We start from the raw sequence: 72,089 nt of genomic DNA, 5'->3' as shown, positions 1-72,089 counted from the left end.
AGCTTGTTGTTAGCTTTACAACAAGCCCAAGTTCATCGAAAACGGAGTTCGCATGCATCTTCTATGGCGTTTTCGAGGTTGGGTAATTTTACCGGTTATTCATGATATAAGGTTCTACCTTTTATATTCATGATAAAATTCCCTTCTACAGATTCTTGAGTTTGCACTTTTTATAGGATAGCATTTGTCGTTATCTTCCAAACGAAATTAGTTTCATGTCAATCGGAGTTCGGGAGCAATAGTTATTAAAGAAAAAGGAAAAAGAGAAAATATAAAAGGAAAAAGAAAAAGAGGAGGAGGGGCAGCCGGCTGGGCGACCGGTCAGCCGGGCCGCACGCCGGCCCACCCGGTCCGCACCGGTCGCCAACCGGACCAGGCGCCAACCGTCCTCTTGACCGGCCTGCCTGGCACAGGCCCCGGCCCGACCGGGGGCCTCGCTGGCCTGCTCGCCCACGCGCTACGGGCCGCTCTCCTCGCCCGGCTGGGCCGTCAGCGCCCCGAGGCCCACCCGCGGCCTGCACCCCCGACCGCCCCGCGCGCCTGTGTGTGTGCTCCGCCGCCCGGCCGGTGGGCCGGCCCGGACCGGACGCCCGACCGGCCTCCCCAGCCCAGCGCTCGGCCGGCCGGCCTCGCTGGCCGGCCGGGCTGTTTTATCAGCTCGATTTTATTGCCTTTTCCTTGTCTTTTTCCCCCCAACGGTTTTATTTGCTCCTAGCTATAAATAGACCTTCTTCCACCTTGAGACAACTAGTTCTTCCTATTCTCTGACCTCCATTGTTCCATTTTGAAGAACTTGCTCTCCCCTTTGATTCCTCCAACCATTCTTGCTCATTCTTGAGGATTTGAGAGAGGAGATCTAGATCTACATTTCCACCAAACCGTTTCTTCTCTAAGTGAGGGAATCTCTTGGGATCTAGATCTTGGAGTCTTTGGTTGACTTTCCCCTTGTTCTTCCTCTCCAATCTCATCCTAGCATTCGTTGCTTTTGTGGGATTTGAGTGTGAAGGACTTGAACACCTCCGGTGTTCTTGCTTTGCATCATTGCATAGTGTTGAGCTCTCCACCACGATTTGTTCGAGTGAGAGACCGTGAGCTTGTTACTCTTGGAGGGAGGGAGACCTCCTAGTTGGCTTGGCGGTTGGTGCTCCGGTGATCTCTTCAAGAAGATTGTGAAGAGGCCCGGGCTTCTCCTTCGTGGAGCTTGTGAAGTGGTTGTGGAGCTTGCCATCTCCGGTGCGGAGGAAAAGCTAACCATAAGGAAAGGGCCATTATCCTTCGTGGGTGTGGTTCGGAGAATAGGGTGAGCCTTCGTGGCGCGGGGAATCCTTCGTGGGACCTCCACTCCTCCAAACGTGACGTACCTTGTTGCAAAGCAAGGGAACACGGGAATACATCCTCGTCTCCGCGTGCCTCGGTTATTTCTATACCCGAGCTCTCTTTCCTTGTGATAGCCATCGTGCTTGAAGTACATATATCTTGCTATCACTTGTGCTACATATATCTTGTGCCTATCTTGCTTAGCTCTAGTTGCTATTGTTACACTTAGTTGAGCTTAGCATATTTAGGGTTTGTGCTTGTAAACTAAACGATAGTTTAATTCCGCATTCTTACAAGACAAATCCGCAAGAGTTTGTAATTGCCTATTCACCCCCCCCCCTCTAGGCGACATCTCGATCTTTCACTACTGCCAGAATGTACATCATCATCATAGTTGGTCACTCCCAGTCTTTTGCTAGCCTTCGTATGTACTGAGTATGAACTCTACTCGTGCATCCAACCACCAAAAACCAAAATTTGCCAATTGTGTCCACCAAATCTACCTATTAGCATTATTGCTATTCCAAGTATATTCATCATGTTTTTATTTATCTTCCAAATTAAATTTTGTCATGAGAAAATTAGTTAGTAAAGCTCTCACGAACTTGATGGCACATTTACTTTCTTGCACTTAATAAACTTGAGCCATTGTGAGTATCTTATGAAGTCTATATGCTTGCAAATTACGAGTTGGGAGTTAGCACAACCATGCTTTCATGGGGCACGCTTTCAACATTGCACTTATTCCTATTTAGTTGATATCATGTTCTTTTGTTTATGGATGCATAGCGGTGCGAAATAAAATGGAAACTTGTAAGTCCATGGAGTTTGTATATGAGTTAGAGAAACGCCTAGGCCGCTAATCTAAACCATGCATCATTCATGGTGGAAATTTACATCTAACCATAGTGAGCATTCGATGAAGAATCTTCAATAAAAAAGCTATCTATCTATCTATTATATTATTAAAACAACAAACAATAAACGGCTTAGATTAATCAATTACCCAGCAATTGAAAATAACGGCTTAGATTAAGATGTAACGCCCATGACTCAAAAATAATTACCCACCTATGCCATCGTTTAAAGTACATCTCATGTTAAACCTAATCCAACTTTCCATCTAAGCAGGCAGCCGTAATTTTGTGTGTCTTCACGCGCTGCCTCTACCTGTTGCCGTTGCCGTCGCCGCCGTACTCCGAACCCATGGCCGCCCCGCCGTATTTGCATCGGAAATTCACAGCTGGCCGATTCTCCTTATGCACACATCGACGTGATCGACGTGGTTAGGTTTCGATTAATAGTCCTCTCATGCAGCCGTGCAACCAAGAGTTCGATCGATGGATGGAAGTGGATTTGGCTCATGCAGCCGTGCAGCCAAGAGTTTGATCTATGGATGGAAGTGACTTGCCTCATGCACCCATCAACATCATCAGGTTTCAGTCACCCGCCTCATGCATATACCATGCAGCCAATGGTAGGATCGATCGATGGATTGGACTTGCCTCATGCACCCAGCCGGACAACCCATCAACATGAGTGTTTCTTTCTCTTCTCCATCTAATTATTTATTTAGAATATAACATAAATCTTCTAGATCAATTTGGTTCCAGATTATTCAGCAGTTGTGAAGCACCATGTCTGCCCTTCTCGCGTTCAACAGCCACCAAGTACCCTCAATCAGCGCCCTCCTCCCTGTGCAACATCGTCGCTGCTGTGTAGCTTCACTTCACTGCTGCCCTGCCATGCTAACATCTGAACCGATTGAACAAGGTGCTCATGCCAAATCTCTAAGCATAAAGCTGACGTTTATTTCCATGTATACTTGGGCTGCGTAAATCTGTCTGCCTTTCCCAGGGAAGGTGGACCCGTCATCGCTGCTGACTTCAGGATGCTAAACCAAAAAGAAGTTCGAGCAAAGAGAGGCCAGCAGGCAACTACCGCCTCAACAGCCGCGGAAGTCTGCATGCGAACCAAATGATCGATCTGAGCCTGTAGTCCTATACAAGCACATGTACGGTGAGTCTTCGATCGACTGATTTTTATCGATTCCCTAACGTACGTGCAACCATGAGATGAACCAGTAATTAAGGATATTCCCTAGCCATAATAAGGTTGAGATATGCCACGGTTCAGTATTTTTTTTGTGATCAAGCAAGTACATCAATCAGCACAAACGATTATGTCACATTGGCATGAGCAAAACATGACGAGTCGATTGGAAAATTGCAGTCCCCCTCATTGACTCGAGCTTAATTTAAATCTGTTAAATTTAATGCATTAAAAAATCGGTGTAGCGTCAATAATCAGCGGGTGAATTGTATGTACTTCCTCCGTCCAGAAACAAGTGACTCGGATTTATCAAGATTTACGCGTACCTACATACTAAAACTCTAGATAAATCTGAGTATTTGTTTTACATGTGAGTATTTTAGGCATGCAAGTATGTCATTTACTATTAGATCAAAAAAATGCTCACCTGTTTTGCACTATTTGAATCATGAAGTCACATTGAAGTGTTCTTAGAATAAATCCGAAATAATTCCTACTCCCTATGTTCAATAATTCTTATTGTGGTCTTAGTTCAAGTTAGTACTACAATCATGGCAAGAATTGTAGAACTGGGGAAGTAATATATTACTTCTACACAAATTGCTCAACAAGTTACGGGAAAAGGGAAAAACTGGTCAAAAAAATTAAAACAAAAAATGCGGAGGCCTTATCAACATATTAAGATATTCAAATATTGGAAGTGTGACAATGGAGTATCGACCATTAAAAAATAATCAGAAAATTATTTCCTTAGCCGATACAATTGTGAGGATATATACACTACTCATAAAATGCACTGTGATGGCCGATCTCCATGGATGGGCAACTTCGAGCACGTTTGTGCTGTACTTGGCCACTGACGGGAATACAGCTGCCCATCAGGGGACGTGCACAGGGGTCAGCTCAGACTACAAGGACCAAGGGACATAGAACAGTCAGATATTCTTTTTGGACGACAACTTCAAATTTGCTGATATTGATATCTTAAAGAGTAGGTTAAATCATCCACCACTATTAATACAGTATGTTTTTTTGTGTGATATCAAGGTTGCTTACAAAAACAAAATCAGCGGTGCCAATATTATGGAACAAAGGGGCCAGCAGGAGTGGATTTAACGCATCTGTGAGCTTAAACTCCTTTCCCTAGAGTAGTAAATATAGCAATTCTTACAATTCTTATGTAATTTTAACATCGTTTATTATAGTTAAATTTCTTTGGTAATGAGAATATCACAACAACTTTGTTGGGGATATTTCAGGAAATATAGTAGACCAAGATCTTAAGGAGAAGCCAGTGATGATGATTTTCACTTGCGATTCGGTCAATCAGGTGCATACGGGAGCTGATCGAGCGGTCATCTCAAGGACTGATCATAGTGGTGGAATATTTTAAGTTTTGAGATTAGATGAAGACCGTGAGTCCATTGCGCAATAAACTACGAGCTTCAGAAACAAGCTACCAGGAACTAGGAATAGTGGATGAAATTATGCCAGAGGGGTGTGATTCGGTAATGGCAGTATATAGCACAAGAAACAAGTTGTTGTGTGCATGAAGGAGGTAATAAACCGGGGAAGAAGACAATAAATGCTTTCATCTTGATGCAAATAGGAGGAAGGGAAAGGTCTTATAGTTATTTTTCCATCAACACATGTGCTCCTGAAATGGACTTTTGATACTCTAATTGTTTAATAATCCCCTTCCGATTTTAATATTTCAAAATCTCTTGACAACTAAATGAACGAAATTTATTAGCCCATCTACTTCTTGGAAAAGTAAAAAAAAACCTCACTAGCTTTGACCAATTTTCTAGAAAAAAATATTTGCATTTACATTACCAAATCATTGTCATCATGTTTTGAATAAATATTTTTTCATATTTTATTTATGTAGTATTTCAGATTAGCGTTAAATAAGAAATGATGTTCGCGCAAGTGCGCGGGCCACCCCGCTAGTTATTATATTATTAAAACAACAAACAACCTACGGTCTAGATTTAGCTACAAATAATCAAAGTAAAACCACGGCCAAGATTTCCTCCACGCTACAATGGAAAAAAAAACTCCATCGCTCCGCTTATATCTCAACAGCATCTCCGTCTCTTTGAACAGCGGCAGAGATAGATCAATCTATATAGCTAAGGAGGTTCAGGTTTCTTATTCAAGTACGACTGCTAGCAATCAATCGGTGCGAAAACAAAAAAGTAGATGCATCGCGGACGCGATTCGGGCTATAGGATATCGCGCCATCAGGCTTCCTAGCGCCTACGCCGATAGATTCCATCGCGTTGCCCTGCCATTGTTGATAGCAGTCGTCCATCGATCGGTCGTCGTCTTCGGCCGGGCAGGTGGTTCTATAGTGATCCGATGGCGGCCACTTTATCGGACATCCCGGGCGGCCTCCATCAACCAACATTTCCTCATCCAGGCAAGTTAAGAATAAGGATACTCAGGCAGTCAAAATATCTCTATCGTTTAGATTATTGAAAATCCACAGCACGTAATGGATGGCCTGATTGATCTCTTGCAACTGTGGAAGGAGACCGTGTACAAGCTAGATATGATTCTTTTCTCCAGTTAATTAATGGCATGCCCGGCCCAAAAGATGGTGTGCAGGTACAAGACAAGGGAGAGGGACACGCCGATACTAATCCCTTTCCTGGTTGGTTTTCATGGTACGGATATTCATCAGCAGCAGCCAAGCAGATCACCAGCCAGTTAGAGGAAAACAGCATAACTATATTTCCTGCCGTGTCCGCTTTATGCGTTGCGCCGGCCGTTGATTTCTCAAGCCAGCAACAGAAAGACAACCGATACTCATCTGGGCTTCAAATTAATTAAGATAGACTTTTTTTCATGGGATTCATCTGCAGACTGCACATGACGTTGTGGAGTGCCAAGCAGTTGACATCCTTTTGACCTCTTTCTCTTGCAGGTGAAGCATCGATGGTTTCATGATACTAGCCAAGCACAAAAACACAGGAAGCCGATCAAGTGGAAAGGTTAATATCTCTGTAATTTCATGCATATTTAATTTTGCCCTTTCTTTCAGGTTTTTGGTTTGATTAAAAGTTGTCGATCAAGGTTGAGTTAGTTGATCCATATAAGTACAGACTACAGAGAGTAGATAAGCAAACTTATCTTAATTTATTTGATTGATTAAATTTATTTTAATTTGTTTTAGCAACAACGTGTGCATATATATTTGCTATGAACAGACTACATGTACGATGATGATACCAAATGGTGAAAGTTTCGAATCCATAGCTGATCAGTCATGTTTCTAGGAGATAATCGAATTTTATGCATCAGACTTTGGACTAATGTTCTCCCTTTCTTCAGGTTTGTGTAAAAGAGCTGAGGCAAAAAGTTCAGATTTTTAACTGCATGTCTCCTCGAATGCATACGTACACACCCCAAATTGCGGTTCCTCCTTACAGTTGGAACTAAAACAATTGTAACCTTCCCTAGGTGCTTGCTACAACTTTTGTTTTCAGATCTAACAGCTGCCCTCCATTTACTTTCCATGTAGCTTAGTTTCATTGGCATCTCTCCTTCAGAATTATGAGCGTACAGGTCAAAGCTCTCTGATCTTTTCCCGGTTCACTGTATTTATATAGGCTTAAGAATTTGCTAAATCTTTGATCAATCTTGCAGGACTGCATGTGCACTGGTGGTGTGGTCTGTTGCGTCATGAGGGGAGCGACATTGAGACATTGGCCATTGATGTCATTGATGTGCATGCACTTGGAGGCTGGAGCAGGTCCGCCGGACAACTGAGTCTACAGAGGTAAATACCCAGCATATAAATACATGCAGATTATCGATTGTCAACAACTGACGTAATCCAGCTCACGATCTGATTAAATGGAAGTAGGAGATGCCATTACGTACCTGAGATTAGCGAGATTGCTTCCAGGTCAGCTGAGTAGAGAGCCAATGCTGCGGCCGACATTGGAGATGGCCCGAAATTTGCCCGCTAGCTGCTCCGGCCATGAGGCACGACCTGCATGATGCGGATGACGTACGCTACAGGCGAGGATGAGGGCAGAGCGGCGTCCACGGCGGATGTTTTCCGGTCTTCCAAATAGTTCTGATAATTTTATTTATATTGATAGCACATAATGTGCTAGATCGATAAAAATCTCCACTTTGTGCAAATGTGTTCTAATAGTTCTTACATTCGATGTGGAATTTTTTTTTTTAAAACATGTCAGATGTTGATGCTTCGCACGATGTAGTTTTGCAGTATATCTTATAATTGTCGTTCAAAATAGCGATGTATTTTGAAAGCATGGTAAATTGTAGTGTCGGTAAATTAGAAGCGTTAGCAAATGTTTTTAACCTTTTCCCAACAAGGTGACTGATAGTCATGTCGTGAAAGATGTCTTACATATAGAAGTATCTTCTGCTAGAAGAAAGAAACTTTTATGTTTAGTAAATCTGTGACTCCAAAGTTTGCTCAAAAGGATTTTGGTAGCTGATTTTTTTGTCATCTCTACTTGGAGAAAAAAATGCAAAAGGCCTACAAGTCAAATCATATTACCCATATACTATGAATAAATTTGCAGGTGCACGCTTCAGATTATCATATATCCAGTATACACGCATAGAGAGGATACTTTAGGGATGAAAATGGAGTAGGAAGTATCCAACTTTAGGAGATAGAGGTTATAAGTTTCACTTCCTCTATGTTCCTTACCTATGTATCGAATCTAATCTATTCTACTGTATATGATTTTTTTTCATAAAATGATTCTATCATGCAAATTTTTCGCTACAGTTAATCATGTACAGATTGGGGATATAAAACTAAATAGAAAACAAGGTCATGTGATTTTTTGCCTAAGGTATTTTCTGTTAAGTTGTTCTATAATTTTTACATGTAACTTTTCTAACTAACAAAAAAATGTATACCTTGGACAACTATAGGCAATGCAGCTTTGGGTTGAGAATCAGGCGCGAAACAAAAATTATTTGGAGTAGAACAATCAGATGCTTGGTCATATATTGGCTATTATATTTGTACTGGTGACATTTACGATGAGAAGATTGGATACACGAAGTAAGGCATGGCCGTTCGTAAGATTGTAACTATATTCATACCATACACAAAATTAACTAACAATAAAAATATATATTAATAACTAATAAAACATAAAATAATAAACGGCAACTATAATGTCCATAAAATATATACGCACAAATATTGGCTAGCCCCGCGAATTCGCGGGCCACCCTGCTAGTTCTCATAGTAAATAAAAGGATTGCTGAGATGCTCATTGTCTGTTTGTCTTATCATTTTGGCATGGGATTTCTCCTATGCAGGAGTACTTCTATATCATGGGCAAGAGATACCCCGTTGGCATTCTCAATGATACATGCATACTTACAATGACAAAAACTTATTTGGGACCTAAGTTGAGTATCATGAGGTTTAGGTACTCGTATTCAAATGGCACGGGATTTTCAACTTGTGATTTGTCAAGCATATAACTCATATTTGCCCTTACATTGACTGTAACCATTCAAGATGCTTATGATAGGGGTAATGAGAGCTCAGAGCTAATGAGTACCATATTTTTTTGGAAGGTTTATAAAACTTGTTAATCTTGCTTTCTCTGCAAAGAGTCTTTCTTTTACTTTTATGTTGAGTCTTCATCTTCTTGCTTTATGCACCAATTAAGAGAGCATAGTTGTCATTCTTAGTATAATGTGCATAGTCCCAAAATTTATTATTGATTAGTTCATGATTATTCTATTGCTTGTTCTCAAATTACTTGTATCTAGTCACCCTTTGAACTTTAAAGGTGTCCTAGCATTTATGTTTAGCTACTTCATAAAGGATATGTTGAGTACCATTTTACTATGTTTTCTCTATGCTCATAAACAAACAGTTACTTTCAATGCACAGTTATTCATGATCCTTTGTTTGAGTTACTTCTCATGCTATAACATAGTTGCTAAGTTCTATCGTTAGAATTATATCTATCATGCCTATGTTTAGAGTACTTTGATCCCAATTTAGAATGCTTTACAATACCTTGATCAAGATTGTGTTGGCTTCATGTCACCTTAAAATTATTTTGTTATCACTTACCTACTCGAGGACGAGTAGGAGTTAAGCTTGGGGATGCTGATACGTTGCAAACATATCTATAATTTTTGATGCTTCATCTTTGTTTTACACCAATTAATATATGTTTTGCTTACACTTCGTTGCATTTTTATACATTTTCCGGCACTAACCTATTAACAAGGTGCCACAGTGCCAGTTCCCTGTTTTCTGCTGTTTTGTATTTCAGAAAAATTGTACAGGGGAATTGGACGAAACAAAAGCCGAATTCAATATTTTACCGTAACAAAGACAGAGTCCAGATGCGGGTCAAAGAGGCGCCACAGAGAGGCCAGACCACCCCGTGGCGCGACCAAGGGTGGGCCCGCTCCAAGGAGTGGTGTGCCCCCCAGGCGGCCACCGACCTCTTCCTTCCGTCTATTTATTCACGATCTCGGAAAAAACATAAACACCCGAGCCTCCATCCACGAAAAGTTCCGTCGCGGCTGCCATCGCAGGCCCTAGCTCGGGAGGGTTCTGAAGCTCTTCACGGCACCCTGCCGGAGGAGGAGATCATCACCGGAGGCCTCTACATCGCCATGCCTGCCTCTGAGGTGATGCGTGAGTAGTTCATCCCTGGACTATGGGTCCATAGCAGTAGCTAGATGGTTGTATTCTCCAATTTGTGCCTCATGTTTAGATCTTGTGAGCTGCCTATCATGATCAAGATCATCCTTATATAATGCTACATGTTGTGTTTGCTGGGATCTGACGAATATTGAATACTATGTTGAGATTGATTATATATACTTGGCATATGTTATTTGTGATATTGCATGTTCTCCGTTGCTAGTAGTTGCTCTGGCCAAGTAAATGCTTGTGACTCCAAGAGGGAGTATTTATGTTCGATAGTAGGTTCATGCCTCTAGTTTTCTGGAAGAGCGACAATAACTTCTAAGATTGTAGATGTGTTGTTGCTACTAGGGAGAAAATAACAATATTTATCCAAGGGTAATTCTATTGTTTACTTTACACACATTGCTTAATGCGATAATCTATTGCTTGCAATTTAATACTGGAAGGGGTTCGGACGATAACCGGAAGGTGGATTATTAGTCATAGACACAGTTGGATTACGGTGTATGTATTATGTTGTAATGCCCAAACGAATCTCATAGTAATCATCTTTTCATGTATGGTTGATATTCTGTCAATTGCTTAGCCATAATTTGTTCACCCAGCATGTTATTTATCTTTATGGAGAGACACCTGTAGTGAACTGTGGATCTCGGTCCTTTCTTTTACACTGATAAATTCATCTACTGAAATCATGTTCTCTTTACTTTCTGCAAACATTGTTCTCTTTAATTCCACTGCAAAATATCTCTTTCCACCTGATACGTTTAATCCTTTGTGTTCAGCAAAACCAGTGAGATTGACAACCCCACTGTAAGTTGGGGCAAAGTATTTTGGTTGTGTTGTGTGCAGGTTCCACGTTGTTGCTGACACCGGTAGTGCACCCTGCCACAAGTCAGCTAGCAACACCTTCAGAATTCACGTCTTTATTCTACTAGTCGATTAAACCTTGGTTTCTTACTGAGGGAAAACTTGTTGCTGTGCTCATCATACCTTCCTCTTGGGGTTCCCCAACGGTGTGAGATCTACGCTACGTCAAGCACCATCAGGCTTTCATAGAGTACATACCTGGACAATGTTCTAAAGAAGTTTAGAATGGATGGAAGCAATAAAGGGTTCTTGCCCATGTTGCTAGGTAAGACCTTGAGTAAAACTCAAAGTCCGGCTACGCAGAAGAAAGAGAAAGGATTAACAAAATCCCATATGCCTCGGCCATAGGCTCTATCATGTATGCCATGCTATGTACGAGACCAGATATCGCACATGTTATTAGTTTGACCAGCAGATATCAAAGTGATCCTGGAATGGAACACTGGACAGCGGTCAAGAATATCCTGAAGTACTTAAAAAGGACTAAGGATATGTTTTTTTGTTATGGAGGTGACCAAGAGCTCACTGTAACCAGTTACGCCGATGCTAGTTGGAACACTGATCCAGATGACTCTATGTGAGAATCTTGATACATATTTATTTTGAATGGTGCAACAGTGAGATGGAGGAGTGCCAAGCAAAGCGTTGTGGCGAAATCTTCAACTGAATCAGAATACATAGCTGCTTCGGAGGCTTCATCAGAGGCGATATGGATGAAGAGTTTCATTACTGAGCTTGGTGTGGTTCCTAGTGCGCACATCCGATGACCATCTATTGTGACAAACATGGGTGCCATAGCCAATGCACAAGAGACAAGGTCATATAAGAAGCTAAAACATATCATGCTGCATTTTCATTCTATTCGCGAGTATGTCGAAGATGGTGTGATGCAGCCCGACCTTCGGTCTTATCCGCATCATGGTCGTCATCAAGAACGCTCAAGTCCGATGTTACAGAAGCATGGAAGATAAGACGGAAGAATACTTGGCGAAACCGGCGCACAAAACGACGCCGCCGGCCCCCACGCCGATCCCAACCGGCGTGCTGAAACGCTCACCGAACGAGAACCGGCTCCCAGCTCGGCACCGCATGTCTTATCGCTGGAATGCCCCGGATATGCTACTTTACCCCCTATGCTATTTGTATGCCTAAACTACCCCTCCTTAGTGGCTCCCTATATATAGGCTCTCACCTCCCCTTCATTAGGTAAGACATAACTTGAGTGAGAACTTGGCTTACCCCTCGACCATTCCTTTGGGATTAGGAAAACCCCCTCCTTAGATTATCAAATCTATTGTATCAAGGCACTCCTTATATGATTAGTCCTCACACTTGTGATTCTACCACCGGTCTCTCACTCGTGTGATTCTACCAATCGTATACCGATCTTTCTCTCGGGGATTCTACCTCGTGTCTTTCTCTCGAGAGATTCTAACGGGATAGTGGTTCGGGCTATTGGGAGTAAACCGGAATTGTATCGGGTTGTGTTGCGTGCGTTCATCGTGTTCTTCGCCGTGTTCTTCGTGTTCATCCCTCACCCCCTCTTGTTCTTGGTCAATTCGTGAGATCGGGCAACCCACGTGGCCTTAGGCCCCATCATATGGTATCAGACCAAAGGTTGCCACGAATTTGACCCTCAATTTTCCACCGATTTTCGTGCAAAAAAATTTCCCAAAAAATATCTCGATTTTGGATCTCTGGATTTGTTGAGTCTCTTTGTGGTTTTTGTCCACTGATTTGATGTCTTTGGTGCTGATCCATGTTTCCCCAACTTTTTGTTGGCCAATTCCATCAATTTCATAAAGGTCTGAGGGATTTGGTGTCCTATTCATCGCGTTATTCTTTCTGGAGTTTTTCTTCCCGACCGGGTCAAGGCAGGCTCGCTCCCTCGATCTCACCCGCTCCGCCCAGTCCATATCGCGCTCGTGCTCAAGCCGCCAATCCACTGCCGCCGGCCACCACCTTTTCTGCTCGATTTTCCTCTGGCCGCTCCTCGATGCCGCCACCATCCAACTGAGGCACCACCTCGCTCGCCCACCAGAGCCACCGGCTGGCCACCTCCACTCCTCACGCTCGCCAGAGGCCCACCCGCCCCTCCCGCCGCCCGCAAGGCCCATGCGCCAAGCTCCTGCCGCCGCATGCCCGGCCCACCGCTCTGCTCGCGCGCGCAGACGCCTTGCCCACTTCCGGCTTCCCTCGCTTCAGCACGCTCGCCCTTCCTCCGCTCCATCCGCCCGCGTTTGATCCACCACAGCCAGCTAACCCACATCCACTCGCCCTGCTCATCTCAAACTTGGGCCACCGCACGCGTGCCTCTGATTCCGCTCAACCGAGACGCATCCAGCTACGCCGCTCGGCCCAGCAGATAGCTTCCGCATCCACGCCAACAATCACTGCCGCCGTGCTCAACCACGAAGCCGCCGCTTTGGACCAAATCCTCGCCGCGCCAGAAAAGTTCTCACCGGTACTACCGCCCGCCAACCAGCGGTACTACCGCCCGACCCCCAACCGGTACTACCGGTCACACTACCGCCCCAACTACCGCTCATGCGTCTTTGCTCCCGGTATAGTTTGGACATCTAACCGGTACCATGTCCGGTACCGCGAGCGGTACTACCGCTTAGACACAATTCTGTCCAATTTCTACTTAGTTTCGACTCCGCTTTTTGCCGCAAATTTTAACAACTTCGACCGCCCGTTTTGACCCAAATTTTAGGGTATTGACTTCATCTGCCCGGTTTCCGATTTGGAGCGCATTCATTGTCTCTAAAGCTTCCGTGCCTACATCAACACCACGGCGACACCTTTGGCACCCCGGTTTCCGGTGCAACTTCGACACCATCGTCATCAACATCATCGCAAAGTTCGTGTTTCGACACCGCCTAATATCAATAGGTATAACTTGCCCCCTTACCATTTGTAGCCCCGTTTCTTTCTTTGTGTACCTATCCCATTGAGAGTGGCTTTCCGAGTGTTGCGAAGCATTGCACAAGTGTTACGGCCGTGAGGGTGTGTGTGTGTTGTGTTAAGCGAAGCTCCAAAGCAAGCTCGGTGAGAAAGATACACAAAATAAGAAAAAATGTGACATATACATAGATAAAAATAAAGCTTCTAAGCATAGAAAAAAGTGAAAAAAGAGAAAAGAAAAAGAAATAGAAAAAATGTGTGTTCACCGATACAAAGGAGTCGAAAGCTTCTAAGCAAAGAGAGATAAGAGAAGAGTGGAGTCTTGTGCAAATCTAGTTGCTTTTCTCATATGCAACCAAGCTACAGTCTCTCTTGTGTTGGCGCGACACCGAGATTATAGTCTTCGTTACGACCATCTTGTTACTTGCTCACTTCCTTGGTCGCGCTAACCCCATTGTTCTCCTTGTGTGTGCTTCCGTGTTTCCTTGACATAGATCACCACTTTTGACATTTGATTTTTGGATCTTACCCACATTTGAAAATAGACTTTTCCGTTGGTTTTTTCGTTTGCTATCCACTCCTTTCCTACCACCATATAGAGTTCTTAGCCTTTTGCGTGTGCTTTGAGTGTGTGTGTGTGAGTAACCCCGATACATTTTGACTTTGCTCTTGACTTGAACCATTGTCTCGATATTTTCTTGAAAGATTGGATACTTGTGTAGTTTTCCTTCCACCATACATATACACCTATCCTAGTGAAATATACATGATGACCCCACAAAAACAAGCCGAGATGAGAGCATACTTCGCCGAGCTAGATGCTCGAGAAGCCAAAATGACACCCAAAGATAAACCCGAGTTCAACGCATATTTCAAACACCTTGAGAGCAAGAGTGATACACCCCATGAGTTGAGTGAGGGCACTTTGATTTCTAACAACTTAACCTCTACTTCTCTTGTGTTGTCTTCCTCTTTGCTAGGTTGCTCGGACATCGACGACGCCATTGCCATGGAGATAAGGGACTCCACTAAATGTGAGATGAGCAACTCCACCATATGTGAGATGAGTGACTCCACTATATGTGAGCTTGAGTGCCTCCACTTCGAGAGCATGAGTGATACACCAAATGAGATGAGAGTGGTAGTTGATAGGTGATGGCGTGTAACTCACACGTTCGTTGGGAACCCCAAGAGGAAGGTATGATGCGCACAGCAGCAAGTTTTCCCTCAGAAAGAAACCAAGGTTTATCGAACCAGGAGGAGCCAAGAAGCACGTTGAAGGTTGATGGCGACGGGATGTAGTGCGGCGCAACACCGGAGATTCCGGCGCCGGCGTGGAACCCGCACAACACAACCAAAGTACTTTGCCCCAACGAAACAGTGAGGTTGTCAATCTCACCGGCTTGTCTGTAACAAAGGATTAACCGTATTGTGTGGAAGATGATTGTTTGCGAGAAAATAGTAAAGAACAAGTATTGCGAGCAGATTTGTATTTCAGTATAAAAGAATGGACCGGGGTCCACAGTTCACTAGAGGTGTCTCTCCCATAAGATAAAAGCATGTTGGGTGAACAAATTACAATCGGGCAATTGACAAATAGAGAGGGCATAACAATGCACATACATATCATGATAAGTACAGTGAGATTTAATTGGGCATTACGACAAAGTACATAGACCGCCATCTAGCTGCATCTATGCCTAAAAAGTCCACCTTCAGGTTATCATCCGAACCCCTTCCGAGTATTAAGTTGTAAAACAACGGACAATTGCATTAAGTATGGTGCGTAATGTAATCAACAACTACATCCTTAGACATAGCATCAATGTTTTATCCCTAGTGGCAACAAGCAATCCACAACCTTAGAACTTTATGTCACCGTCCCGGATATCAATGGAGGCATGAACCCACTATCGAGCATAAATACTCCCTCTTGGAGTTAAGAGCAAAAACTTGGCCAGAGCCTCTACTAATAACGGAGAGCATGCAAGATCATAAACAACACATAGGTAATAACTTGATAATTAACATAACATGGTATTCTCTATCCATCGGATCCCGACAAACACAACATATAGCATTACGGATAGATGATCTTGATCATGTTAGGCAGCTCACAAGATCCAACAATGAAGCACAATGAGGAGAAGACAACCATCTAGCTACTGCTATGGACCCATAGTCCAGGGGTGAACTACTCACTCATCACTCCGGAGGCGACCATGGCGGTGAAGAGTCCTCCGGGAGATGAATCCCCTCTCCGGCAGGGTGCCGGAGGAGATCTCCAGAATCCCCCGAGATGGGATTGGCGGCGGCGGCGTCTCAGTAAGGTTTTCCGTATCGTGGCTCTCGGTACTGGGGGTTTCGTGATGTCTACGTTCCCCCTCCTTTCCTGTAGACAGTGTTGGGCCCCCAAGAGCAGAGGTTTGTAGAACAGCAGCAAGTTTTCCCTTAAGTGGATCACCCAAGGTTTATCGAACTCAGGGAGGAAGAGGTCAAAGATATCCCTCTCATGCAACCCTGCAACCACAAAGCAAGAAGTCTCTTGTGTCCCCAACACACCTAATAGGTGCACTAGTTCGGCGAAGAGATAGTGAAATACAGGTGGTATGAATAAATATGAGCAGTAGTAACGGCGTGTAGTTGATGGTGGTAATATGGTAGCAGTAGTAACGGAGCAGTAGTTACGCAGTAAAACAGTAAACAAGCAGCGATAGCAGTTTTTAGAAACAAGGCCTAGGGATTACACTTTCACTAGTGGACACTCTCAACATTGATCACATAACAGAATAGATAAATGCATACTCTACACTTTTGTTGGATGATGAACACATTGCGTAGGATTACACGAACCCTCAATGCCGGAGTTAACAAGCTCCACAATAATGCTCATGTTTTAGTAACCTTTAGTGTAAGATAGATCAACGAGACTAAACCAAGTACTAGCATAGCATGCACACCGTAACCTTCATGCATATGTAGGAGGAATAGATCACATCAATATTATCATAGCAATAGTTAACTTCGCAATCTACAAGAGATCATGATCATAGCATAAACCAAGTACTAACACGGTGCACACACTCGTCGCCTTTACACACGTGCGGGAGGAATAGAACTACTTTAATAACTTTGCTAGAGTAGCACATAGATAGTAGTGATACAAACTCATATGAATCTCAATCATGTAAAGCAGCTCATGAGATTATTGTATTGAGGTACATGGGAGAGAGATGAACCACATAGCTACGGCGAAGCCCTCAACCTCGATGGAGAACTACTCCCTCCTCATGGGAGCAGCAGCGGTGATGAAGATGGCGGTGGAGATGGCAGCGGTGTCGATGGAGAAGCCTTCCGGGGGCACTTCCCCGCTCCGGCGGGTGCCGAACAGAGACTCCTGTCCCCAGATCTTGGCTTCGCGATGGCGGCGGCTCTGGAAGGTTTTCCGTCTCGTGGTTTTTTCTGTCGATGTTTTTAGGTCACGACGGCTTATATAGGCGAAGAATCGGAGTCGGAGGGGCCACGGGCTGCCCAAACCATAGGGCCCCCCCCCTGGCCGCGCCGGGGTGTGGTGTGGGCCCCCCGGCACCTCTCCGGCCCTTCTCCGGTGCTCCGGAAGCTTCGCGAAATTATAAGATCCCCGGAATTGATTTCGTCCGATTCCGAAAATATTTCCTTACTAGGATTTCGAAACCAAAAACAGCGAAAGCAAGAAGCGGCCTTTCGGCATCTCGTCAATAGGTTAGTTCCGGAAAACGCATAAAAATGATATAAAGTGTGAACAAAACATGTTGGTATTGTCATAAAACAAGCATGGAACATCGGAAATTATAGATACGTTGGAGACGTATCGGCATCCCCAAGCTTAGTTCCTACTCGTCCTCGAGTAGGTAAACGATAAAAGATAATTTCGAGGTGACATGCTACCAACATAATCTTAATCATACTATTGTAAAGCATATGAGATGAATGCAGCGATTCAAAACAATGTTAATGCAATGAGTAAACAATTGAATCATATAGCAAAGACTTTTCATGAATAGTACTTTCAAGACAAGCATCAATAAGTCTTGCATAAGAGTTACTCATAAAGCAATAAATTCTTAGTAGAGACATTGAAGCAACACTATGGAAGATAAAGTTTAAGCAGTTGCTTTCAACTTGTAACATGTATATCTCATGGATAGTTGTCAATGCAAAGCAATATAACAAGTGCAATAAGCAAGTATGTAAGAATCAATGCAAAGTTCACACAAGTGTTTGCTTCTTGAGGTGGAGAGAAATAAGTGAACTGACTCGACATAAAAGTAAAAGAATGGTCCTTCAAAGAGGAAAGCATCGATTGCTATATTTGTGCTAGAGCTTTTATTTTGAAAACATGAAACAATTTTGTCAACGGTAGTAATAAAGCATATGAGTTATGTACATTATATCTTACAAGTTGCAAGTCTCATGCATAGTATACTAATAGTGCCCGCACCTTGTCCTAATTAACTTGGACTACCGGATCTTTGCAATGCACATGTTTTGACCAAGTGTCACAATGGGGTACCTCCATGCCGCCTGTACAAAGGTCTAAGGAGAAAGCTCGCATTTTGGATTTCTCGCTTTTGATTATTCTCAACTTAGACATCCATACCGGGACAACATGGACAACGGATAATGGACTCCTCTTTAATGCATAAGCATGTGGCAACAATTATTATTCTCATATGAGATTGAGGATATATGTCCAAACCGAAACTTCCACCATGAATCATGGCTTTAGTTAGCGGCCCAAAGTTCTTCTCTAACAATATGCATGCTCCAACCATAAAGGTGGTAGATCTCTCTTGCTTCGGACAAGACGGACATGCATAGCAACTCACATGATATCCAACAAAGAATAGTTGATGGCGTCCCCAGAAGCATGGTTATCGCACAACAAGCAACTTAATAAGAGATAAAGTGCATAATTACATATTCAATACCACAATAGTTTTTAAGCTATTTGTCCCATGAGCTATACATTGTAAGGCGAATGATGGAATTTTAAAGGTAGCACTCAAGCAATTTACTTTGGAATGGCGGAAAAATACCATGTAGTAGGTAGGTATGGTGGACACAAATGGCATAGTGGTTGGCTCAAGTATTTTGGATGCATGAGAAGTATTCCCTCTCGATCCAGGGCTTAGGTTAGCAAGGTTGTTTGAAGCAAATACAAGCACGAACTAGTACAGCAAAACTCACATAAAAGACATATTACAAGCATTATAAGACTATACATCGTCTTCCTTGTTGTTCAAACACCTCACTAGAAAATATCTAGACTCTAGAGAAATCACTCATGCAAACCAAATTTTAACAAGCTCTATGTATTTCTTCACTAATGGGTGCAAAGTATATGATGCAAGAGCTTAAACATGAGCACAACAATTGCCAAGTATCAAATTATCCAAGACATTTTAGAGTTACTACATGTATCATTTTCCAATTCCAACCATATAACAATTTAACGAAGATGAAACTTCGCCATGAATACTATGAGTAGAGCCTAAGGACATATTTGTCCATATGCAACAGCGGAGCGTGTCTCTCTCCCATAAAGTGAATGCTAGGATCCATTTTATTCAAACAAAACGAAAAACAAAAACAAACCGACGCTCCAAGCAAAGTACATAAGATGTGACGGAATAAAAATATAGTTTCAGGGGAGGAACTCGATAATGTTGTCGATGAAGAAGGGGATGCCTTGGGCATCCCCAAGCTTAGACGCTTGAGTCTTCTTAAAATATGCAGGGGTGAACCACCGGGGCATCCCCAAGCTTAGAGCTTTCACTCTCCTTGATCATATTGCATCATACTCCTCTCTTGATCCTTGAAAACTTCCTCCACACCAAACTCGAAACAACTCATTAGAGGGTTAGTGCATAATAAAAATTCACATGTTCAGAGGTGACACAATCATTCTTAACACTTCTGGACATTGCATAAAGCTACTGGACATTAGTGGATCAAAAAAATTCATCCAACATAGCAAAAGAGGCAATGCGAAATAAAAGACAAAATCTGTCAAAACAGAACAGTCCATAAAGATGGATTTTATTAGGCTACCAGACTTGCTAAAACGAAAATGCTCAAATTGAATGAAAGTTGCGTACATATCTGAGGATCATGCACGTAAATTGGCTTAATTTTCTGAGCTTCCTACAGGGAGGTAGACCCAGATTCGTGACAGCAAAGAAATCTGGAACTGCGCAGTAATCCAAATCTAGTACTTACTTTACTATCAAAGACTTTACTTGGCACAACAAAACTTAAAACTAAGATAAGGAGAGGTTGCTACAGTAGTAAACAACTTCCAAGACACAAATATAAAACAAAATACTGTAGCAAAATAACACATGGGTTATCTCCCAAGAAGTTCTTTCTTTTTAGCCATTAAGATGGGCTCAGCGAGTTTTAATGATGCACTCGCAAGAAATAGTAGTTGAAGCAAAAGAGAGCATCAAAAGGCAAATTCAAAACACATTTAAGTCTAACATGCTTCCTATGCATAGGAATCTTGTAAATAAACAAGTTCATGAAGAGCAAAGTAACAAGCATAGGAAGATAAAACAAGTGTAGCTTCAAAAATTTCAGCACATAGAGAGACATTTTAGTAACATGAAAATTTCTACAACCATATTTTCCTCTCTCATAATAACTTTCGGTAGCATCATGAGAAAACTCAACAATATAACTATCACATAAAGCATTCTTATCATGAGTCTCATGCATAAAATTATTACTCTCCACATAGGCATAATCAATTTTATTAGTTGTAGTGGGAGCAAATTCAACAAAGTAGCTATCATTATTATTCTCATCGAGTGTAGGAGGCATAGTATAATCACAACAAAATTTACTCTCCATAGTAGGTGGCACCAAAAGACCACTATCATTATAATCATCGGAAATAGGAGGCAAAGTATCATCAAAGAAAATTTTCTCCTCAATGCTTGGGGGACTAAAAAGATCATGAAAACCAGCTTCCCCAAGCTTAGAACTTTCTATATTATTATCAACAATGGTGTTCAAAGCGTTCATACTAATATTACTACCAGCATGCAAATAAGATTTCATAGGTTTTTTAATTTTCGCATCAAACCATCCATGTCTTAAATCAGGAAATAGAATAAGAAGCTCATTGTTGTCCATTATGCCAAACTAGTGTAAACAAGAAACAAAAAGATGCAATTGCAGGATCTAAAGGAAATAGCTTTGAGCACACACACAACGGTAACAGAAAAGTACTTATGCCTGGGACCGGAGTATGAGAGCCTTTTACCTTTCCTCCCCGGCAACGGCGCCAGAAAATAGCTTGATGTCTACGTTCCCCCTCCTTTCCTGTAGACAGTGTTGGGCCCCCAAGAGCAGAGGTTTGTAGAACAGCGACAAGTTTTCCCTTAAGTGGATCACCCAAGGTTTATCGAACTCGGGGAGGAAGAGGTCAAAGATATCCCTCTCATGCAACCCTGCAACCACAAAGCAAGAAGTCTCTTGTGTCCCCAACACACCTAATAGGTGCACTAGTTCGGCGAAGAGATAGTGAAATACGGGTGGTATGAATAAATATGAGCAGTAGTAACGGCGTGTAGTTGATGGTGGTAATATGGTAGCAGTAGTAACGGAGCGATAGTTACGCGATAAAACGATAAACAAGCAGCGATAGCAGTTTTTAGAAACAAGGCCTAGGGATTACACTTTCACTAGTGGACACTCTCAACATTGATCACATAACAGAATAGATAAATGCATACTCTACACTTTTGTTGGATGATGAACACATTGCGTAGGATTACACGAACCCTCAATGCCGGAGTTAACAAGCTCCACAATAATGCTCATGTTTTAGTAACCTTTAGTGTAAGATAGATCAACAGACTAAACCAAGTACTAGCATAGCATGCACACCGTAACCTTCATGCATATGTAGGAGGAATAGATCACATCAATATTATCATAGCAATAGTTAACTTCGCAATCTACAAGAGATCATGATCATAGCATAAACCAAGTACTAACACGGTGCACACACTTGTTGCCTTTACACACGTGCGGGAGGAATAGAACTACTTTAATAACTTTGCTAGAGTAGCACATAGATAGTAGTGATACAAACTCATATGAATCTCAATCATGTAAAGCAGCTCATGAGATTATTGTATTGAGGTACATGGGAGAGAGATGAACCACATAGCTACCGCGAAGCCCTCAACCGCGATGGAGAACTACTCCCTCCTCATGGGAGCAGCAGCGGTGATGAAGATGGCGGTGGAGATGGCAGCGGTGTCGATGGAGAAGCCTTCCGGGGCACTTCCCCGCTCCGGCGGGTGCCGAACGAGAGACTCCTGTCCCCGGATCTTGGCTTCGCGATGGCGGCGGCTGCGGAAGGTTTTCCGTCTCGTGGTTTTTTACGTCGATGTTTTTAGGTCACGACGGCTTATATAGGCGAAGAATCGGAGTCGGAGGGGCCACGGGCTGCCCAAACCATAGGGGGCGCGCCCCCTGGCCGCGCCGGGGTGTGGTGTGGGCCCCCCGGCACCTCTCTGGCCCTTCTCCGGTGCTGCGGAAGCTTCGCGAAATTATAAGATCCCGGAATTGATTTCGTCCGATTCGAAAATATTTCCTTACTAGGATTTCGAAACCAAAAACAGCGAGAAAACGAGCAAGCGGCCTTTCGGCATCTCGTCAATAGGTTAGTTCCGGAAAACGCATAAAAATGATATAAAGTGTGAACAAAACATGTTGGTATTGTCATAAAACAAGCATGGAACATCGGAAATTATAGATACGTTGGAGACGTATCATTTCGCGACGGAGGCTTTAAGTAGGCGGAAGGGCAACGCGGGGGGCCACACGAGGGCCCCACGCCATAGGTCGGCGCGGCCAGGGCCTGGGCCGCGCCGCCCTATGGTGGCGGCGCCTCGTGGCCCCACTTCGACTCCTCTTCGGTCTTCTGGAAGCTTCGTGGCAAAATAGGACCCTGGGCGTTGATTTCGTCCAATTCCGATAATATTTCGTTACTAGGATTTACGAAACCAAAAACAGTAGAAAACGACAAGCGGCTCTTCGGCATCTTGTTAATAGGTTAGTTCCAGAAAATGCACGAATATGACATAAAGTGTGCATAAAACATGTAGATATCATCAATAATGTGGCATGGAACATAAGAAATTATCGATACGTCGGAGACGTATCAATAGGTCATGTGAGGCCATTTCGAATTCTAGCAACTTACCATCTACCTCTAGTGTGTTATTCTTGTGTCTCATTAGGTACCATGGATGACGAGACGCCGATCATGGAGAATATGTACATGGTGCATGACGATGATGATATCACACTATGCTTGATTGAAGATGAACATGGAGGCCACATCGAGCCTACCACTTCCACAACACCTATGTCATATGAGCGGGACTACAAAGGTACCTATATGGGTGTTGATGATGCCATGATCCTACTAGTGGACATGATGATTTGTGAGTGCTTGCATGAGTTGGATGATCCTATTTCTATGGCATATGCTTCTTTCACTTTCCCTTGTGATACTTCTGATAACACCATTGTTGATCATGTGGAAGTAGTTGCTTGTGACAATTTGACCATATCATGATATGATACAAAGTTGAACATGTTTTGCTCTAGATGCTTGCAATATTCTCCTATTAGTGCAACCAAAATGTTGAACAATTGTTCTTTCCAATGCTTGGTTTGCAATGTTGTTAATATGCTTGTGAATGAGATTGCCCCCATAGTTCTCTCAAATTTTGGAGACTTTGCATATATCCATGTTGATCATGTTCCCATGTTTACTCTACATATTCACCATATCTATTATAATGCTTGGCTTAACGCTAATGGTGATAAGCAAAAGAAATGAAACATCATGATGGATGATGTGTTCATATACCATGCACACACGTTGTTTGCTTTGCCTATGGTGTGTGTAGGTACACGAAAGACAAGGTCAACCTCGATTGAGCACGAGTTGACCAAAAGAGCTCTTGAGAGCATAATACAAGTAAGTACAAGATCGGACACAAATCTAATACCTTTCCCATGCTTTGCATTGAACATGCCGAACAATTTCTCTTTCTTATGGTTCTTTTGCAAGCATGATGATGTGATTCTTACCGTTGGTGTTGCCTCAAACAAGTTGAACAATTTCTCGTTCATTTGGTTTGTTGGCACACACGGTGGTGCAAATGTTTTCTTGGTGAACTTTTTGAATGGTATGTTTTGTGTTGCAACAAATACACAGACTAATTTCTCTTTCCGATGGTTTGTTTGCACACATGTTGATGATATCTTAGACACCTTTCCTTATGTGTTTTTTTCCAAATTCTCCTCTTGTTGCTTCAAGGATGTTGAACAATTTCTCTTTATGATGCCTTGAGTGCAATAATGTAGATGAGTTTATACATGAGTTGGACACCATGGTCCTCTCACAATTTGGAGTTTTTGTGTTTCTGCATTTGGAAGATGTTCATACGGAGTTCTTACACATTGACCTAGCACATGCATTATTCTTTACATATTTGTGTTGTGCTAACGGTGTTGTGAACATGAATGGAAATATCGTTGATGATATGCCCCTCCATCACGCACACACATACTTTGCTTGGTCTTTGTTGTGTGAAGGTACAACTACGGACTTGTGTACGAGCTCCAATGAGTGGTTTCACCCACATACTTCGACTACACAAGATCTCTCAATGACAGCACACCGACACTTTGATAAGGTGACTTCCTTTTACTTAAGGCCTATTGCTAAAAACACTGAACTTTGGCTACGCTTTGATTTCTCCCTTGCTTTTCTTGTGCTATATATTCATAGGGTTCATGACAAGTGAAGGGACATTCAAGCGTTGGTGTCATCTACCTCCTCTACACATTCATGAAGACTCATCGTCGAGGATGACTCTTTTTCAAGTGGGGGGAGATGATGCAGCCCGACCTTCGGTCTTATCTGCATCATGGTCTTCATCGAGAACTACGCTCAAGTCCAACGTCACGGAAGCATGGAAGAGAAGATGGAAGAAGACTTGACGAAACTGGCGCACAAACCGGCACCGCCGGCCCCCACGCTGATCCCAACCGGCGCGCCGAAACGCTCGCCGAATGAGAACCAACACCCAGCTCGGCACCGCCGGTCTTATCGCCAGAATGCCCCGGATATGCTACTTTACCCCTATGCTATTTGTATGCCTAAACTACCCCTCCTTAGTGGCTCCCTATATATAGGCTCCCACCTCCCCTTCATTAGGTAAGACATAACTTGAGTGAGAACTTGGCTTATCCCTCGACCATCCCTTTGGGATTAGGAAAACCCCCTCCTTAGATTATCAAATCTATTGTATCAAGGCACTCCTTATATGATTAGTCTCTCACACTTGTGATTCTACCACCGGTCTCTCACTCGTGTGATTCTACCAATCGTATACCGATCTTTCTCTCGGGGATTCTACCTCGTGTCTTTCTCTCGAGAGATTCTATCGGGATAGTGGTTCGGGCTATCGGGAGTAAACCGGAATTGTATCGGGTTGTGTTGCATGTGTTCATCGTGTTCTTCGCCGTGTTCTTCGTGTTCATCCCTCACCCCCTCTTGTTCTTGGTCAATTCGTGAGATCGGGAAACCCACCTGGCCTTATGCCCCATCATGGTGACATAAAGATTTGCAAAGTACACACAGAGCTGGATGTAGCAGATCCGTCGACTAAACCTCTCCCTAGAGAAAAACATGACCTAAACCAGAATGACATGGGTGTTAGGTACATTACCATGTAATCTAGATTACTGACTCTAGTGCAAGTGGGAGACTGTTGGAGATATGCCCAAGAGGCAATAATAAAGTAGTTATTATTATATCTTTGTGTTTATGATAAATGTTTACATCCCATGCTATAATTGTATTAACTGGAAACATTAATACTTGTGTGTTTTGTAAACATAAAACTGTACTGATGTCTATGCACGCTTCTATTCCTGTAGACAGTGTTGGGTCTCCAAGAGCAGAGGTTTGTAGAACAGCAGCAAGTTTCCCTTAAGTGAATCACCCAAGGTTTATCGAACTCAGGGAGGTAGAGTCAAAGATATCCCTCTCAAGCAACCACCGCAATTAAGATACAAGAAGTCTCTTGTGTCCCCAACACACCTAATACACTTGTCAGATGTATAGGTGCACTAGTTCGGCGAAGAGATAGTGAAATACAAGTAATATGGATGATTGTAAGTAGTAATTGCAATCTGAAATAAATATGGCAGCAAGCAAACATGTAGCAGAACTTGTTGGAAACGGTGTTTCAATGCTTGGAAATAAGGCCTAGGGATCCTACTCTCACTAGTGGACACTCTCAACATTGCAATAATAATTGAATATAAATAAGCACTTCATCATACTACTCTCCTGTTGAATAAAGAACTCAAATTCATTGGGCAAGTGTGCAAAAGCACACCTCAAAGGCGTATTCCCAAGTACTAATAAACACCCCACACCGTCACCGTGAGCATTCATAGGAGGTACTAACACACCACAATTCATAAGGGAGTTACACACGGCGCACACACTGTCACCATTACACCGAGGTCACAGTAACTCCAAAGTTCACATAATAAAACACTTGAATAGCATATGACATCTAGATTGCAAAGCCTACGATCACATAGATGAACAAATATACTCTCAAACACTCTCTTGTTGGATAACAAACACCATTCATTGTGTAGGGCTACAAGAGCTCCCTCAAGCCGGAGTAAACAAGCTCCACAACATCCGGAGTTCATATTAAAGTAACCTCTAGAGTGCATAATAGACAAGAGTAACATCTACATATTCATATAGATCACATCATGGGAGAGAGAGATGAACCACATAGCTACCGGTAAAGCCCTCGGCCTCGGGGAGAACTACTCCCTCCTCATCATGGGAGACGACGGCGGCGATGAAGATGGCGGTGGTGTCGATGGAGATGGATTCCGGGGGCAATTCCCCGTCCCGGCGGCGTGCCGGAACAGAGACTTCTGTCTCCCGAAACGGAGTTTCGCGATGGCGGCGGCGTCCCTGGAGTCTTTCTGGAGTTTCGTCAATTGTTGTAGGGTTTTCACGTCACGAGAGATTATATAGGCGAAGAGGCGGCGCAAGGGGGTGCCTGGGGGGCCCACCCCATAGGCTGGCGCGGCCAGGGGGCCACCCGCGCCGCCATATGGTGTGGGGGCCCTGGGCCTCCTCTCCGGGTCCCCTTCGGTGTTCTGGTCCGTCTCGGTGAAATAAGATGTTTGGCTTTTGTTTCGTCGAATTCCGAGAATATTGCCCAAACAGCCTTTCTGGAACCAAAAACAGCAGAAAACAGGAACTGGCACTTCGGCATCTTGTTAATAGGTTAGTTTCGGAAAATGCATCAAAACGATATAAAGTATGAATAAAACATGTAGGTATTGTCATAAAACTAGCATGGAACATAAGAAATTATAGATACGTTGGAGACGTATCAAGTACCTAGTAAGCCTCTTGTAAAACTATCTTGTTGATTCATAGATGATCATGGTTTCCTGATCATGAACATTGCATGTTATTAATAACAAGATCATATCATTAAGAGAATGATGTGGTGGACACATACCCATAGTAAGCATAGCATATGATCAAGTCATTAAGTTCGTTTTGTTATAAGCTTTAAGATACATAGTAACCTAATCCTTCGACCATGAGATCATGTTAATCACCTGCACCAGATGGATGCTTTGATGACATCAAACACCACTTCGTAATTGGGTGGTTATAAATGTGACATTAAGTATTCAAAAAGTATGGGTTGAAGCACATGGATCAAGAGTGGGATTTCTCCATCCAAATGACAGATATATATACTCTGGGCCCTCTCGGTGGAATGTCATCCAATTAGCTTGCAAGCATGTGACTAGGTCACAAGAGATGTCATATCACAGTACGAGTAAAGAGTACTTATCGGTAACGAGGTTGAACTAGGTATAGAGATACTGATGATCGAACCTCGGATAAGTAAAGTATCACGCGACAAAGGGAATTGGTATCATATGTTAATGGTTCTTTCGATCACGAAGTCATCGCTGAATATGTGGGAGCCATTATGGGTCTCCAGGTCCCGCTATTAGTTATTGATCGAAGAGGTGTCTCGATCATTTCTGCATAAGTTTACGAACCGTAGGATGACACACTTAAGGTTTGATGTTATTTAAGTAGATATGGAATATGAAATGGAGACCGAATATTGTTCGGAGTCTCGGATGGGATCCAGGACATCACGAGGGGGTCCGGAATGGTCCGGAGAATAAGATTCATGTATGGAAAGTCGAATTACAAGTTTGGGAATAATCCGGTGATTTTTTATCGAAGGTTTGAAAGGTTCTAGAAGGTTCTAGGGCTGTCCAAAATATTCACTAAGGAAGGTGGAGTCCCGGAGGAACTCCACCAACCCTAGCTGACCAATTAAAGGGAAAGGTGGAGTCCATGGTGGACTCCACCACCTTGGCTGGCCAAACAAGAAGGAAAGGGGGGGAAAGTCCCATCCCAAGTCCACCTTTGACTAGGTTTGATTTTATGGAAGGTTTGCACTAGGACTTCTAGGAGGAGTAGGTTTGAACCCTTGGGTGTTCCACCTATATAATGAGGAGGAGAGGGGGCTGGCCGGCCACACCAAGGCTGCCCTGGCCGCACCCCCTCTCTACCCAAACCCTAGCGCCCACCCTCCTCGACCTCTCTCCCGTACGGCGACGGTGAAGCCCTGGACGAGACCTCCACAACCACCGTCACCACGCTGTCGTGCTGCTGGAATTCCGAGGAGGATCTACTACTTTCGCTGCCCGCTGGAACGGGAGAAGGACATCTTCATCAACACCGTACGTGTGACCGAGTGCGGAGGTGCTGCCCGATTGCGGCACCGTCGGATCTTCTACTCGCTCGTGAGAGTGGCAAGTGATCTACTACATCATCCATGAGATCCATCTCGTTAAATGATTAGCGATCTTCGAGGGTATATTGATCCCATCTCGTTGCTACCATCTAATAAATTAGATCTTGGATTGTTCGTTCTCGCGGTATGATTTTGTTTTGTTTTCTGTGCTACGAAACACTACATGCTAGTGTTCGGATGTTTGCCAAGACGGTGATCCGAGTGTTTGGTCCGAAATATCTTCGAGCCCCAAACGATGAAGATGTGTAAAGGTTTCTTGCACATAATGAGAAGAGAGGTTGGTCGAGGATGGTAGGAAGTGTAGATTGTATGCATTGGAGGTGGAAGAATTGCCCGAAGGCATGGCATGGGCAATATTGTGGCAAGAGCCATGATCCCACCATTGTTCTTGAGGCGGTGGCATCGGAAGATTTATGGATTTGGCATTATTTCTTTGGCTTGCTAGGATCACTCAACGAATCAATGTCTTGCATAGATCCCCTTTGTTCACCAAATTAGCTCATGGTGAGGCACCGACTTGCAACTACAAATTTAATGGCCATGACTACACCATGAGGTATTATCTGGCTGATGGTAGCTACCCGACATGAGTTACATTCGTGAAGACCATCCAAACTCCGGAGAACAATAAATAAGCTCATTTCGCCAAAGCTCAAGAAGCATGCCAGAAGATATTGAAAGAGCATTCGGTGTTTTGCAAGCACGGTTTGCCATAGCGCGTGGTCCGACTTGTTTTTGGGACAAAAAATACTCTACGAAACATCATGACTTATTTTGTGATTCTCCACGACATGATCATCGAAAATGAGAGAGGGTTAGACTTAGAGTTTTTCTATGACAGTGTTGGAACCCGTGTGCAACCTCAAAGAAACCCCGATCACATTCAAGCTTTTCTCGAGACCTATAGGAAAATTGAAGATGCAAGCACACATGAACAACTCCACAAGGAACGATTATTGTGTGATGTGATGATGAAATGTTATATTTGATGTCTATATGAACTGTCAAAATTCAGTTAGTACTATATAGTTTCATTTTACATTTCACGAGGAATATGCTGTTTTCCGGTTTGCGTTTATGGTAGCTGCACTGCGCCGGCTCATGCGGCCACCGAAATCACGTTTTCCGCGCGTTTTACGGTAGATGCTAGAGCTGCTCTAAGGCTGGCCATAGTGCTAGTATCATAGGTAGTATCATGCATACTAGGCCCACAAAAATGATGATGTGGCATGCAATTAAGGAGGAGAGATAGGATTAGAGTAACATAGGTAGATACTGTATCATAGCGCACGTTACGAGAAAAGTAAATGTCAAATTGATCTTGTACATAGATTTACATTGGGATTCTACAAAACAATAAATTTAGAATGTTTATGATACTACTCTATAAGAGCATCTCCAGTCGCGTCCCCCAAACCGTCCCCCAAAGCGCGCCGGATCGAGCGTTTGGGGGACGTGTTTTGTTCGTGCCGCGTTTGGGGGACGTCGCTCCCCAGCCGCGTCCCCCAAACGCCGCCCCCAATCAGAAATTCAAATAGATGCATTCAAAAGAGATCGTTCCCGCCGGTTCGTCGCGATCAGAGTAGCGGCGATCGATCAAAGTAATCGGGCGCGCGATCATATTACGGACCGGTGGTGCATGCAAATTAGAAGAAGGGGTTGGTCGACGGCGTCGTGTCCCGAGTCGACGCAGGCCCGTCGAGCACGACGACCTCGTCGCGATCTGCCTCGTTCCTGTGCATGGTGCGTGCGCTCCGTCGCCGACGCGGAGGCCGACGTAGGTGTAGCAAGAGAAGACGCGTCGGCCTGCTCTTGCTTCGCGCTGCCGCTGCCGCCGATGCCGATGCCGCTGCCGGGGCCGCCGCGTCCGCCGCCGCCATTTTGGCTTCGATGTCGTCGAGGATCTGGCCTTTGAAGAAGTTGTGCGCCGCTCGCGTCCGGGGAGACATTCCCTCTGTCGACGTTCTCGGCGAGGGACATGTCGTCCCTGCGTTTCTTGAGCTCCGGCTTCTCCTCTTGCCTCTTGAGCAGCTCGGCCCACCTTTGGTCGGCCTTCTTGTCGCGGGAGATAAAGGTCGAGGAGACGTCGGCGAGGCATTTCGTGATCGACGCCTGCGTCTTCTCGGACGACGCAGCGTCGGCCAAGGCGGCCTTGGCAGCCTTGTTGCCGATAGGACGCCCTGCCGACGTTGCCGGCGGCGCGTCCGGATCAATGGCGTCCTTCCCCTTGGACAACGACGAGCGCGTCAACTTCCATTTCTCATTCATTTTGAGCTTGCCATAGCAATGCGTCGGCGCGAAAGACTTGTGACCTTCCGAGTACTTGGCGTACAATTCCATAGCCCGATCAAACTAACCAAAGGAAGCAGAGTCATTTCATCGAACACAATGTGGGCGCTACGGATTATGGAAGAAACGAGTCGTACCGGTTGGCCGACGTCGGCGCCGCTGTCGCCTCCGGTCTCTAAGTCGTGATGGTACCCATGGAAGGAGTTCACCGACGCCCGGATGATGGCCCATCGCGTCGACATTGCCTTCGGCTCCTCTTCATTGGCACTTTCCGGTAGTCGCTGTTGATCGGCTTGCGCTCATCGAACTCGGCCTTGATCCTCGCCCAATACTTCCCGCCTTTTTGGTTGGCGCCGATGATGGAGTCATGGCTCACCGTCGCCCACGACTCGCACGGACAAAGATCTTCCAGAACCGTCCACTTCGGGCCTCGTGTGCCCGACGCCTTCTTCTTCTTCTTCGTCCTCACGCCGTCCGCGTCTACCTCCACGAGATCATCGTCACCGGCACCCTCGTCGTCCTCTTCCTCGCCGCCCTCTTCGTCCTCAACGTCGTCCTCCTCGTCGTCCTCCACCCCGTCCTCTTCCTCGTCGTCCTCCTCCTCAACCCCGTCGTCCTCCTCGGCACCGGCGCCGTCGTATTCGAGCGGACCCCTGCGGCCGGTGAAAGGGCCGCCGTCCGGACCGGGTCCGGCTCGCGTTGCTCGTACGCCGGGGAGTAGAGGTTGTTGGGGTTGAAGCCGCCGTGCGGCAGCGCATCCTGGTAGTGCGGCGACAAGTTAGGCGTCACGCACCCGGGAGTGGCGGAGGGGCCGTCGTTGTAGAAGGCGGCTTGCGACGGAGAGAAGACTCCCGGAACGTACACCGACACATTCGTACTATATGGGCTCGCGGTGGTGGCGGCGATACACCCGGCGATTATGCGGCTGGTGGCGGCGCGCCGCCGAGCCTTCTTCTCCAGCTCCGCCGCCCTCGCGTCCTTTCCGCTCCGCCGTCGATAGCTTCCGGCGCGGGCAATCTTGCTGCCATTCATCTTCGGTCATGCCTTCGGGCTTCTTCTTCGCAGCCGGCGCCTTCCGCGGCTTCGCGAACGGCGCTTTCGCCCCTATCGTCGCATTGCCCGGCGGCTTCTTGGCCGCTTTCTTCGCCATCTTTTTGGGGGCTATCGGCGGCGCCATGGAATGGGGAGAGGGTAGCGGCGGCGGGTGCACGGCGGGAGGGAGAAAGAAATCGGCGGGATAGGAGAAATGAATCGGCGGCAGGATATGTTTTGGGAGGCATGTGCGCGGCGGTATAGGCGCGATTTGGCGGGAGCGGCGGGATTTGGCGGGAGTGTGAGACGAATTTTCCCTGTGCCGCTGACGGGTCGGCCCCGCGTCGGTTGGCCTCGCTTTTCGTTGTGTCCGGCGTCCCCGGTGCGTCCCCTGTGGGACGGGGACGGGCTCGGGGCGCCGGACACCGTATCGGGGCGCGCCGGACAAAAAAGGGCTTTGGGGGACGCGGCTGGAATGCTTTTTTTATCCGGCGCGCCCCAAATCGCTTTGGGGGATGGTTTGGGGGACGCGACTGGAGATGCTCTAATACCACCCACTATTGAGATAGTATCATAGACAAGTAACATCTAAAGGTATAAATGATGCCCCCCATAGGGGGCTTCACAACGATTTCAGCTTCTCAGCCACAGGATATTGTCAACTGGAGTATCTCAGCCGTCCATTTCAGTTAAGATTTTTTCACAGCCCACTAGATCAAGACATGAAATGGTGAGGTTCTACCCACCTGTCACTGCCCGTGGGCCCTTCTTCTAAATGGACCATCTTGTCAGTTGCCTGGGTAGATTCAGTGAGCATGGGTGAAAATCCTAGCTGGCCCCAATTGGGCAGCTCCAGACCCAATCCCACGACCACATCTCTTCCAATCCTCACTCTTTCCTCTCCCCAATCATCTCCTGTCTCATCTCCCCCAATCCCCTCCTCTATCTCCTCTCCCCAATCCCTCTGCATCCTCCTCCAAATCCCTCCTCCAAATCCCATAGCGCCTCCAGCGGATCTTGTGCTTGGCCTCGCCGGCGAGTAGCCCATCACGCCGCCTGCGAGTCTCCTCCACATGCCGGCCGCCTCGGCCGGGCGAGCAGCGGAAGAACGCCATGGGGTGAGCGCTTGACGAGCGGGAACTCCGTGGTGAGCAGCGGCCGCTGCATCGGGTGGGCGGCGCGGCGCACCGGCGGGTGAAAACCCTAGCGCGCCGCCTCACAATCCCGAACATCCATCCTCGTCACCTTCGTCCTCGGCTTCCGGTCCGCAAGTGGAAGATGAGGCGGAGACCAGAGTAGAACCCGACTGCGGGATAAAGAGGAGGCAAAAAGTGAGAGCTCTCCAACATACGTACTAGATAATTGATTGTTTGATATTTCAAAGCTAAATCAAATTATTGGTATACTTATACAGGTGACTTTGAAGCTAATCAATCTCAGCCATAAGGAACTCAAAAATAGTGTTGGCAGAGGATATTACCATAATGCAAAAATATGCTGCAAGTCAATTCAGGTTTTCCAGGTCATTTATAATTTACAAACCAGGTAAGAAATAGTGAATGTGTGTTCTTTAGTAGCATCATATGATATGTTCAACATAGGAATTACTTGTAGATTCTCCCATATTTTGTCAAAAGATGTATGGTTCCATTTTGCTTATTAACTGTATTTCAGATTCCAGTAGTATTAAATATGGCAGAAGACATCGGAGGAGAAAACGTTTATCTGAAGAAAAAGATGAAACCCGATGGGCATGACCAACATTTTCCTATGAAGACAAAAAATAAGGTTGCGGTGCAAGGTGCAGAGGTCCCCTGCAGCGTGTGGAGGTGGTTGGCCTTGGCCAGGTCAAGTTGTCGATGCCGGTGACCTCTCTATATCCACTCTGTAGGTATATGAGATCCTTACCTTGCCTCTCCACCATCAGCTTTGAACTACATATCTTTTAAACTCCACCTTTCTATCTTGATGTATGATTCTCTATGTTTGTATTGTCAGAGTTGGTGTTCCTCATTTCCTTATCTGAAAATTCATTTAGAATAAGGCCACTTGCGCATCCAGGTAAACCTCCTGGTTCACATTTTGTCTCTTTACACTTTGTTGACGCAGTTTACTGTTATTTTTATACGGAAAGTTTGTTATAACTGATGATTTGTTTCAGTGGTTTGCTAAATAGCGTGTTTAGTTATTCACAAAACAGAGACATATGGACATTTTCCAATAATGTACTTGGTATTTCAATCCACCCGGACTATCGTATGTCATGAGCACTGTAAATATCCTCGCAAGATCTACTTTGCTTATGGTGCTTATAAAATATAGAAAGTAATATGTTAAATACCATAGGAAAACTGAAATTCCTCCCAGAGATAACATCCACTGATTTTGAACTCTGAATTTGAAATCTACGTGTTTACATGTATGCCCACATGGCCTTTTGTAGTCTGGCCTGTCTGCTGGTTCACGTTGTCCTCAAAGAGGGTTTGCCTTCCAAACCGATTTCAGTTATGAGAAAATGGCAGCTTATCTGGAGTTAACAGGGTGACATTTGTGTTTAATGTACATACCCCGCTTTTTTCCTCGCTTCCATATGTCAACTAATAGTTTTCATACTTATGCGGTAATATTAAGTGGATCACTCTTTATGCTTTTAACATGATTGGTAGCTCTAGACACTGATGTGTACTTGTTCACCGTTGTTCTCCTTTTTCTTTATAGTTTTATGAAGGATTGTCAAGCTAAAAATAAAGGATGGAGGCCATGGATATCTCTACTAAAAGTATTGCATGGCGTCATGATATCCTCCTCTTCTTGTTTGGCCCCGTGAGATGGCGTAACCTTCGGGTGAGATCCTCCTCCACTTGAAGTGTTCGCTATTTTTTCATGAAAACATTGACATTTCGAGTATTTTTTCATCCTTTTTATTATAAATCACGGAGATGGAGATACATATTAGGGAGTAAGTTTGTTAATATACTTCTCAAGGCATGCACAAAAGAATTCGATGGTAAGCTTCCATAGTTTTTTTTATAGAAGAACAATATTTAGTTATATCATCCTACAGGCATAATGATATGCTGTGTGTGTTGATGGAATTGACCATCAAGCTGGAGAGGCTTTTTAACCAACAATACATATATCACCTGACACCATGGGGTATGTCTATTTTTATTCCTGATTTATTTGTGGTTGCAGCAAGGTAGATTATATCTTTCTGGTCTACCTATTAATCTTTGCCTACTACCACTGTTGTGGATTGGAAGTACATTTTTCTTACACTGAAGTCTAATTGTGTAAGATTTAAGAGAGTGATTAATGACATATGATGTGCACTTTCGTAGCTGTGAGGGAGGATTGAAGTGAAGTTACATCATTAAACTTCGCAATGCTTCTAAATATCTGCTAATTATCACCCTTTATTGGTTGATTTTCTTGATGAATAGCTTCAACGATGATAATTTGAGTTATACAAAATGACAAGTCAGTGCTTAATTTTGAAAACCGTAATTTCTTACTTACCTTCTTGATCATTACGGGGCACCTGCAAGCAAGCTCCACCGGAATCTCTGTTTCCATTACAGAGTCGGTCACCTTCTCTAAAGTATTGAAATGTTATGGTGATGTGAGTGGCTCAACGAGGCCATTGCGATGTTCTTGCATTGGTATATTATTTTATATATCTCTACCAAATTAACTAAATTCGGTGTGCTCTGCGAGTTGTAGGCGAAGTCTAAAATAGCTACGAGGCATTCTGCTCTATTTGAGTATTGCAAAGCACTCCAAGAGGTCTTTGTTTTCTTTGCTGGATTTATTCTTTGCTAAATTTAGCAAATATGTATCATTTAAAATAAATTTAGGATGATTGGAATGCAAAAGTGGTTCTTACTGCCTATAGTTCCTACTTGTCTTTGGTATGGAGTTCGAGTTCACCATTATTTTGTTCATTTGAATGACCACGAGTGTACTATTTTACCATTTTCCTGATGCATCTAATTTTTATATACAAATGAATTGCATGTTTCTGCTGTAATACCATCTACGATAAATCAAAATAGTCTTATAATTCTCCTATATGTTTTTCCCATTTCGATGCTGTCGGGTTGCGGGCTTGCAGCTTATTTTTTTGTTACTTTGGCATCATAATTGGAGAGGTTTCCTGTGTAGCTCATTGAGGGTTGGGACTGTATTTTCCCTAAAACAAGATATCACATGCCTTTTTTCATTAATGTTTCTATGGTTTGGGAAAGTCCAGTCTTTGGCTTTGGCTTTGGCTTTGCCTTGCATGCCACATTGAATCTCTATTTTCTCTATAACTCATTATCGTCAATCAATTTCTTATCATTAATTTCTGATGTGTACAGTTGGTTTAATCTCGGTGATGAAGACTAAAAAAGAACTACCTTTTGCAATACATGCATGTTTGCTAGAAAGGGTACAAATCACTGCTTCGCTCTTGAGTTATTAGTTTTATTGTATACTGTGTTTCATGGCTGCTGCATATTTTTAGTTGAAGCTTCCAATTATTTGACAGATAAAGTAATGCTTCATCTAATTTCATAAATACTAGAAACATTGTTTCTAAGCGGAAAATTCTTAATTGATCTATTTTCATCGTTCATGACAATTATATCTTATATTCATACTGGGCATTTGGCACCCATGTCAGGGTCAAAGCTACATACAAGACTGTTTACCCCCGCGGGAGACCGAATATCTTAGAAACAACATCCTAAAAATTTGGCGCCCATGTCGTACCAACAACCGGTAGAAGCTTGCCCTGGCAGGGCCTGTACGTAGCTGAGACCCTGTGTGCTTTACTCAGGTTACCCCAATTTGTGAACCAAAGGAAGATATAGGGTTATTTCTTGGTCCATTGTGGGCATGATTTAGTTTAGTTTTTGTGGTACGTGCTTGGGACTTGGACAACAAATCTGGAGCTAATAGTTTACCCAAGCTACTTCATTAACCCCTTTTCTTTTGTTAGATTCAGATTTACTATATGATTTATGTAAGTGTCTTGTCATGTTGCAGGTTTGCAAAGAGGAATTTAGATGAGTATGTATTTCTTGGCAATCGGCTGCAGGTGTATATGCACCTTAGTTTGAGAGATTTTTGGATACCAAGAAGAAACTGAAGGTCGGGAGAAATGAAGTCCTCAACCAAATAAGATGTATGGTTTCACCATTTTCTAAAAAAATCTGCATCTTATAATTTAGTGTTGTGATGATAAAAATAATAAGAATTTGCAGTTAGGGAAGGAGGTCCAGGTTGAAGGACAATAAAAAATGATGTAGTGTAGCATGTCTAATTTTTCAATTCGAACCATTTAAATGTAGATTCATGTGTATTGTTTCCTTATCATTGTTATAAAGAAATTCCAACGGTACTTGAGCACTCCTTGCATATTTTTTACCATACACCCTCATATGTCTATATCTTTTTTGTATCCTTCTGTGACGTGGATGTTGATACAAAACATGGATAAATTGGCGGCAGCCTTATATCGTACTGCACATGATTAGCTCCAAAGTTGAGTTACTCAACTATATTTACCTATATGGAAAACAATATCGAGCAAAAAAATTTAAAAAATATTTTCCTGTGTTATGTTATTTGTCAACATAACCCCCGATATTGCGTCGTCGTCCTCACCGGAAGCAGCACCGCCTGCTGCCCGTGCGGCGTTGTCGTCCCCATCAAGCCGCACCGAGAGGAGATGCTTAGCTGTGGCCACACAAACGGATGGGGACGTCAAGCCAAGCCGGTGGCTGGCGGCCTACCATCGCGTCAACTTACACGGGATAGGAGAGCCCTCGAAAAAAATAACACGGGATAGGACCGAGAGGAATCTTGATCGCGGCATCCGGACACGGAGTGGAGGACATGGGTCGCCATGAAGGTTGCAGGCCACAATACTTATTGGTTGTGCTTTTTCCCCCACATCCTTCCTTGAACATCTCTTTCGACTCCAACCTCGATCTGCAGCAATTGCCCCTTCGTTGTGAAGTTGCAGCTGTGTACGGAAGCTTTTGTGTAAATGCCTACGACCACGGACCGCTCCTGGAAGAATGCTCACAACTCAGCTTGAATTTGTAAGTTAATTGTCCTCTCAGATGCACCCCTCTTGATGTTTTATATGTTTCAACATGGATTCTTGGTTCCTATAAATTTACAGGTTATGATGTTGTGATGAACTTGCAGCAATGAAGTGATTTGGGTAACATCTTGCTTTTTAAACTGACTTTCATTTACTTCTGTGGCATTGAAGGAGCGACACAATTCCTCCCAACTACAGAATTTGCAGCGGCTGAAGATTCTAGAAGTACAGGTTATATTGTCTTATGAATTGTCTAAGGAAGTCCTAAATTATTTATCTTTTGCTTCACCAATGGTTTGTCGAACTGAAATAGTATGGTCATGTGCCCATGTTATTTCTTTGTTTGCCCAAATAAATTTAACTTCCGATCACAAAATAAAAGAATGTCCATGGATATCTCTTCGCATTGGTTTACTTCTGTATCCTGAAATAGCTATTGACAATGACTATTGATAAAGCTGTTATGAACACCCTCTTAGTTACAATCATATTTTGTGAAACTGCTTTTACACCAACTTTCCTAGAACTGGTAATGAGTATATATTTTTAACGCTTAATGCAATGCAGATTTGTAGGGTATCAAAAAAGAAAGGTATTGTTAGTTATATTCTGTTGTAGTAATGTAGTGCCCGGAATTAGATGTACCATATTCTCATTAGCTTTGCCCTAAATAAGAACTATTAGAAAGGTTTGGGTGTTACTTCAGTTACAATTTACACTGTCTTCCTTTATAAAATATGTATCTTATGTCTTGCACTATTGTTCCTTTCTTCAGAGATAAAATGCTTCATGTGATGAGTGGTGTAATTAAATTGGAGAGAAACATGAAGAAGTTTGATGGCACCCATTCTTAGGTTGAAAATTGAATGTCCGATCCATTACTTGCTCTTTTTTGCTTTATCACTTTATTATGTAGTTCCTGATTTTGGAAGATGTATTATCTGGTCATCGCTTGCATTTGACTACATTTGTGCGATTTGTAATGTAATTCATCCAGTATACGGGTTATACATTTGGTAGCAAATTTGAATTTTCTTGGATATACATATATCTGATTTATTCATTTGGTTTAGAGTCCAATCTCTTGGCATGTGCTATATGGGATGTACTTAAACACCCAAAAGGGTCTCAAAAGGGTCTTATGTTGGTGGCCGACAATCTGTTCTTGTACTTGTGAGTATTGTAGAGTGCTACAAGTGTGCCCTCAGATTAATAGTATACATTCAGTATATTTAGCTTTCTTTCAAATTGCGCATTTGTTTCAGTGCTCAATAGGTACACCAATGTAACCCGATAACTGAATACTGTACTAACGATGTGGCCTGCCTGCCTAACACCAACCAATAATGATACTAGAATCGTGTTGTAGTGTAGTAGGAGACATTTTGTACAAGCTTAACTAACCCAAGAGGATATAAAAAAAAGCCAAAAGTTGAAAAGCTGGAAAGCTGGAAAATACATTGTGCATATTTAGAAATTCTTCTGGAATCTTTCTTTTTCTAGAAGTGCCTTCTGAAACGAACAGAAAATTTCAGGAATTCTTCAGAAAATACTTTTGCATGCCATGGTGAAGGGATCTTTTTACAGGCTTGTTTATCAATTTCAGTATTCCGGTCAGCTTGAATTTCACTCCGATGAAGGAAGCAAGCTGGACCACATCACTTCCGTGCGCAGCGAACATAGCTAAGTGCGTGCACACATTTGATCACTACATCGAGAGTTCACTCACAGCAGCAGCATCAACTAATTAAGCTAAGGTATGAATCAGTCACTGACCTGTGCATTCCTCTGGCGAGCTCGAGCAGCGCTCCGACCGCGGCCGTCCGCGCGCCTCCTCCACCCTCCCTGCGAGTTCACAAGCATGGACAGAGCGTCAGTACGACACCGATCTCCAGAGCACCTGCTTCGTCCTCTCTTGGAGCACGCCACCCTCCCGATCTCCGCCGCCGCCTCCTCCTTGTCGTCCCACGACCCCCCGAAGTTCAGCCGCCTCACCGCCCTCCTCCTCGTCGCCCCATCGCTTCCTGCCGCGGAAGCAATCACTAGCGTGCCTGATGAGATGTTGGCACCAATCGATCAAGGAGGTGAACGAGCTTGGGGGCCGAGGATTGTGGTGTTAGGTAATGATTTCTTTGGCGTGAAGAACGATGTGTTCGGTCAGGTTCGTGTCATTTCCTTCGACGTGTAGACACCTAGGCTAGGCACGAGATTACCTACTGTACGCGGCCGTGTTTGTCGTTCTCGATAATGGACGAATCTATTTTGCCTCCGCGTGGTCCTAAAATGTTTCACGAGCCAGGTCCAGTGCCGACGCATAATGATCGGGTCTCCGGCGGAGACGCAAACGCGGCGCATATTTACGTCTTGGATGTGTCACGGTGGACGTTACGCGGACGTGCCAAGTGACCGCTCGCTTTTCTAACGAACCCGCCTGACAGCGAGTCATAGGGTTGTACCGAGCGCATCGCTTTCATGGTAACCGCTTCGGGTCATCACTTCCGCGTCTGCCTCATAGCCTTCATCATCAATGCCACGGCTTCCTCTTCTGCACGCGCACTGGCGGGCGGCGGCTGGACTTCTACGCCGCCATCAATGATATCGTGTCCCGCGCGCGCCCGGCCTTTAAAAGTCGAACGACATCGTCCCTGCCATCGCCACACCACCGACACCCCCGCTCCCACCCTACCACCGCACGCAGCCGCACCGCCATGGGGAAGAAGAAGCACGACTCCGAGGCGTCCGACAGCGGCACCAAAAAGGCCATCGCCGCCTCGTCGTCGTAAACTGCAGCCGTCTCCACATGACGATGACTACGACGCGCTGGCCTACCACAACGAGGAAGCCAAGGACGAGTCAGATGACCTTTTCACATGCATCTTCCACAAACGGCAGGCGGCCAACGCGGAGGGCCGCCAGTTCGACCTCTCGCCGACGATAACCGACGAGGAGATCGAGAAGCTCGGTTTCCTCGTGTCGTAGGTGGACCAACCGGTGCATCCGCCGCTGCCCCGTTACGCCACCAACATCATGTCGCCGGACCTCACGGAGGAAAGAGGCCCTACAACGGGCGCTGTAGAACTCGGCCCCGCAACCGCCACCTCCACCTCCGTCGTTCAGCCCGTGGGCTGCTCGACCTCCACCATCGGCGTTCAATCCGTGGGCTGCTCCACCTCCACATCCACAGCCGGTGGCACATGCGTTCAATCCGTGGGCTGCTCCACCTCCACCGCTGGCGGCACCGGCGTATGTTCCACCGGTAGCCAAGTGGCTGTGGCAGATACCGGAGTTCGTCGTGCTCGACGAAGAGGAGGAGTAGGCGCATGCATTACATGTGCCTTTTAGTTTATATTTTTTATTTTCCTTTATTCACAATTTAAATTATGTTTTATGTTGAAAAAAGTAAAAAAAAAAATGCATCGTGCCCTTGGCGGCACCCCGACGCAAACGGACGCGTGGTCGATTTCGACCATTAGACCGTTGCAAACGAACGCACGTGGATATTTTGGCGTCCAAAATGCGTCGCCCCATTGGAGAAGCCCTAAGTGCTTGTTGCGTGAACAAGACCACAAGTAAGCTTGCTAGGGGAAGGTGTGCTTGTTGCGTGAACAAGACCACAAGTAAGCTTGCTAGGGGAAGGTTTTTGTTGTTGTGAGACCCACGTCTTCATTCCTTGGAAAAGTGTTCAATATCTGTTCCGGTGAACGAAAACACGTCGATGCAATTTGGAACAATCTTTTTCTTAAAGGGTGGGTCTAGAGGATCCCGGTGTCACAATCATTCATGAACACTGGGGCGGCGGGTAACTCTCAAAAGAGGTGGAGGAGCTCTCGATAGGGAGAAAGGAAAAAAACAGAGCTTTTCCTACCAAGACTATTGGAACAATCTACTTTCTAACTTGGAAGATCTAGGAGTTAGGCTTAAACATGCATGTAAAAAACATTTGGAGAAAATGAGAAATGATTACTTCTCTTAATTAAATGTAACACCAAGGTATATGAGTGCATCTTTATTGTATTGAACTTGAGTTAATCTTCAACTTTTTTCGTTTCTTTATTTTGTTAATTTATCTTTTTATTTGTGGTGGTGTTCACTCTAAGTGATGCAAGCCCTAATTAGATTTACATTTTCTTTGTTCTATCATCATATTGACTATTGGTTAATTTATCTTTTCATTTTCAGTGGTGTTGATATAAGTCTAACTAGATTTACATTGCCTTTGTGTCGTCACTTTTAAATACCATGATGCGATAACGCACTATGTATGTCGACGCTGATTTTGGCGTCACTTCCTTGCTTTATTTGCTCTTAGCCTCTCAGCAGGGTCAATAACTATAAATTGCTATACTATATTTTCCTGAGTGTATATAAATGTTTGTAATTTACTATGATTTGCTATTTTTGTAAATCCTTAAAAGATTAGTATCATTTTCATATCTATACATGAGTTTCACGGGGTCGTGCGCCAAGGCGCACATCTAAATCTAGTATGCATGATACTAGTATATGATACTATGCACTATGACCAGCCTAAGAGAAGGGCACAGGCTGTGCAACAAAGTGACAACAGCGCAGAGGATTGGCACGCGGCCATCGCCGCCCCCACCTGCTCCGGCCTCTCCGCATCCCCATTCCACACCCTCGCCACCACGCCGGAGAAGAAAACCGAAAGAAAGAAAAGAAAAAGAAAATTCAAACCAGAGTCCCCAGAGACAGCGACGAAAACGCTGCGACATTTCAAATCGAATCAACCACCCCCACCCCCGGAGTCCTCCCCAATTCCAAGATCCCTCGCCACGCTCCCAATTGACCCCCCAAATTCCAAGATCTCCTGCCGCCCGCCTTCGATCCCGGAAGAGCTAGGGTTTGCAGCTCTTCCCACCGAGCTGCGCGATCGCAGCGTCCGCCCGGAGGCCAGCTAGGGTTTGGATTGGGGGTACAGCCCCGACCGAGCTGTGGATTGAGATTTGGTAAGCCGTTGAGGCTCTGGATCGAACTGCGATGGTGGCGGCGACTGGCGGAGGACGTCAGTGACGGCTGGTCTCCGACTCCGACTCCGACTCCGAGGGGCGCGCGAACGAGCCGCCCGCAGCCAGCAGCCATGGTGCGGCTTCTCGGGCTGCGGGGCCTCAGCTTCGGGCCCGAGGAGTCGCCGCGGGAGATCACCGCCGCCGCCGCCGGGGACGCCACCCCGCCCGTGGGGAGCAGCGGCTGGCTCGTCCGCTTCTTCGACTCCGCCTTCTTCTGCGAGTGGATCGCCGTCAGCTACCTCTACAAGCACGACCACGCCGGGGTGCGCGACTACCTCTGCAACCGCATGTACACGCTCCCGCTCGCGGGACTCGAGGCCTACCTCTTCCAGGTCTGCTACATGCTCGTGCACAAGCCCAGCCCCTCCCTCGACCGATTCGTCATCGACACCTGCGCCAAGTCCATGCGCATCGCCCTCAAGGTGCACTGGATCCTGGCTGCCGAGCTCGAGCTGGAGGAGACCGACGACCTGGATGGGGTTGACAAGGTGCAGGAGCAGTGCCAGGCTGCGGCAACCGTGCAGGGCGAGTGGCCGCCGCTGGTCCGGCCTGCGCCGCTGTCCCCTGTCGCCAGCCCGCGCGCCAATCCCATGCTCAGCAGGATACGCTCCTCGAAGCAGCGGCTCATGTCCCTCGCCTCCTCGCCCTCTCTCGGCCTAAGCCCACCTGCAAGCGGGACCAATGTGGCTGCCAACGCCGACGACGCTGGGAAGCAGCCTGTCACACCGTCATCCGAGGACAACAAGCTGCTCAGGAGATTGAGCTTTGGGCCCAAGGTCTTCTTTAGGCGCTCCATTGAGAAGGACGAGGAGCAGGATAAGGATGGCTTCTTCAAGAGGCTGCTCAGAGACAGCAAAGACAAGGAAGATTATGATGGAGACAAGGAAGGATTCTTTAAAAGGTTGCTCAAGGATAGCAAGGAGAATGACGAGGACGAAGGGGATAAGGATGGTTTCTTCCGTAGGTTGCTTAGGGACAGCAAGGACGAGGACGTGGAGCTCACGCCTAGCTCCGATGGTTTGTTGAAGCGATTCTTCCGTGACAAGGAGGACAGACCCGGCGACGATGACGAGAAGGAGGGCTTCTTTCGCAAGATGTTCAAGGATAAGAATGATGAGAGGAGAGAAAGCACGCCAGCAAAGCATGGGGATGAGGGTAAGAGTTTGGAGGATGATGATAAAGAAGGCTTCTTCCGCAAGATGTTCAAAGACAAGAATGAAGAGCGGAAAGATGGTGGCAGTATGAAGCAAAATGATGATCGGGAAAAGGTTGGTGTGAACGCTGAAGATGACAAGAAGGATGGCTTTTTCCGCCAACTTTTTAAGGAGAAGAATGATGAGAAAAAGGAAGGCACCACTCCTAGCAGCAAGAAAGAGGACGATGACAAAGGCAATAAGAGCATAGAGGATGATAGTTTCTTCCGCAGAATTTTCAAGGATAAGAATGAAGAAAAGAAGGGAGCTGCTCATGACAGGAACGAGGATGATAAGTGTGAGGAAGGTGATAAGGAGAATTTCTTCCGGAAACTATTTAAGGACAAACACGACGACAGGAGAATCGAAGGGCTTGATAAAAATGTTGATGATGGTAAGAGCACCAGTGGTATCGAGGAGGAGGAAAATTCAGAGTTCTTGTCATTCCGCAGGTTGTTCCGAGTGCACCCGGAGGATGCTAAGAGTGGGCATGTAGAAGGTAGTCAGCCTAACGGCATTTCTGAGGGTAGCCCAGGATCAGAGAGCTTTTTTAAGCGTTTGTTCCGTGATAAAGAAGACTCTGAGATTCTTGGCTCAAAACTATTGAAAGAGGCAAGACAACTACTCTTAACCATTCTTGTCTCATATTATGCATCATCATATTGAGTAATCACTGCTTCTGACTGCACAAAGATATGTTTATTACTTCTTGGTGTAAGGTGCCATTGTATTGCTAGTTGTCATAAATATTATACATTTTCCATTAGTAGGTTAATTTACAACTCTCTTTTGTTCAGTATAGTGGAGCTTGGTTGTGGATTTCTTACATTTATTCAATTCCTCCATCCATAGCGGCTGTGATATAAATAAAGTTGGTTTGAGGTGCTTTTGTTTGCTGCGTCCTAGAACTATGATTATGGTGTTTGTACATATTTTGAAATTATTATTACCATCCTTTTGCAAGTATGCTTGCCTTACTAACTGCAGTATATGTGTTTCAGAAACACCCTGACTCCATAGGAAACAGTGACAGACAAAGTGGAAAACCACCTTTACCAAACAATGTGATAGCAGAGCTTCGAAAAGGCTCTTACTACGCTTCGTTGGAGCTTGTTCAATCACTGTGTGATACATCTTATGGTCTTGTCGACATATTTCCCGTGGAAGATCGTAAGATTGCCTTGCGAGAGGTAAACCTAGTACATTAGGCTGCCCTTCAGCTATCTTTTTTATTCTTCATGTTACAACTGTTACAGTTTCCTTTCTTTGCATTCTAACTTATCCCTTGTTGGTTCTTTTCTGTGCCAGTCACTTACAGAGATCAATTCACATATTGCTTCCAGTGAGAAAAATGGAGGTGATTTCTGCTATCTTATTTGAGATATTTGTCTCGTAGGTTACTGTATTTTTCTTAAATATATCTATCCTAACCTTTTCAACATCAAAATTTCGGTGCTTCGCCCCCTTTGAGATTATATTTTAATATTCAGTTGGAAGCTACATGAGATATCACATATGGACTTCCCTTTACTTTTCTATTGGTTTTCTGGCTGCAGTTTTAGTTATGGTCACCATTCTTTGTACATAATTATTTGCTGCAGTTGTGTACTTGTGTTTCTGTAGTCTTGTCATTCACTGTTAGTAGGTTTGAAAGGACAATCAATGATAAAGTATGTTAATATATCATCTGCATATTCTATCGAGTTGACTTGTTCTCTTGCATTTTTGGTGCATGAGTAATCATCGTTTTGTATTTTGTGTGTGGTATTGTTGTATGTATTTGCTAAATCTGTCAAACCTGCTAAAACACACAATATTGAAATATAGGCAGCGACATACTACATCAAGCAATGTCCCTGTGTAATGAAAAGTATGTATTGTTATAACGTGATTTGAATCTGCCTTTTCTGTGGTCCTTCCTTTACTATACAATATTGGTGCAAATTAAACCAACGGAACATGAAGCTATTTTCTTTTCGAGAAAACGCAAAAAGCCTTTGCGTTTCATTTCATTGAAAAGAAGGAGAGCATAGGTTTAACAGTTACAACCCGCGGAAACGGGGAACGAGCAAATAAAGTGCTGAGGCTCCATTGATATTGCAAAGCAGAAGTGCTGAGGCTCTTTTTTCCTTTGTTCTTTCTTTGCACAGGAGTATGCTTTCCAATGGGGAAGGGCATATATCGAGTGGTTCATATACCTGAGGATGAATCTGTTCTTCTGAATTCTAGGGAGAAAGCTCCGTATCTTATATGTGTTGAAGTTTTGAAAGCAGAAACACCAAGGTCTGTGGATTTGGTTACATTTTAGCATCAAACCTGCTCAGTCTCTATATAGTAGTCTAAACTGATCAGATTCCACAGTTGAGATTGTACCAAAAGATTGTTTAATAGTAAAGCTAACGGCATTTGTCACTTTATTTGTATTGGAGGTTCATTTAGATATCATTCTGATAGCATCTTTTGTTCTGTTATTCTAGTCACTCCAAAGGGTCCTTAGATGCGAACAAACTATCAAAAGGTGGGATACCGTTGGCTCATGGAGATGTTCAGTTGCCAAAGCCGCCGCCATGGGCATATCCTTTGTGGAGTCGACATGAACCACAAAATTATGAAACAGACAGAATGCTGAACTCTACCTCTCAGGTTATTGACCAAGCCATGTCTCAACTACGGGAGGCTAAAGTGAAGTTCGTAAATGTTAGTTTCTCTATCGAGAAAATTGGCCACTCAAGAAGCATTGCAATGTCTGAGTCGGGGCGTAGGACACGGCAAGCTACGATAGAGTCACGTGATCTATCGGGAGATTCCCAGGCTGTTGTTGATCAGCCTATCGAGTGGGTAAAGGTTACTCTGTCTGCAGTTCCAGGAGTTAACATGGAAGATGTAGATGACAATGAACCGATACGTAAGAAGGACCATCGCCGTGTTCCAAGTACTATTGCAATGGAGGAAGTCAAGGTGCGACTCACACATGAAATTGTTTTTAGCTCTCGTGTCATTGCTAAATATCTCTTGTATTCCATTTCCACTTTGCTGTTTTCGTTTTTGAGCTTTGCAGTCTTCTAAATATTTAAACAATTAATTTCGAGACTTGTTGTTTAGATAATTGAGAGTAGAAAGTACTAGACTCAATGCACAATACAAAGTGATTTTAAGGGACCTTTTGTACTACTGTTTGTTGAATTGGTTTCCTTGACTAGGCTGCAGCATTAAAAGGAGAAGCTCCACCTGGTCTTCCACTGAAAGGAGTTGGTCAAAGCAGTCAAAATTTAGATCCTAAGGTGATTCACGATATTTTTCCCTCTACCATCTCTTCTTTTTGGACATCTTCCTTAAGCTAGTAACTCAATTTTCCAATAGGCGGCTGATGGTGGAGATCCTAAACCGACTGATGCTTTGGCTGGTGAACTTTGGACTGTCAAGAAAGAGAGAATACAACGCTCTTCTGTTCATGGAAAATTACCTGGCTGGGATTTGCGTTCTGTAAGCCACACGTTGCACAGCTGTTCTGCTATTGGATTATTGACACATTACAATATTATTGCATATACTAGCCTCATGAGATTTGTTTTTTAGATTATTTAAATTCAGTCTCCTGAATGTCATTTTTCTGAAGATTACCTTATTTTTGAATACAAGCCTTACCCCTCTGGCTGAGATGGACACTCTGCACTTCTAATTTTCAGCATAACTTTCTGCCTTTTAATAAGCTTCACCAGTCCAAACAGGATTAGGAGAGAACCTGTATTAATGCGTTTATGATTATTTTACGGTTTAACTGAATGTTCAGAATTCTAGCCTATCCCAACTTGCTTGGGAAAAAGGCTTTGGTGTTGTTGTTGTTGTAACTGAATGTTCAGAAAGTCACTTTTGGGGATCATAGCAAGAAAAGTATTGGTTACTTGTTTGGTCTATTATTTGTTTATAATAATATGAAGGTTTACAATTAACTTTGTGTGGTATGAGCTCTTCTGCTTATCTCTGCGACTGACATTTACAGTTGAAGCTATAACTAATTTGAGGCCTCAACTAACTTCTATCATTAAATAAGTATAAAGTTGGATAAACTGATATGTTTGTTAAATCGGCTGGTCTAATCTTTATTCCCTAACCTGAAGGAACTAATGGTAGAACTATAGGTAGTTATGAGTATTGTTTCAACTCTGCTCATGATTGTTGTCATGCTTGAGATTTGACTGATTGTGTTATGTGGCTGCTAGGGTTTGGGAGGGAGAGAGAGCGCTGCAAGGGCGCGAGAAGGCCGGCCGGGGGTCTTTTGCCCACGGCCGGGCAAGAGGGAAGGGATTTCCTTCTTAATTCTTGCTTGATTAGATTGATACATCTCCTCTCCATATATAGAGAGGTTTACTTGACTCCCAAGCAAGGCTTACTTGACCCCTAAGCAAACCCTAAGACTAACGGGCCCATGCCCATGACGTACTCTAACACTACACCCCACCTGGACATGCAGCTCGTCCTCGAGCTGCAACCTAAACAAACCAAGACTCGATGCAACACAAACCTAACACCTAAAAACGAGCCTTTTACATCTCGGCTTGTTTTATTACTCTCAACCTGAAATAGACTGGGACGTTTTATTGTTGACCCCTAAACATAAAGTGGACACCATCCGCTCGTCGGACGTGCATCTGTACAGCCACCTGGATCCCATGGAAACCAGCGGGACAAAAGGAGCCCGTGCGGCGGCCGGCGGCGGAATGCAGTGGTGCTACGCGGTGCGCTCCTGTCGGTGACACCATGCCTTCTCCCCGCCGGATGATTGTCGATGGTGCAGACTTTGAGGTCGCTGCCCGCGGGAAAAACAGCATGTCCGTCGCCCGTGGGGGAAACCGCACGCCCAAGATCCCCGACGCAGCGGACGAGATCGAGGTCCGTTGCGCAACGAAGCGCAACTTGGAGGAGCTGCAGATCACGCATCTCCCGCACACGCCGACGCACTAGGAGGCCGCGCGCGGCAGCTGCAGCCTCGCCGCCGCCGACACGTGGCGGATAGCGATCCAAGCCGGAGCGGTGACGGCGACGGAGGGAAACGGACCTGGTGGAAGGGCATCCCGGGCGGTGTCGATGTAGAGCCCGGGGCCAAGGTCGCTCCCACACCGCCGAAAGGCAGGGACGGCGTCGGTGGCGGCAGCAGCCGCTGCTGCGGTGTTGGTGGCGACGGTAGCTGCTGCTGCTGTTGCAGCTTCCCACCGAACGGCAGGGACAACGTCGGTGAGGACAGCAGCTGCAGCAGCGGCGTTGGTGGCGGCGGCAGCTGCTGCTGTTGCTGCTGCAGGGCCACGGCCGCGACGGGGCCCGCGAGGGGCTGGGACGGCCACGTCAACCAGGGCGGGGTGGTGGCAGCGACCGCGGCGGAAACCGCCAGATGCGGCGGATGCCACGGCAGGAGCAGCGGCCCGGTGGTGGCGGCTGGTGCCGCTGCTGGCGGCGGCCCATAGGGGCCGGCCAAGTAGAGGTGGATCTCCTGGACCGCGGTGGCGAGATCGCGGAGGGCTGCGGTGATCTCCGCCGGCGAGAGAACGGCGGGGACGTCGGAGTGCAGCGGCGGCGGGTGGGAAGAACTTGGTGGAGGGCTGGACATGATCGAACCCGGGAAACCTGATACCAAGTGTTATGTGGCTGCTAGGGTTTGGGAGGGAGAGAGAGCGCTGCAAGGGCGCGAGAAGGCCGGCCGGGGGTCTTTTGCCCACGGCCGGGCAAGAGGGAAGGGATTTCCTTCTTAATTCTTGCTTGATTAGATTGATACATCTCCTCTCCATATATAGAGAGGTTTACTTGACTCCCAAGCAAGGCTTACTTGACCCCTAAGCAAACCCTAAGACTAACGGGCCCATGCCCATGACGTACTCTAACAGATTGTGCCTTGTAGGATATCTTACTCTGATATGTCCTGAGTTATTGCCATTCTTCTGAAACACTTCCACCTATTGCAGATTATTGTCAAGAGTGGGGATGATTGCCGCCAGGAGCACTTAGCTGTACAGCTTGTTGCACACTTTTATGGTAAAGTGTAAAACAACTAAAATGGCATCATGATAGTAATTGCTAATCAGTTTTTATCCTTATTTTGACGGTTGTCCTTTTTTTGCTCAAGATCGTCAGCTGCATTGATTGTTGTGGTTTTTATGCTTAGATTCTGTTTCATTTAGTCAATTATACCACCGTATATGTCAGACCTGAAGCATGCACATGTCAGACATGCAGCATGTAATTATGCTATTTGCTGAAGTATATGCTAGTTCAACATCCTTAATCATGATATAAAGTCCACTGGAAGGGAATATATACAAAAAAACATATTCAAGGAATCACACAACACAAATGGATTTTGTTATTACTCAAATAGGTGCACAAATGATTTTTTCCATAAAATATAGTATGATCTCTTGCAAATGATTGACGCTCCAAAGTGGTATCATCAATGCTTTTGTATTTTGTCGTAATGTTAACATCTTGTGGTGTGTCTACAGTGTTAAGATTTTACTGGAATGAGCAATTACTTTTCTCATGTACTCTACAGTGTTAAGATTTTACTGGAATGAGCAATTACTTTTCTCATGTACTCCCTCTGTTAGGCTAGCCATAGTGCTAGTATCATGGCTAGTATCATGCATCTTAGCCCCACCAAAAATGCTGATGTGGTAGGTAATTATGGATGAGAGAGGAGATTAGAGTATCATAGGTAGATACTGTATCATAGCGCACATCACGAGAAAAGTTAGTATCAAATAAATCTTGTACACAAATTTGTATTGGGATTCTACAAATCAATTAATATAGCAAAACTATAATACTAGTCTATGATACTATACATTATGAATCTAGTATCATAGAAAAGTATCATATACATGATACTACTATATGATACTACCCACTATAGCCAGCCTTAGGGATTATAAGGCCTGAGGGCCAATTTGCTAAGACCAAGAAAGCCCATTACTTCTCTCATTAATTAGTGCATGGACCAATAGTTTTGCATGCATGGTAGAAGAGAGAGAAAAAGGAGGGCATGTATTGGATGAGAAAGGCTAATAAATGAGATAGGCCTTATAATTCTTAACATTTTCAAAAAGCTCTCGGGCCTTATAATCCCTAACGGAGGGAGTACTATCTATTGCATTTCTTATGTTCTGGATTCCAAAGGAATTATATTAATCAATTTTCCTAAAGAATGTGTTATTTCCATTAGGATGTATTCAACTCACTCATGTTCTTAAAAAATCTTTCTATCAACAGATATATATCAAGAAGCTGGCTTACCACTTTGGTTACGGCCTTATGAAGTTATCGTTACATCTGCATATACAGCGCTAATTGAGACTATTCCAGATACGGTAATTATGTTTGCTACCAAGTTAGTTCTCTGAATGTATCTTAACACTGAAAGATCTTAGCTCTAGCATTGTTTCTGTTACTGCAGGCATCAATTCATTCTATCAAGAGTAGGTTTCCCAATATCTTGAGTCTCCGTGACTATTATGTAGCCAAGTATGAAGAAAATTCTCCAAACTTCAAACTTGCACAGGTGAAATGATACTTTGTTTGACTATCATATCAGCACAGCAAGTTAATTTTTCAATTCAGTTTGCCATTCCCTTACTACAATTCTAGTAATTTATTCCTCATTTTGTAGTCACAATTGATTTTTTAATTGAACAGTTTGATAAGTGCAAATCCATATAGCTTTAGCTTCTTGCATGAAAATGGGGGGCTATAACTGACTACTTGTGATGCGTCACCGCCCTTCTCAACTTGTATCCACAGTCCACTCCATGGGATTTGTTCTTATCTGAAATGTTGCATTATCTTAAATTAAATGTCCTGCCTTGGGCATTGCAATATTGCATGTCTCAGCGCTATCTCATGATGATAAGTCAGCATATGTAACAGTAGTTGATTCATAAGCATATCCTACATGTTCAAATATTCCGAAATCCCAATAAGAAATCGCAGCTTGATTGTATTGTCAAGGTTAAAGAGCTCACACATGCTTCATACTACTGTCAGTTTAATTGAACTCGCTCTTCATATTTTCTGTTATTCACAGAGGAATTTCGTGGAAAGCATGGCAGGATATTCAATACTGAGCTACTTGCTTCAGGTACTAAAATCAAGTACTTATTAGTAATCTGGGTTTATTTTTAAATTAGAAATGCTACTTGGCATGTTCTGTCGATTTGAATTTACAATGTTATCATATGCCACCAGTGCAGCAGTAATCAGCGAAGTAGATCCAAATATGTAATTATTATTAATCCTTAGGAACAACTCATTCATGTTGTTTAGTAATAAGGAGAAGTTTATGTCATCACGTTAAGGCCTGTTTAAGTTTTCTTGATACCAATTTCCACCTGATCCTGGCTGATACAGTCAGCAAGTGGTGTAGCCTGATCACTGTCCTCTTGTATTGTGCTGTTCAGTTAGCTACCTAAGGATAGTTGCCCTGCTAGATTAAATCCATTACTTTGACATGTAATCTCCTTGCTTTCTGTAATGTCTTGTGTGGCCCACAGAATATAAAAGGTGACAGTGCCCACCAACTGAATATAATATCTTCTCAAGCTTTTAATTGTGTGGTAGCAGATGGAAATCTGATCCATTGGATGGCTGCTGTGTTAATTCATGTATAATGTTGCAATGCAAATCATTTCCATATAATGAATGCAATGTTTCAACTGAAGTGTTGCAACAAGCATCTGATGCTTGGAAAGTAACTGGACGTCTGCCTTTTAATATCTCTGAAATGAAAGACACTTCGTTGCTGTTCTTGTTTTTCCAAGCACATGACTGTTTTTCCTTTCCTTATGTGGGACTAATCTCAGATCAAGAACCTTCTACTTCTCTCCTTTTGACACAATGTGGAGTACTAACCACTGAGGCTTTTATTTTTGAATTTGCAGATCAAGGATCGTCATAATGGAAATCTCTTGATAGATGAGGAAGGACATATTATTCATATTGATTTTGGATTCATGCTTTCCAACTCTCCTGGAGGGGTAAATTTTGAGAGTGCGCCATTTAAGCTGACGAGGGAGCTCCTTGAAGTACGATAGAAGCTTGTAACTTATATATATCTTAGATGTAGGTTTTGCATTGTATTTTGATAGAGTCTAAGTTTGTTCTGGGGACAATGCTAGGTGATGGATTCTGACGCCGAGGGAACACCCAGCGAGTTCTTTGACTATTTCAAGGTATCTGACTGATACTACGACTATATCTGGATTCTCTAAATTCTATTGGCCAATATAGGTAAACTAATTTTAGTTCTTCAGGTGCTATGCATTCAAGGGTTTCTTACTTGTCGGAAGCATGCAGAGCGTGTTATACTTCTTGTGGAAATGTTGCAGGTAACGTCTACATAAAACTTGCAGATGTTTTCACGTCTTTCTAGATGACATTCATCTGGAAAATCAGATTTACTTGCATACATGCCTCATCAATTTTATGAATTGTTAGAGCATATCCTTTTTCACATGCATTTTATTTATTAGCCAAAGCTACCAACATTATCGCCAAGTCAATTTCGGGCCACCAAACCCTAAGTCTCCATTAGATTTATGAAGTTCACTTATTTATTTCTGAACTCTCTTTCTGGTTCCTTGCAAAGCCTTGTAGTATGCCCTGCTACATTGAAGCCGCTGTGCTTTCTGTTACATTTAAACTTGCAGCTATCTTGTATGAGCAATAAATAGTTATCTGGGATGCTGTAAAATTGGTATATTGTAAATCTTGTAACTTCAGTAATCAGGTGGTGGTATTCATCTGAATTATGTAAAATGTACAACTGTTTCGTTTGCAAGGCAACGAGAGAAACCATCATGTCAAAAATCATCTTACATGTGTATTTCTTTGATCAGGACTCCGGCTTCCCATGCTTTAAAGGTGGTACTCGCACTATACTAAACTTGAGAAAGAGGTTCCACTTGAGCCTCACTGAAGAGGTTAGTAAATTGTTTTTCGTTTCTATCATTTCCAGTGGGTTCTTACGATGATCTTATGATGGTTGCAGCAATGCGTGTCTCTGGTACTCTCATTGATCAGTAGCAGCATGGATGCGTGGCGCACTCGGCAGTATGACTACTACCAGAGAGTATTAAATGGGATTTTGTGATGTACACCAGGAGCACTGAGCAATTGACTCATTGAGAAACCTATCTGCTTGTGTCATCAAGCAAATCCTTGGAACGAACAGATCAGTCTGGGGCTGATCTAGCGTGCTATGCCCACCATGATTGGTATGAGTGGAAAAACCAGGTAACGGGGCAATGTGTTCTGCATCTCGCATGCGGGAGTAGTCCTCCTGTGTAACACAAGCATTGTCTGCATTGTGCTTGCGTGTTATTTTACACTCTCCATTCATAAGGTTGAGAAAGTGTATAGTCATCGGCAGTTAGCTAGTTAGAGCTTAATAGTTAAACTAGGAGGTTTGCTACTGGTGAAGCTGTTAAGTGTATTGGGGTTTGGAACTGGAGCTGCATTGCTGTACAGACAGTTGATTGAGGGTAGCCTGGGCAGGGTCTAGGAGAGGATGGATCCATACATGGAGCGAAGTGTAAATTATAGACATGGAAGCTGGGAGTCGCCTGGGGCAGCAGCGGCAAGGGTTGTGTTTGCGTGGTTGTTGTCTCGTCCTGTGACATCCCAATAGCATCGAAGTAAACGATGATGTAAATTACCCATTACTGTACATGGTCCATACAATAGGAGCTTGTTGTCCCTCTTTTTCCCGGTCATCTGTTTTACTGTTTTATTGAGCGGCAGCACTCCTGTTGGTGTTGGTGTCAGAAGTTGCTTAACATGCCTAGTGGTAGGACAAGTGTATCCTAAAAACTTGCAGTCTTTCATGACATACTGGTATTGCCAGTATTACGTATCGTTGTTCATCGTTTGCCTTTTTGGGTGAAACATGTTTCTAGTTTTTATTTGGAGAAACCTTTGTGTTGTGAACCAAAGCCCGTGTGTTTTTCATTGACAAGGACGCATCTGGTCGGTGTGACCAAACTACAGTGAGCAGCGGCCACACGAACCTGTGACCCTGGTCAGCTGCGTGCAGTTCACAAGCAAACTAGCAGCGACAGGGCATGGGATGAGAAAGGGATGTGACGATCGAAACGATGAAACAAGGCAGAGCCATTGCAGCCGCACATGGGTGCCTTCGAAGAGAAAGCTGGAGAAACTGCCACGTCTGCTGCCTTGTCATCTCTCGTTATACTTGGACGAACGCTCTTCTGCGTGCTGAACTGCTGCAGCCTGTAGGGTTGCATTGCCGAGAGGTGCTTCTGAACGCACGTTTTGGTGGCTTTCTACGGATTATTGACCCGAGAGATTCCCAAAAGGCGCTTTGATCTTCTCATACAAGGCGAATATACCTTCTGACAGAGATAGAAGGAGGCACCACGTCCTAACTTGGGTTTGCTTTGAAAAGGAACTTTTTATTGCTTCGCTCTCTGCCTCGAAAATGTGTGTTATTTTTAGTCGGCTGATAAATGGAGCACACCCGCTCATATAATTCTTAGTCGACCGATCAATATCAGTCGACGCTATGTATGATTGATATGTCGCTGAAGTCGATTTAACATTTGTTTGAATTCTAGAACAAACTTGTAGGATGCCATTGCACCATATGCTTGCCTTTGGCAAATTTCTCAAAATCCCCACCCTCTTGTAGGAATATGGCAGGGTTTGTAAATATGAAGGAGATTTTAATTCAACCTAAAAACATTAAAAATTCAGAAAATATTGAAACGTTTTGATCGTTATATGCGAGTCGTTAGAACAATGAAAAATTAAAGTTGAACTACGATGATCTTAAGACGACAACTTTTACATGTATTGCTATCTACAATCTTCATTATTTGATAAAAATAATATAGTTAGGACAATATAAATTCTTTTGCAGGTATCTATAAACAAATTTGTAAGGCCCAAACATTTTCACCTGATGAACAAAGCACCCTACTAGTGCTCGGGTGATCGAGAATTAAACTAGCGCTCGGTCACCGCCGCTCCAGCTATGTTCTTCTCCTTCTTTGGCTAGTGCTCCCGCAATCACCGTCGGCCTCCCGCCCGTGGTTGGCATGCTACTGCACACCTCGCCACTCCTCTACACAAGCTCCTCCTCCCACTGTCCCGTGCTGCACCCGACCATCTCTCGAAGTTCGGCATCACCCGACATCTTCTCTAGCGTCGGCACACCCATCCTCTTCTTAAGTTTTTTGCTCACCGATGGCTAGTTCCATTCCTCGTCGTCGTAGTCTCTCCTGCAGTAAACAACGTCGTCACCGTCACCACGAAGACTCCTCTCCCTCTTCATCTCGTCCTCTATTCAATTGTCGACCCGCGAACTAAGCTAGTTCTCCACCCAAGAAGTAGCAAAAGAGATGAACTAATTGACAAAATATTAGTCCTTCCGTCCCTATGAAGGTGGCTCAATATTGTCTAGATAGGGAGATATATAGACATATTTTAGTATAGATACAATCGCATCTAGAAAAAGTTAAGAACTTTTTTTTAAAAAAACAGGGAAGTACAAGATAAATAAATGTTAGGGTTTAAGGGGAAAAAAGCTAAAACAATGTGATTTTTACTAGAAGTGATTATGTGTACAACACGAAATTACGAGTGCGGAGACTCAAACTTGGACGGGCATGGATGTATCAGCCCATCCCAGCCACCGAGCTATGCCTCGGTTCACAATAGTACAAGATATAAAAGTTATATATATTTGTATTTAGAAAAAATGAAGCAAATTATTTTAGGCAGTATCGGAGTTACTTTCGAGATCCGGGACCATATGTTCATGTCCGAGTCAGCTGCGGCGCTCGGTGTTGTGGCGGAGGTCGAACGGTGGACGGTTCAAGCAGCAAAATCAGCCGCGCGATCGCGGGCGGCGAAAGCAGCGCCACACAGCCGCGGCGTCCACCGCACAAACCCTTCCCTTCCCGCTCCTCTATTTAAGGCCGCCCCCACCCTCGCCTCCGCTGCCACGCCGACGCAGCCCAGCCACAAACAAACCCGCCGCCGTCCCCCTCCGTCCGCCGTCGTCCAGGAAGGAAGGCGGGCAGCCGGGCAGGGAAGGAAGCTCCCCCTCTTCCATTCCCTTCCCCTCCCTTGGAGGAGCCCCCCGTAATCTTCCCGGACGCTCGGCGGCCCCTCCCCCGCGCGCCATCCGGGTTGTTGTCCCTCCGGGCAGGCATCACGGCTGCCGCGGCAGAGCCCGGGCGCGGCGCCCCCGCTGCGCAGGTGGAGCCGCACGGCGGACGCGGCGCACTCCCCTCCGCCGGGGGCAGCCCCTCCGACCTCCTCTTCCTCGCCGGCGGCGGTCGCCTCCTCGCCTGATCGCGCCCTAGCTAGCGGTAACCCTCGCGCGCTAGGAGTAGGTCGTCGTCGCTAACGGTATTCCGTGCGCGCTAGAAAGTTTTGGAGGAGATCGATGGAGGTGAAGCTCACGATTAAGAGGGTGCCGACCGTGCTGTCCAACTACCAGGAGGAAGGACGAGCCGGGGGCTGCGGCAGGAACTGCCTCGGCGACTGCTGCTTGCCTGGTGCGTATTGCTGCCTATCCGCGCCATCCGGCCTGGGGAACTTTTCATTATTTCATATCTAGTTTTGCAACTGAATTAGAGCATCCCCACTCGTTGGCGCTCCCCACGTCCAAATCCGGCGAAATTTTCGTCCGGATTGGAGGAAGATTTGGCGTGGGGAGGAGTAGTTTCCCAGTCGTGTGCTCCCCAAGCGGCGTTTCTCGGGGAAAAAGATGATGGCTCGGGGAATCCGGACGAAAGAGGAGACACGTGGGCGTGGGCGATTGGTTTTGCTCCATCCGGAGTCCCCGAGCGCTCCCCGGGGGGCCGGGGATGGCGTGGGATCGCCGGATGGATGAAGGGCCAAATCCGGACGAAAACGAGGAACCGGGGGCGCGACTGGGCCGATTTACGCCGTCCGGATGAAAAAAAGTGGCCGTGGGGGGCTCTGTGGGGAGACGAGTGGAGATGCTCTTAGTTTAATTCGAGGTTTACTTTAGTTTATTTCCTCTGATTAATATGATTGGAAATATGAGCTTCTTCTCCTACACTGAGATATAGTTGGCATGCGTATTTTCTTGTCCCAGGAATCCAATCCAAGTTTATATTTTTTTATTAGACAACTCCAACAAAGTTCTGAAACTTTTAATTTCTGTTGCCAGAAAGTTGCAGGTTTAAGCACCTTTGATTAATCAAGCATTTTATATGTTTATCACTTGCAGCTTCCAAGCTTCCCCTATACGCTTTTAAGGCCAACCCAAAGAAGCCTGCTCAGGAGGATGGGCTCCCTACCGACTTCTTCCTCAATTCTCTGCTCCTCACCCAGGTAACGAAAATACTGGCAAAATTTGCATACTCAATTTCACTGATGAAAGAATTCAGATACTTGATAGTTCTTCTGCTAAAATCAGTCTAGTAGCGTTTTGCTAGCTTTTTGTTCCTTGGGAAGGTCAGAGAAGTTTGTTAATATAACTCATGGTTTGCGGCTTTATTGTTAGGACTGTATTCTCGTACGTGATTTTCATAAATATGCTTAGATTTCCTTTGGTAGTTGAAATTCATAGTTTGGTAGCTATCTTGCTTTGCTTCGTAATTAGATTTAGGTGATTAATTAAATAGCTGAATCTGGTGTATTTGAATATGATTTACATCCTGTTTAAGTGAAACCTTATACCGTTGTTGTAGACATAATACAAGCTTATAATGATTAGTTTTCTTTATCAGAATTTTTTGCCACCTTATGCTACCGATTATTGTTTGAGGAATATAATGAGCTGGTTCATTTCCAACTCATCCCTCTTAAGCATTAGGTTAGTAGGAAACATGAGAAATGTTCTACCCACCAAAACTACTAGATGAGTCCATGATGAACCTACCAATCCTAGAATGAGGTGGTTCCTGAAACAAAAAGCACAATCACATTTCTACTTGGGGTTCAGGGTAAATAGAGAATAAACAAAAAATTACTGAGATGAACTTGTGCCTTTTTTCTATGACAGTGCACTGTCTTTATCTTTGAGAGAGCTTCTATTCTAGCATGATTGCTTCTAATTATTCGTTCTTAGCACTAGGAGTTGGTTATTGCAAAAAAAAAGCTTTTAGGGTCGATTTTAGAATATAATGCTTTTGTTTGCTCTGTTGCTCAAAACATAACAATTATTGACTTGGAGAAAACACTAGAAAAATTGTCTTGAAAAGAGTCATTGAAACATCTCATATCGAGTATCTTTTTATTTTAGGTTGTCTGTTATATAGTTCTTGTTTCTTTATTAAACTTTGTGTTTTGACTTTGTTTTCATTAGTGGGAGGACAGGGTGGCCCGAGGCCTATTCCGATATGATGTCACAGCCTGCGAAACCAAGGTGATTCCTGGCGAGCTTGGGTTTGTTGCACAGCTCAATGAAGGCCGCCACCTCAAGAAGCGCCCGACCGAGTTCCGTGTTGACTGTGTGCTCCACCCTTTCGATTCTGCCAAGTTCAACTTCACCAAGGTTGGCCAGGAGGAGGTTTTGTTCCGCTTTGAGAATGGTGGTGGCGACGACAGCTATTTCCTTGCAAATGCCCCAAGCACTGAGAGTGACCATGTTCCCAACGTAGTTGCAATCAATGTACATATCTCTCAACCAGAATTTACTTATATTCCAGATTATGTATCTCTATTGCTAACACTAGTACTTTTAATGGGTTGCAGGTGAGCCCTATCGAGTATGGTCATGTGCTTCTCATTCCTCGGGTGCTTGACCGTCTGCCTCAGCGAATTGATCATGAAAGCTTTGTGCTTGCACTGCACATGGCAGCTGAGGCTGCAAGCCCGTACTTTAGACTTGGTTACAACAGCTTGGGTGCCTTTGCCACTATCAATCACCTCCACTTCCAGGTACTTCATCATGCCAGAAAATAATGTGTTTTGTTCTGAATTTCTAACCAAAGACTTGATCCTTTCATAGCTTCTGTGCTATAAACATAAGTTAATAGTTGTGGTGATAACGCAAAGATCTTTCTTTTTCTCTACAGGCATACTATTTATCGGTGCCTTTTCCTGTTGAGAAGGCGCCTACCAAGAAGATCCCCCTTGCTAAGTCTGCGCTGAAGAGTGGAGTGAAGGTGTCAAAACTGAGGAATTTCCCAGTGAGAGGGCTGGTGTTTGAGAGAGGCAACACACTGAAGGATTTGGCTGATGTGGTTACCAACGCTTGCATTTGGCTCCAGGACAACAATGTTCCTTTCAATGTCCTCATCTCTGATTCTGGTAGAAGGATCTTCCTCTTCCCTCAGGTAATTTCTGCAGCAAAGTCACACACTTCTTTCTTTCACTCTTGACCATGAACATTTCTGATATGGGAACACATAACTCCATAATTTATCTAGCAAGAAATGAATTCTCAAGGTAGATTTTCTGCAAACATGATAATAGTTTCTGTAGTTTAAATTATCACATAGTCCTCTCCAGTGGCGGAGCCAGAACTTGAAGTCTGTGTTGTCATTTGTAATCTGTGATGTCAAATACATGTATTTTTATTCATTTTAATATATTTTATCATGATTTTATACTAGCATACAAAGAATTTGCTAAAAACCTGTGTGGTCAATTGACCACACAGGTCTCAATGTGGCTACGCCACTGGTCCTCTCCATGAAATTCCACCACTGGCATATTAACTGAGTAATGGTATTGGATGTTTCACCCAAATGTATGGTATGTTCCCTCCCTGATTATGTTCCTTAATCTTTTGTGTTGCAAATGCAGTGCTATGCTGAGAAGCAAGCCCTCGGTGAAGTGAGCCAGGATCTGTTGGACACTCAGGTGAACCCTGCGGTATGGGAGATCAGCGGGCACATTGTTCTGAAACGGAGGATGGACTTTGAGGAGGCATCAGAAGTTTCGGCCTGGAGGCTTCTTGCTGAGGTATCCCTGTCGGAGGAGCGATTTGAGGAGGTGAAGGACTGCATCTTTCAGGCCACTGGCCTCACTGAATCTGATGAAGAGGAGGAAACCACTGAGGAGTCTCCTTGCGCATCTTCATCATCTGTCCCCCTAGCCTCTTCACACATACCGGAAGGCTGCCTCGTCCGTCAGTGAGACGCGGGACGCTAGGTCGCTTGGTTCAAACTAGCTGTGGCTGCTGGTGATAGCAGTGATTGTACCGTGGCTGCTCTTGCTTGCTACTTTTGCCTCTGATGTATTATTTTTGGCTAGCTGCTGGTGTTCATACTGTGCCAATTATTATTAAGCACAAGTATGTGGGTTGGCTTGTTTCTATAGTTAAACGCATCGAGATGTTCATGGCCCGTTCCTTGTTTTCACTCTGAACTGCCAGCTTTGCTATTTCTGTCAAGTTTATCGTTTGCACCTGGCCACTGCAGACAGAAATCACCGGTGAGATGAAACATATAACTGGTAGGGATTACACAACTTCAGACAAATACATAGCAAGTAGAGACAAGTAGTTCAGACAAAAGGATATACTCCTCAGTGGTTTCCTTCTCTTTTTAAAAAAAGTGTCAAGGAAATGAGGCGGTGTTTCTACTGCAACAAGTATTACTACCATAAGGGTTTCCCAGCTCCGGTGAGAGAGGAGCTGGGACGACGGCTCTAGTGCTGGTACTCTTTGCTAGGTGGTCTAAAGACCTATTTATAATTTTTAAATCTCTTTGTACTAATTGGTTGACTTTTTCTAAAAAGATGATATAAAGTTCTTCTAACTGCAAAACCTCGGTCAGAAAATCAAGGAAGAAAGCAACAGCCTAAGGATTGGGAGAATTTGTGATAAGAACTAATTGTTTGGCCCCACCACACATCTCTCGTCATGTGCAAGAGAAGCTGGACTCCCTCGAACGGGAAATAAAGAACACTAGTACACTACCAGTGCTTGGTTACAGAATCACAATAATAACAATAAAAAACTAATTTAAGTATGATTTTTCAAAAATATTACCGGAATTTCTTAGAAATGCACATGCTATATTAAAAATATTTGAGATTCAGTGATATTTTCCTACCATGAAAAATATTTAAATAAATATTTTTATATTTTATATACTGATTCATAAAATGGAATGAACATGATTTGTCTTCCTTATTGTTGACGCTGCGTTACCACCAATTCCTTACTATTCACTCCTCCTAGAATTGTCATGGTTACAAAAGAAAGTGTCATGGTTACAAATGTGTATATTAGTTAGTTGTGTCTACGTGTTCATCTTAGACTAATCCAGATGGTTGTAATCCATGATGGATCTAGTTGCTCAGATATTTTTAGGACAATGAACCGTGATCTGCTTGGAAAACTGATCAGATTATTATAGCAATTCAGTCATCTAGTTTCTTGAAGGAAAAAAAAAGCTAGCTGTTTCTTGCTTCTCCTAACTGTATTACCTGTAGTACACCATGTAATGTGATAAGTAGACGTGGGATGCTTTACATGTAAGAATATATTAGCATAAGAACTTGAGATACTCACCGCTGTAAACATCTTTTTTAATAGACTGTAAACATCATGAATAGCGTTAATTCAGCTCACCCATGAATATGACCATTTCTTAATTAGATCATCATAATCTATGAACTTTATTACTGTAGTCCAAACCTGGTCACTCCAATGACCATTTATCCCATCCATTTGATCATTAGAACCTCTTCTAAAATTTTAGTAAAAACTTATCATGGCTATGTGTCATTTTGGGGCATTTAGCCAAAACCCTACCTAGAGGTACCTAAAAAATTCCCCAATCCATAAACCATATATCTACACCTAAATAAAATTTTGAAATTGTTTTTTTTTGAAAGTTCCGTTGGCCTACCCGCACCACATGGCCTCCGGTGGCTTCCTAGCGGCCCGTGTGGCCCAGCTTGGCAGCCCGCACAAGCAACATGGCCATCCGCGTCGGATTCGCCCGATTGCCCCGTTAAGAAAATCATCATGTTCCCGGTTTTCCCCAGAACCAATATGAGAATTAATGAAACTTTGAAGTTTGAACTGCTATATTTTCCAAATCGTAGCTCAGAATCAGGTGATTCAAAAGTCCCAGATGCATTACTAGTTGGATTATAAACTTGAAAAATCGTTGTGCAGTTTTTTATTAAGAATTGTTGTATAGCATTTATCAGAAAATTCAGTTTGTTCGGATATTAGACCAAGGAGCTCCAAATACAAGTCCACCTTCATTCGGCATAGAACATATAAATGGGGCTAGAGTGACGTCAACACCGAACTGGAGCAGCCAAGCTATGGGCAATCTAGATATAAATTTCTATGAATTAGCCTTGGCATTTGTATCCGCCCTCCCATACCTCCGTGTTCCGCCTCCCCCCACCCACACACCTCTGAGCTCCTCGCCAGCGTTGCTCCGCCGCCCTCATGTACCTCCGTGTTTGTCGCCGTCGTTGCTCTACCACCCTTCTGCACCTCCGCGCTCGTCGCCGGCGCTGCTCCGCCCACCCTTCCGCACCTCCACGCTCAAGCTGCTGCAATCTGTTGTTGTACCCACCGGTTTGCTCTACTCTCTGGCCGTTTGTTGGGTTGTTGTAAATAGTCGACATTTTTTGTTGGAATTGTATCTTATTATTGTTGTAAATAGCCAACATTTTGGTGCTAATTCTTGTTGTAAATAGCCAAAGTTTTGGTGTTGATTATTGTTGTAAATATCCAGTTTTTTTGTTGGATTTTGTTGTTGATTATTGTTGCTGTAGAAGGATAGAGAGGGAGAGAGATATGCGGAATATGATGGATGTATTATTGAGCCTCATGGGCGAGTATATATAGGAGTACAAGGGACCGACTTGGAGTAGAGGACAAGAAACAAATCTATCCCTACCTAATCTATCCCTAACCGTACGTATACCAAATATATCTCTAACACTCCCCGCGGTCGTAGCGGTAGTGACGTGAACAACGGTAGCGTCGCGGACGGTCGGACCTGGAGATAAACCGAAGTGGACCCCGGAAGGCTGACACTCCCCGCGGTCACAGCGGGAGCGTCGTGGACGGAGTTGCGTCGCGGATGCTTGGACTGTAGAGGAAGCTGGTGAGGCGCATGCGAGGTGGTAGCCCTGTATGCCGATGTCGAGGTAGCCGAGAGCGTGGGTGCTGCAACCTTGGTCGAGGGAGCCGCGCGAGGGATTGCCGTGGTCGATGTCATGGGCGGGTGCCGGTGTCGATGTAGCCGCAAGCGCGTAGTGCGCGTGGAGAGTGACGGAGACGCGTCGAGGCAGTCGTGGAGGTTGTCGATGCCGAAGTCGATGCAGTCCAAACCGTCGAGGACGAGGTGCGGCCCTAGTTTTGCTAGAACCAGGCGCATGTCGGGGACGAAGGCATACTTCGGTTTTGCCAGAACCGAGTACACATAGAAGAAGTCGGTGACGCGGTCGAGGCAGTCGTAGAGGCGATGCCGAAGAAGACGTTGTCGAAGCCGATGAAGACGAGACGTCCGGCGCGAGTTTGCCGGACTCGGGAACGTGTCGGGGATGAAGGCACTTCCGGTGTTGCCGATACCGGGCATGCGAGGGGCAGGGACCATCATGAACTTATCGCCGTGTCGGAGGGACTAGCGAGAGGAGGCCTCCGGAAGCGTCGCGATCGCGGATCGACGGAGAGATGCCGACGCTGCCGCGGTTCTCGAGTAGAGTAGCGAGGTGGTGTAGACGGGGACGAGGCGCTGGCACGGGCGACGAAGTCGAGACGGTTGGAGACGTAGAAGGCGGCTAATCCAACGGTGACCAGGGGTGGTCATGCTGGACGCCTAGACGGGCGTTGCGGTGGTCGGCGAGCCCAGCGCGACCTGAAGTGGTTGGCGAGCCCAGCGGCGACCTGGGGTGGGGGCGCGGCGGCGGTACATGAAGTAGGCGAGGAAGACCCAGCGGCGTGACGAAGACCATGCGCGGATGGAGGCGACCCGCACCGAAGGGGTGGCGCTGTGGTGGCCTCGGACATCGACGCGCGGGGAACGGCGAAGGCGACCGCGTGCAGCAACGGCACGGCCCGAGCGGGCAGCGTAGCTGTAGCCGCAACAGAGGGTGCAGCAGGGGTCGAGGACGAGGTCGTGGAGGGGCAGCCGGCGCGGCAGCCGGAGCAGCCGGCCTAGCGACCGGGTCAGCCGGCGCGGCAGCCGGTGCAGCCGGCCTAGTGACCGGGGCGGCCGGCGCGGCAGCGGCTAGCGGCGTGGACCAAAGGCGGCGACGCTGCGGCCCGAAGGGGCGACGCTGCGGCAACCCTTTGCTCGATCAGTGGTAGGCGCGTGCTCGGGGACTTGCTTGGCGTAGATGTGCGTGGGGTCGGTTGATCAGACCGACCCACTACATGTGCCATGGCGTGGACGACGCGCAGATCGGAGTCGATGTCGGCGTTGTCGATGTAGTCCCGAGCGATGACGGCGAAGATGGATAGGGGCGCCCCGTGTGCGGCGCGTGCGGCTGTACCGTGCGGTTGATGGCCGGTGCAGATCGATGCCGCTGTCGGAGTAGAGGCGCAAGAGGACGACGGCGATGGGCGACTCAATCTGATCTATGATCGGTAAAACCAAAAAGAAAACGCCGGTCGAGCGACCGGGGGAGCAAAAAGAAAACCAATCTACGGATTGGAAAAAAAAGGACTCGAGGGCAGCGGATCAACGGATCGGCGGACGAACCCTCATACGGGTTGCGCGGCCCCCGGAGTAGGCCATGGAGATTGACCTTCCCGAGGGCGGCACGGGCGGAAGCGCGGGCGGCGGCTAGGTCAAGGAGCGTGCTGCTCTGATACCATGTAGAAGGATAGAGAGGGAGAGAGATATGCGGAATATGATGGATGTATTATTGAGCCTCATGGGCGAGTATATATAGGAGTATAAGGGACCGACTTGGAGTAGAGGACAAGAAACAAATCTATCCCTACCTAATCTATCCCTAACCGTACGTATACCAAATATATCTCTAACAGTTGCCAATGGTTTTGGTTTTGAATATTGTTGTAAATATCAAGTATTTTTGTTGGATTTTGTTGTCTATTATTGTTGTGAATAGGCAATAATTTTTGTGTTGATTATTGTTGTAAATGTCAAGTATTTTTGTTGAATTTTATTGTCAACTATTGTTGTAAATAGAATGATTTTCAATTATACAATGCAAGCTTCTCATCCAGATAATCTATTTGTTTGAATTCTGTAGACGACCTAAATGACTAAATCTGCAGATTACAACGTACCACTAAATCCTCAGGAGTATCTAGACTGATGGAAGAAAGTAAGATGACTGTATTTTTGCTCGTATGCTAGCTTGCTCTGTATCCAACGATAGGCACGCCCGAATTTCTTCCTGAGCGCGTCCCTGCTGTTGCTGCTTGTGGGTGCTAGCTCTGCCCCCAGATCGAGCTACTCGACCGGGTGCTGGCCACGAGCGCGCAGACGGCGGGATGGGTACAGACAGACGGAGGGGAACCAGCGGCTGGCGGAGAGGACGCCGGCGCGGGGTCACGGCGGTGGAGGTATGTGGGCCCTGCCTTGGCCGGACGGGTTCTGGAGGTTAGCGCGGGCTGCGCGCCGGCGAACCACGCTCCGGCCACCTGCACGCACCCGCAAGAGCGGCGACGAGCTCGGGCTCAAGGTCAAGGGCAGACAGCAGGGAGCGAGGGGCTGGCCATGGCGGCTCGAACGCTGAAGGAGATGAGATCCTTATCCCTTTGTCAGCTTTGCAATTTAGCCTCTTTTTATTTATTTTCTGACTTTATGCAAGATTTTTTTATTATTCTATTCCCTGTACACAGTTTTTTTTTTGAGACTTTCCCTGTACACAGTTAGGAGGCTGATAAACGGGCTGCACCACTTACCACATAAGCAAATACATCTCTATACAGTGAACCAGTGACCTCGAAATTGTTATGCCGTATTTAGTTACCGTACATAATTTATTCTGTTGGTCGGTGACCGTATTGATTTCCCTCTCCAAGTTCCGGTACGACCGATGCATTTTACTTCATGAGAAAATTCCTTCTATGCCAGCTGCTTTAAAATCAGATGCCTTATTTGACACTAGCGAATATTTTCTTCCCTACATGGCCTCTTTCCTTAAAATTTTGCCTCCTACCACACTATAGTGCATTTTCTCACCAAACGGTGTTAACTGGAGGGACGAAAATACCATTTTACCCCTGGTTCATAATATGAAAAAAACTGTACAACACCATTTCAGACCACATAATTTAGTCAAGTACATTAAAAAATTGGACAGAACCTCCCCGGTTTTTATGCCATTTCTCATACAGTTCATATATATGTCACATAATAGCTATATGCAGTACAACATGTTCATCTACAAAATAGCACAAAATAAGTAGTTCACATATGTTGGTAGTAGTTCACATACACAATTAGTACACAAAAGCGATTCACACATGCATGAGGTCAAATATACATGCAACCCATCAGCACAAAAGAACCACTCCCAATTACGTTTTAAGAATATGAGAATCGCAAGCTGAGCTTTCTTTTGCTCCTTGTGTTCATTGCATCACAGGGTTTAGAAACTTGCTTCTAGTGCACATAGCTGGGCTGTCAGGTGGCACCACAGCAATATTTTCAGCACACCTTTTCTTTTTGCCTTTGCCCACCTTCACAGCAGCATTTGGGTCGGATTTTGATCTGCATGTATACATGTATGGCAGCAATATAGAGAACAAAGTGTAGTTTAACTAATTCAAAAAAATCTGAACTAGTGGTAATCACCCGCCGCAGCGCCATGGCCGCCCGCCGTCGCGTCCTGCCCGCTCGACGCCGCGCCAGGGCCGCCCGCCGCCGCGTCCTGCCCGCTCGACGCCGCGCCAAGGCCGCCCGCCTCCGTGTCCTGGCCGCCCGACGCCGCGCCATGGACGCCCGCCTCCGCCACCACCCTAACCTCCGGTCTCCGCCACCAGGGCTAGGGTTCAGTCGCACGGGAGAGAGGAACTGGATGGAGGGGTTTTCTGGACGCGACTGAAATTTGGTCTTCTACACGAAGGGGTATTTTAGTCTACACATGAGAAAACTAACGGAAAAACGTGATAGGAGTGACGGCAGTGTCGTAAGAGGCAAATATTTATGGAAACAAGTCATGTAGAGAAGAAAATGTTGGCCAGTGTTAAATAAGGTACTCGTATGTGATTTTAAGGCAGTATCATAGAACGAATTTTCTCTTACTTCATAACTGAACCATCAGCACCATGTGTATCACGTTCTGCCATGTATTTCTCCTTCATTTTTTTTTCCCACGTGCATGGTCTGTGAACGATCGATCGGTTCGTGTGTATGTAGTCTGTGCTAGCTCATGGTGCTCATGTCAAACTTTGAAATTCCATATCTATAGTTCTAGAGGTCCGTTTTAGATGATTCTTCTTGCATTGATTTTGTAATTCAATTCTGTCCAACTTTCATGTAGAAAGTTTTTTCCATCCGAGCAATTTTTTCTGACGATTTTTCGGATGAAATTATTTAAAGACCGCGCAATGTTTAATCTTGTAAAAATATAGAAAACCAATTACACGTCCAAAATTAGAAAATAATATACCGTTGGTCTCACAAAAATGTGTACAACACAATGAAACAATAAAATTTAAGTTTTGAACTATTTTTGAATATCCAAATTTAAAGATGTGAATTTGAGTATTTTGTTTATATAGTTCAAATGTTATAAATCCAAATTAAGTGATTCGTTTTGTAAATAGATCCCATTAATGTCCAGTAACAACGCTGCCCAAACTTTCTTATATTAGGTTGCAAATATTCAAATTCAAAGATGAGAATTTTTTTTTGCATAAAACAAATTCCCTAAATTATTTTAAAATAATTCCTTGGTCTTGGTAAAATAATAATAATAATAATTTTACCAAACCACCAACACCAATTCCTAAGCTACTTCAACTGTTCATTTTTAAATTATTCAAATTCAAACAAGAGGATTTGAGTATTTTCATTATAGATGCATTTCCTTAATTATTCTAAAACAAGATTCATTTTGCAAAAGTGAAACCTATCAAAATAATTTAGACACATTCATTCTGTCCCATGATCACATCTTTCCAAATCACATTCCCATTCCTAACTAATATTTTGCTTGTGCCATTGGTGAGTGTTGTGGCATGCTCCCTAATGGTATGTTGCCTTAAGCCATTTGAGACTCATGTGATTTTATCACATAGATCATTTCAATTACCTATTCTTGTGTAGCAAACAACTCTTGGATGCGAGCTTGCCAACAAAAGCTTTTCCGATTGGAAGTCCCGGCAATGGCGCAAGCAGGCCATGAACTGTAAGCAAAGTGGGTTATTGACCACACAACTATAGTCAAATCAGAGAAGAATCCGCGGCACAAGCCTATTTTGAATAATAAAGTGGATGTAAAAAGAAGAGCGGGTAGCCGCATGCAGTTTCCAAAGAAAGTCTCGATTATCCTTGTCAATCATTTTCCTTCTAAGCACTTGACTTAGATAATGTTTTTCTTTCTAAGTATTTGACTTGGTAAAATTGATCTTACCAAATGTATCCATAGTGATATATTTTCCTTTCCAAGTATTTGGCCCATCCACTCCATATCCCAAATTCATATCTTGCAAGCCAACACCTCATGTCTTTCTTCTTTGTCCAATGACAAAAATGAATGAATAACAACTCTTTGTTTGTCGTGTTTGAATATGTTGCTATGAATGTTGTGTTTATGTTGTGTTATTTTTTATTTTATAGTTTGTATGGAGAGCTACGTGTTTTGTTGAGAGAAGTGAACACTATTCGACTACCAAAAAGGCAAGCGACACACCAATCACAAATGTCCCAGTTTTAATCTATGCAATGTAGTAATTTTTGTAGTATATATGTATATGGTTTTATGCTTGCTTTTCACTCCTAGTAGTCTAGCTAACCCCACTTGACTACCTTGTCGCCTTGCCAGCTATGCTATGAAAATGTTTTGCTAGTGCTTAAGGAAAAATAACTAAGTTTAATGAACTACCTGGGTGAATGATGGATCTTTGGAGCTGCTTAGGGGGCCCTATCAACAGTGATACCCTAGTGCGAGTACACATTTGCGGAAAGTCACCCAAGATTAAAGATATTATATACAACCTTGCTCATTAGCTTACCGTACAGCCACATGCTAATATGGGCTCTGGCTTGACCGAGTATGTTGTGAGAACCAGGACCCTACGTGACATGATGATGTAGGGGAATGTAGGTTGGAGCGGGTCCATAGAGAAAGGTCTAAGGGATCACTTCGGAAAGTCTTGTCCTAGTCAACATATGTCCATTTGAGCAAAATGTGCATCATAGAGGAAGTACAGACCAGATTATGTGGGTAAATTTGTACAACCTCCGTAGAGTGTTAAATCTAAGTACTTAGCTATGTCCCCGGTTACAAACAATTTGAGCGAACTGACAGTGATCCTGTTCGAAGATCTCCTCATCCCAATTTATTAAGTTAAAGTTTGGTGGGTGAATACGAAATATAACAATTGGCGCAAGTGACTATCGGCTAGTAGGTCCCGTGCCATATTTATGGTATGTGTCTACATGGGTAGATCGCCCAAACCAAGTTGATCATATGTCTGTTTGTTCATTGGTTGCTATCAATGATACCGCCTAATTAGCATGAAGGAAAAATGAATTGACAAACGATAGGAAAACGCTTATGTCACGAGTCTTTGCCCAACATGTTTGTATGTGGCTTCATGGAGGAAACGGGCTCCATGCTTGAAGATTTAATTTTCTGCTATGAACTTTGAATTAGCACTAGCCTGAGAGCTATGCAATTTGTATCGAACTATTTTTATTTTCCGCTGGATCAATGTAATGATGACCGTTGCTACTTGGTATTTCATCTTAAACTGTGTGTGCTAGCGGTTCGATCCAGGACTAGCACTATTGCACATGGACTCACTTTTTAAGGTGAGGTCACTACATTGGTTGACCTCTTACATTGGTCTTCCTCTCTAATTCAACCCTAGCACTTGTTGCTTTTGTGAAATTTTTGTGTGAAGGATTTGAGCATCTTTGGTGTTCTTTCTTTGCATCCTTTCATAGTGTTGAGCTCACCATTATACTATGTTTGAGTGAGAGACCATGATCTTGTTACTCTTGGTGGGTGACCTCCTAGTTGGTTTGGGGGTTCGTGGAAGATTGTGAAGAGATCCCGGCTTTCCCGTTCGTGGATTTGTGAAGTTGTTGCAGAGCTTTCCAACTTTGGAGTGGAGGAAAAGCTAACGACAAGGAAAGGGTCTTTATCTTTGTAAAGAGGCTTGGAGAAGAAGGTGAGCTATCTCTTCAACGGAGATTAGCTTACTTCGTGTAAGTGCACATCGGGATACATATTTGTCTCCGCATGGCTCGATTATTGTCAACACCCGGATTTTTAAGTCCAGATGCCTATTATGCCATTCATCGCAATCCCAGGAATAATGTTGTTGCGAGACATAACAGTTGATATCATAAGTCATCATTCATTACAAACCATAATCGTCTTACGAAAGTAGATCACATGATCCAATATTACAACCATAGTTGATCTATTGATCAACGAACATCACAAATATTACAAAGCGGAAGCGTAGTAGTAGTAGGGGACTATCTAATTCCACAGGCCAACGCTTGACGTCAGAAGCACTCC

The 72,089-nt window shown here is 44.5% G+C and overlaps 2 protein-coding genes and 3 long non-coding RNA genes across 7 annotated transcripts; all 5 read left to right on the top strand.

The window, feature by feature from the left end:
* The first annotated feature begins 33,893 nt into the window (after positions 1–33,893).
* LOC124699623 lies at positions 33,894–34,954 on the top strand. Its single transcript, XR_007001455.1, has 3 exons — positions 33,894–34,021; positions 34,129–34,191; positions 34,849–34,954. It is a non-coding gene; the product is annotated as an uncharacterized LOC124699623 (long non-coding RNA).
* Positions 34,955–35,874: 920 nt separating this feature from the next.
* Positions 35,875–37,527, top strand: LOC124699622. 2 transcript variants are annotated; one of them, XR_007001454.1, is made up of 3 exons: positions 35,875–35,916; positions 36,492–36,562; positions 37,162–37,527. It is a non-coding gene; the product is annotated as an uncharacterized LOC124699622 (long non-coding RNA). The 2 variants fall into 2 exon arrangements; XR_007001453.1 differs by lacking the exon at positions 35,875–35,916 and having other exon boundaries at positions 36,345–36,562.
* Positions 37,528–38,182: 655 nt separating this feature from the next.
* LOC124699621 lies at positions 38,183–39,307 on the top strand. Of its 2 annotated transcripts, XR_007001452.1 has the most exons (3): positions 38,183–38,222; positions 38,399–38,458; positions 39,003–39,307. It is a non-coding gene; the product is annotated as an uncharacterized LOC124699621 (long non-coding RNA). The 2 variants fall into 2 exon arrangements; XR_007001451.1 differs by having other exon boundaries at positions 38,189–38,458.
* A 4,015-nt stretch (positions 39,308–43,322) lies between these two features.
* On the top strand, positions 43,323–55,364 carry LOC124703527 (phosphatidylinositol 4-kinase beta 2-like). Its single transcript, XM_047235739.1, has 16 exons — positions 43,323–45,059; positions 45,449–45,637; positions 45,756–45,804; positions 46,598–46,730; positions 46,925–47,405; positions 47,648–47,728; positions 47,808–47,930; positions 50,402–50,471; positions 51,705–51,802; positions 51,889–51,993; positions 52,516–52,569; positions 53,369–53,512; positions 53,606–53,659; positions 53,741–53,815; positions 54,326–54,409; positions 54,478–55,364. The coding sequence occupies exons 1-16, from the start codon at positions 43,326–43,328 to the stop codon at positions 54,577–54,579; spliced, it is 3,576 nt and encodes a 1,191-aa protein (XP_047091695.1). The 5' UTR covers positions 43,323–43,325; the 3' UTR covers positions 54,580–55,364.
* A 2,536-nt stretch (positions 55,365–57,900) lies between these two features.
* On the top strand, positions 57,901–61,780 carry LOC124696633 (GDP-L-galactose phosphorylase 2-like). Its single transcript, XM_047229337.1, has 7 exons — positions 57,901–58,016; positions 58,579–58,591; positions 58,689–58,817; positions 59,794–60,099; positions 60,183–60,368; positions 60,506–60,766; positions 61,239–61,780. Exons 1-7 carry the CDS (start codon positions 57,901–57,903, stop codon positions 61,569–61,571), a joined length of 1,344 nt encoding a protein of 447 aa, XP_047085293.1. The 3' UTR covers positions 61,572–61,780.
* The last annotated feature ends 10,309 nt before the right edge of the window (positions 61,781–72,089 follow it).

Source organism: Lolium rigidum, chromosome 3, assembly GCF_022539505.1.
Source record: "Lolium rigidum isolate FL_2022 chromosome 3, APGP_CSIRO_Lrig_0.1, whole genome shotgun sequence".
Classification (NCBI taxonomy): Eukaryota; Viridiplantae; Streptophyta; class Magnoliopsida; order Poales; family Poaceae; genus Lolium; species Lolium rigidum.
Note: the sequence above shows the minus strand (reverse complement) of the source record. Positions and strands in the feature narration are given on the sequence as shown.

Coding starts and splice junctions, on each gene's coding strand:
- LOC124703527 (XM_047235739.1), top strand. CDS start 43,326: ATGGTGCGGCTTCTCGGGCTGCGGGGCCTCAGCTTCGGGCCCGAGGAG. Junction 52,570..53,368: donor TACTGAGCTACTTGCTTCAG/GTACTAAAATCA, acceptor TTGAATTTGCAG/ATCAAGGATCGTCATAATGG. Junction 53,660..53,740: donor AGTTCTTTGACTATTTCAAG/GTATCTGACTGA, acceptor TTAGTTCTTCAG/GTGCTATGCATTCAAGGGTT.
- LOC124696633 (XM_047229337.1), top strand. CDS start 57,901: ATGGAGGTGAAGCTCACGATTAAGAGGGTGCCGACCGTGCTGTCCAAC. Junction 60,100..60,182: donor CCAACGTAGTTGCAATCAAT/GTACATATCTCT, acceptor AATGGGTTGCAG/GTGAGCCCTATCGAGTATGG. Junction 60,767..61,238: donor GGATCTTCCTCTTCCCTCAG/GTAATTTCTGCA, acceptor TTGCAAATGCAG/TGCTATGCTGAGAAGCAAGC.